The sequence below is a fragment of the Pseudonaja textilis genome, chromosome 4 (genome assembly GCF_049901715.1).
Source record: "Pseudonaja textilis isolate UNSWEBS1 chromosome 4, rPseTex1.2, whole genome shotgun sequence".
Classification (NCBI taxonomy): Eukaryota; Metazoa; Chordata; class Lepidosauria; order Squamata; family Elapidae; genus Pseudonaja; species Pseudonaja textilis.
Window position 1 is genome coordinate 1692113 of NC_141993.1, and position 61884 is coordinate 1753996.

General features: G+C 40.6%; 1 protein-coding gene and 1 long non-coding RNA gene across 3 annotated transcripts; both read right to left on the reverse strand.

The window, feature by feature from the left end:
• Positions 1-10744: 10744 nt before the first annotated feature.
• Positions 10745-25532, reverse strand: LOC148125732 (uncharacterized). Its single transcript, XR_015743678.1, has 3 exons — positions 25379-25532; positions 12609-12699; positions 10745-11075 (listed from the first exon to the last, which is right to left on the reverse strand). It is a non-coding gene; the product is annotated as an uncharacterized LOC148125732 (long non-coding RNA).
• Positions 25533-32430: 6898 nt separating this feature from the next.
• LOC113445387 (solute carrier family 22 member 15-like) lies at positions 32431-60300 on the reverse strand. 2 transcript variants are annotated; one of them, XM_026714520.2, is made up of 12 exons: positions 60103-60300; positions 53037-53183; positions 49788-49920; positions 48197-48361; positions 46758-46887; positions 44559-44780; positions 41892-42032; positions 39682-39770; positions 37452-37560; positions 36174-36246; positions 34747-34905; positions 32431-33940 (listed from the first exon to the last, which is right to left on the reverse strand). In XM_026714520.2, the coding sequence occupies exons 1-12, from the start codon at positions 60184-60186 to the stop codon at positions 33914-33916; spliced, it is 1479 nt and encodes a 492-aa protein (XP_026570305.1). In that variant the 5' UTR covers positions 60187-60300; the 3' UTR covers positions 32431-33913. The 2 variants fall into 2 exon arrangements, with proteins under 2 accessions (XP_026570305.1, XP_026570306.1); XM_026714521.2 differs by having other exon boundaries at positions 34742-34905.
• Between the last annotated feature and the right edge of the window lie 1584 nt (positions 60301-61884).

Genomic DNA, 61884 nt, shown 5'->3' on the forward strand with positions numbered 1-61884 from the left:
GATTACTTACCTGCCAGGCTGGCTGGCTGGCTTTCCCTACGGCCACCCATTGCAAATTGTCCCTGCGGTGAATTGGCTATGTTGAGTTGTGCTATAACAAATTAGTGGTGAGCTGGTAGAGGATATTTTCCCCCCGTTCAATCAGAATAGAGTTGAAAGGCACCTTTGAGTTCTTCTAGTCCAACACCCTGCTCAAGCAGGAGAAAACTAGACCAGTGGTGGCTAACCTTTTTGGGCTCCCATGCCAAAAATTGCGTGCGCACTTGTGCACTCGGGTGCCATCACCCAGAAGGCAACATGCGCATCCCCCCATGGCCCCTGCGCGTGGGTGCACAACCTGCACGACCTGCACTGCACTTTTTGTGCATGCGCGTATGACCCCCTGCATACCATGCACCTCTGCGTATGCACGCCTGTCTCCCGTGTACCCCCGTGCGTGCGCACCAGATACCCAACAATCAGCTGTTGAGTGGGTGGCGCGCACACATGCACAATAGACCTTTTCTGGGTGAGGGCTTGCATGTTGGCAGTAATGGCTCTGCATGCCACTTCCGGCACACGTACCATAGGTTCCCCACCATGGTACTATACCATTTCAGACAAGTGCCTGTCCAGTCTCTTCTTAAAAACCTCCAGTGATGAAGCCCATGCAACTTCTGGTGGCAAGCTGTTCCATTGATTAATTGTCCTCACTGTTAAGAAGTTTCTCCTGAATTCCAGGTTGCTTCTGTCCTTAACTAGTTTCCATCCATTGGTTCTTGTCTTGCCTTCTGGTGTTTTGGAAAATAAGTTGACCCCTTCCTCTTTGTGGCAGCCTCACAAATGCAGGTAACCCCCAGGTTACAAGCATTCCCTTAGCAAACGTTCGAAGTTACATAAGTGCCCACTAGTGTTTGTGAACAAGCCCTGAAACTATGAATCTTGCAGCACCATGGCCGTTGTTCACCCTTAAGAACAACCACAGAGGTCTGCAACATTGGTCCTGCATGTTGCCAGCCAAATTAGAGCTTCTGAGGGATGGATCTGCCCCTCAGAAGCTGTGTTCAGGCATCCAGAGACCTCTCCCGGCCCATTGCAGGCCAAAATGGAGCTTCCAGTTACAAATCTATGTGGTGCTGACATTGTCTCTCCCACAGTTTTCTAGCTTACTGAGTCCAAAGCATTTGGCTGGTCTACTACTTTAGTCACTTTGTGACAAAGAAGATTGTTTTGGCATGATCTGTTTTTAACAAACCTGTGCTGGCTTCTAGTTATAACTTTGTTTATAAATGATTGGAAATCTGGTTTTTTATTACATTTTCCGTTATCTTTCAAGGTACTGATGCTAGCTGATTGGTCTGTAGTTCCCTGAGTTTGTTTGGGTTTTTTCCCCTTTTTTGAAGATGGGAAACACATCAACACTTTTCCAATCCTCAGGTAGTTTCCCAATGCGCCAGGATTTTTGAAAGACATGATACAAGGGTTCTGACTGCCAGCTCCTTCAGAACTCTGGGATGCATTCTGTCAGGTCCTGTGATTTAGATTCATCAAGATCAGACAGGTGTTCTCTTACAATTTTCTTATTTTAATTTTTATTTCTAGCCTGTCTTTTACCATTATGTTTTGAGTGGTATATTGGGCTATAATTTCTTTCTGTGCGAAGACTAATACAAAAAATGAATTAAATAGTTCCACTTTCTCTCTACTGCCTGTTACTTCCTTGCTGTCTTCTGTTTTTAGTAGACCAACTGTTTCCTTGTCTTTTTTCTTGTTATTTATATGTTGAAAGAAACTTATCTTTGACTTTCATTGCAAATGTTTGCTGAGCTCTTGTTTTTCTGACTTCATCTATGCAGATTTAGGCTATCTGCTGATATTCTGCCTTAGTTTCATGTCCCTGTTTTCATCCCCAGTTGAGTGCTTATTTGTCTTTCAGTTTATCAGAGAGTTCTTTGGGCAACCATGCTGCTTTCTTCTTGGATTTATTTTTCTTTTTCAATGGTATTGTGCTGGACTGAGCCTTTATGATCATATTTTTTAGAGTTTCTCGTGCTTCTTGAGTTGTTTTTCCCCTTAGAATTTTCATCTTTCCTACAGTCTCTCTGAGTTTGTTAAAATCAGCTCTTTTAAAGTTTATGACACTAACTGGATTATGTTCTATTGCTTGTGTTTGCATTATATTGAATTTTAATAGGACGTGGTCACTCTCACCCAAAGTTCCAGCATTTTTAATTCCCTCCATCACTTCTTCTCTATTAGTAAGAATTAGTCCACTTTTCCTCTAATTGTTGGATGAAAAAGTTGCAGGGGCAGGATTCTACGGTTCAGACAGGTTCAGTAGAACCGGTTGTTACGATACTGCGCAGTTCAGAGAACCGGCAAATCGCGCCTCTGGCTGGCCCTGCCCCTCTCTACCCTACCCTCCCTCCCCGCCCAGTCAGTCCTTATCGTGCATGCATGACATTGCTGCCTGCATTCCCCCCGCCTGCCCCACCCCTCCCAGTGACTCCTTATAACACATGCACCTGCAATCTCCCACCTGCCATCGCTTCCTGCGGCAGCCAGTTAGCCAGCCAGCCAGACATTGCTGCCTGCTTTCCTCCACCCACAGCCCTGCCTGATCTAAGTGAGGCTCTGCAAGCCCCGGTCACCTCCACCGCCAGCCCCAGTCGAGTGCCGATTCCTGGGCCACCCAGCCACCTTCACCAATGCTGCCTCTGCCTCACCTGGCCACCATCTTCACCCACCTGTGGCCCGCCATTTTTGCCTGGCCTTCCACCACTGATTGGTGAATGAGGAGACAAGCAGCAAGCCACGCTGGTTGCCTACCTCCTCCTGCCGCCGCCACCGCCAGCCCCGGTCAAGTACTGACTCCCCAGCCACCCAGCTGCCCTCGCTGATGTTGCCTGCCTTGCTTGGCCACCGTCTTTGCCCACCCACCATCTTCGCCCGCCCGCCCTTGCTGAAGACGTGCATCGGTGAGTGGGACTCCCAGCAAGCCCCGGTCATCTACCTACCACTACCACCAGCCCCAGTTGAGTCCCGACAACTCCTAAGCCACCCAGACACCCTTGCCAACATTGCCTGCCTCACACGGCCACCATCTTTGCCCAACTGCAGCCCACCATTGCTGCCTGGCCTTCTACCACCACTGATGGGTGAGTGAGGAGGCAAGGAACAAGCCCCTCCGGTTGCCTACCTCCTCCTGCTGCCACCATCACTAATCCCAGTCAAGTGCCGACTCCCAGGCCGCACAGCCACTCTCACTGCAGCAAGCTCTGAGCTGAGTGTACCCTTTTTTTCCTTTTATAAGGTTCCGATTTGGTGCTGGCGACCTGGCAGAGGTGAGCCAGTTGTCCTGAGCTGGCCATGGAAAGTTGTTCATTCTGTTTCTTTTTATTTGTGTGACTGAGTGCTTTTTAGAACTTCGTGCCTGCACTAGTATATATATATCTTCTTTTAATCATCTCTCCCTTGGCTGTATGACAAGGAAAGGCTGTTTCAACACTAGGGGTGCAGGATGTTTAGCATTAGAACCAATCCCTGTAATTTTACTGTTTAGAAGAGGATATTAAATGCTTGCCTTTGAATTAAGGGGACATATTTGAAAGTTTATGTAAGTTATTTCTATATCGGAAATAAATTTTAGAGCTATTTAGAGCTTTCTTCTGATATGAGTTCAGTACTTCAAATTAATAAATGCACAGGACACAGAATTATTGATTCTGTAGTTCTGGATTCTGAGTTCTGGTTCTGGCTTCTGCTGTATGATATTGTATATAGAGAAGTTTCTTATATAAATGAATCCTGCTGAATTATTTACTTGCGTGCTGGTTAGATTGCTGCAAACTCTGACAAGCTTGACACCAGTGTCTGGGAAAATCCTGGGAAAGGTAATCAAGTAGAGAACTGAGCACCTAGAAATGAACTGGAAGCCAGCATGAGTTTGTTAAAAATTGCTCACGTCAGACAAACCTTACTGCTTTCTTTGACAAACTGATTAACTGAATGAGAGAAATGCTGCGGACATAGTATGCTTATGGATATTGAATTTGAAAAGACTCATGATACATTTATTTATATGAGATCAATGCAGTGGTGGGATTCAAAAAATTTACCGGTTCTGTGGGCATGGCTTTGTGAGCATGGCTTTGTGAGCATGGCTTTGTGAGCATGGCTTGGCTTGGAAGGCGTCACTTGGTGGGCATGGCAGGGGAAGGATACTGTAAAATCCCCATTCCCTCTCCACTCCAGGGGGAAGGTTAACTGCAAAATCCCCATTCCCACCCCACTCCACTAACCTGCTTTGCAGCTCCATTCTCCTGTGCAGGGCAACAAAAGAAGACCCAGCCGATCAGCTGAGACTCAGGAGGCAGGATGGGGGTGGTGCCAGTCAGAGGTGATCTTTGCCAGTTCTCCTGAACTACTCAAAATTTCCGTTCTCCAGAGCTGGTCAGAACTTTCTGAATACCACCTCTGGATAAGTGTCTTTTAACAACTGGCTCCCTCAGCTAAAAAACAGACATGAGCCTCTCTTTAGTAAGAGAGGCTCATGTCTGTTTTTTTAGCTGAGGGAGCCAGTTGTTAAAAGAGTCAGACACAACTGGATAGGGGAAACCTTTACCTTTATCTTTATATGTAGCAAATACAGCAGAATTATTTATATGTGCAAAGATGGAAGAATGATGACATTCCCACAATGGAGGAATGGAGTTTAAAATGTCAGATTTGCAGATATGGTGGAACTGATTTGCTTCATTTGCTTAGAAAAACTTTTCTGAAACATTGGACGCTTTATATGGAGTTTGTGTTGAAAGAAGAAGGAAATGAATTTATGATTTATGGATCTAAAGACTAAGGATGCTGACTAAATGAAGAAATAAAAGGACTTAACATACTAAAGAGGGAGGAGGGAGAATAGAAACATATAGGTAGTGACCATTCAAAATAACAACGGCATTGAAAAAAGTGACTTTTGACTGTTTTTCACACTTGCAACCATTGCTGCATCCCTATAGTCATGTGATCAAAATTCAGGCACTTGCCAACTGACTCATATTTATGACGGTTGCAGTGTCCTGGAGCCATGTGATCCTCTTTTGCGTCCTTCTGGCAAGCCAAATCAATGGGTAATCCAGGTTCACTTAACAACTGTGTTACTAATGGGATAACTGCAATGATTCACTTAACAACTATGGCAAAACAGGTTATTAAAAAGGGACAAAGCTCACTTAACAAATGTCTCACTTAGCAACATAAATGTTGGGCTCAATTGTGGTTGTAAATTGAGGACTCTATAATTATCTGTTGAAAATAAGCTTGGGAGTCGTGTTCTTTTCCTTTTCTACTTCTTCCCTTTTTCATTTTGTTTTGTCACTATTGTTGTGAAAAATTTCAGTAAAATAACTTAGAAATCCTAGTAAAAACACTCATTCTGAACTGTAGAAAATCTGTTTATAACTTTAAAACATTAAAGCAGAGGTCTCCAAACTTGGCGACTTTAAGACTTGTGGACTTCAACTCCCAGAATTCTCCAGCCAGCATAGCTCCAAGGACGGGATGACCTTGTTCCAAGAGTCAAACAGTCTTCCCAGAGCCAGCTGTCTCTTTCTAATCTAGCTGTCTCTTGATCTAATCAATAACAAACTTGCATCAGATCAAGGACACGTCTTACAGAAGGCAATCTTGTGTGAAATCCTCCATAGAGGGAATGTATTTTAGCTAATCAGCGCTATTGGTTTTAGTCCAACCTGTGCAAATTGTATTTGACATGCACATAAGGTAATGTAGGAAGTGATTCAAAATAACCCCCAAGAACTAGATTAAATGAAGGAAAAGATACAGTGCAGAAATATATGGCACACAAGTATTTGGTGATGAAAGAGTTTTCCACAAAGAGAGACTAGTGTTTTCATTTCAGCATCCCAAAAGCCTCAGTGTGTAAACATAATGACTGAGGATGGCCCTTGAAGAATCACCATCTCTCACCAATTAGTTTTGAAACAATGGCCAAAACTCCCAATCAACTGTCCTTTATCTCCAACCAATTTTCTCTCCCAATGACAGAACATCACTTGCTTTTACCAAATCACGTGATTTCCTATCTCCACAGTGATTCATTCTTAAATATGATGAAGCCAAAGTGGTATCTTACAAAAGTACATAATAAGAAGTGTTTCTGTCACAACATCACAATGCTCATTTCACCACATGGTACCTACCCTGTGCCTTCAGACTCCTCTATTATTATCCCCAAGAGTTCTTTTCTTCAATTATGTCTTACTAGGAGCTCAAGCAAAGATGAGTTCATCTACCATATAATCCAGCTAGAAAAGGACTCATATTTAATTTAATTCCAAAAGACAAGAGAACATTCGGTTACTCCCAATTAGGCCATGAATGGAATTTTGACCCCAGCATTTTGGCCAACATCTTTGCACCTAAGAGAGACTGTGACTTTTAGTCTCTCCCTTCATGGGGAAGAAATATTTCCAAGGGTATTACAGAAATCCAAAGTCTTTCCAAGAGGGTGAAATTTGTTTTTAGTTGAATGAAAAGCAGTCCTGGATCTTACCTCTCCAAAGTCAAATAGTAAAGAAAATACAGCTATGAAAGCAAAGAAACAATTACTTCTTTTATTTCAGCTTCTTATTTTGGAAGTTGAAGGGTTTCTTCTCAAGGCTTTCTTCATTTTGGAAACAGCCTGCCTCATTGATTGAATTTTATGAGAGGGCTGATTAACACTTTAATCAGTTACTAACTCTTGGAGCCAATTTCATCTTTTTTATTGAAAGGAAAAAAAAATCCATGAAGACAGAAAAGCAAAAAAGGCTTAATGTGAAATGGATCCTTCCATGCTGTGTATTCATTATTAGTTGTTCTGTCCGTTCATGCTGTATTAATATGTGTGTATTTCCACACACAATCCCAAGGATATGCACACACATGTATGTGTGCATTGTATAATACATATTACAGTGTTGTAAGTATTTAGATAAACAGTAGTGCCTGTCTATAGCTCCATACCTCTCAGGAAAAACAATTATTGACCTCAGGGTAAACCAACAGTAGCAGACTGTTTAGTTTTAAAGTGTCCTTTCCTGCAGAAATGCCTACCATCTTATTTAGCATTAAGAGTTAATACTTGATAACATTGCTAAATAAAAGCTCTTTTACCAACAGAAGCTCAACTTAAAGTAGACGTGATGGTTTTGTCATTGCAACCCCAGTCATATGCTGACAATTTGCCAGGTCAAGTAATTAACACATTGGTTAGGCAGGTATTCTGTGCACTTTTGCTTCAGCTGGTACTGCTACAGTTATGGAGCATCAACACTCATTTAATTTTTATTTCCTGGAATGTAGTAAATAAGCATTCAGAGAGGGGTGCTGGATAGCTGTTAACTGGAGGCTTGTTTTTGAGTGGCTTGCTGGGGACTTTTTAAACCATCTCATAACAATGAGAGAAGTGAAAGGAGGAAATTAGGAATTCCTCACTTTCATCCATCTTTTTTTGTTTATACACTGAAAGTAATGTTTCCAACTTGTTTCACTTGTTGGGCCACTTCAACAAGTGCACTGTGGCACGAAGGCCTTCTCTTTCTAATCATTTTATGATATGTTTACAAGTTAATTGATGGAAGAGTGATAATAGTTTTTGTATTTTTTACTACTTGAAATTAACAAGAGTTCTGTTGCTTTCTCTTTTGAGCCCAAGTGACAGAGCAAATGGTCGAATGGTTTCTGTTCTGCTACTTAGGGTAAAGAACAACGGGAGTCTACAATCAGGAGCCATGGGATGTGGTCCAGGCAGAACTCCATTATTCTCACTGGGGCCAAAGTGGAGGAATTGGGCTGAAATCCAGAAAGGATTCCTTCACCCATCTTCACGCCAACTGATTTACACACAGAATCAGTATCGAAAAACTCTCGTTCTCTTTGCCCAAAATGAGTGTTAGCTTTGATCTGTGAATCTCTGTCTATATTTGTAAGGGTCAAACTATTCTACCAAACTATACTTTTTGCTTTTATCAAAATTAAAATCTGCTTCTTGAACCCTATACATTGCTGTCACATGATGCATTTTTTTCTCTTTACGGAGTTGGGGTGGCCGTGGCCTGCAGTATATGTGATGCATTCAGCCCATGGGCCACCAGTTTGACACCCTTACTACAAATGAAAGAGGAGGGGGGAAAGGAGGTAATTCCTACAAAGAGGATATTGTAATTTTTTCTTTTCTTAAGCACCTGTTTTAAAAAGAACTCCAGCAGTTTATCAGTTTACTATTTTCCCACTCATTGAAGTAATTCACCCCCAGCTCCCAAATTGCTTCCAGATTGCTAGCAGAATGTTTGGGTGATTGACAGCTGAGAATGAAGTCTTCTACGTCAGATGATGGGGAAAACAGTAAATTTGTTTTCTGAGCCAGAGGTACACTGGCTTAACTAGACAAGAAGAGGTCTGGTAGGCGCCAAGCTGATTCTGAAGTTGTCCAAGGACTGACCAAGGACTGTGTAGAAGAGTTTGAATGTTTCCCTAATGCATTCACAACTCCCAAACATCACTAGAGGAAATGACATTTTGCATTGTGTCATTCACTGCTTTATGATAATTTTTATGTCATAAAGGGTTTTCAATTCTCCGCATTGGTGATAGGAAGGGCATCCAGCCAGTAAACACTCAGTAAATACTCAGCTCCATTCAGTTGTCTAGACTCTACCCCACAAGGGATTTATGGGGTCATTAAAAGACGATGATGAAAATTACATTCTGAAGGGCATGAGGACCCTTCAGAAAACACTGAGCTGGAAAGCTGAAAGTCCAGATTCAAAACTCAAGCACCATGAAACGGAGGAACGCTTCCATTTCTGCCCCAGCTCCTGCCCACCTAGCAGTTTGAAAGCATGCAAATGTGAGTAGATTAATAAGTACCATTTCAGTGGGAAGGTAACAGCATTCCCTGTGCCTTTGGTGCATAGCCATGCTGACCAGAAAACCATGGAAAATGTCTTCAGACAATTCTGGCTTCTCAGCCAAAAGAGAGAGATGAGCACTATACCCTACTGTTGGACATGACTAGTCAGGCAAACCTTTACCTTTAGATATATTCTACAGAATTTAAAAACATAACCAACTGATAATATTAGTGCAATGGCTTAGGATTCAAAGGCAGAAAGGTGCATTATTTCCTGGTGTCCTATGACTAACAACATGAGCTTTTCCTGATTATTCTTTTTTAGAATAATTATTCTAAATAATTCAACGTTAGAGGAGCTTCAAGGCGTTAAATTGCTTCCACTGAGATTTTTACTGACTAAGATCTCTCAAATTTGGTGTGGAATCAACTATGGGTATATATTGCTCTGTCATTAGGACATCTTCTGTCTCCAATGCTTTTCAAGAAGTACATGAAATTACTGGACTATTTTGTTAGCAGGTTTAGAGATGGATGCTACTAGTATGCTGATAATATCCAGATCTATTTCTCTGTGACAAATGTGGAAATGACAGTGTTAGTTCTCTAAATTCATCTGTCTTTGATGCCTTGGTTTCCTTAGTTTTCCATGTAATGACTGAATGACTTTAGTAGCCAGCGGTATATAAATAAAGAAATATTTGTAAGTATTCTCTAGTGGGAACTGTTAAGTGAGATTTATCCAAGTTATCCAATTCAGCTTCGTGGTAACAACAAGCAGTTTTAAAACCCTCTGTTGAGCCATTTTGTGATCCAGTTATTTTTAAACATATCTGAAAAATGGCAAGCAAAATGCAATTAAGTGCCAAGAAGTATTTATTTCAAAGCAATATATTGAAGTACATTTCTACAGCATTTTAATTGGAAAACACACTTCTAGTTACGTTTATTGCACATTTGAAGCCAAACTTACCTGAATAAAATATTAAGTATATTGCTTTTGAGTTCAGTGTGCCTGAAAATAATGCCAGTCATGATATTTTAAACCTTTGCCCAAATCCACACGCACACAAAAACAAACAAATCAAAACCCAGTCATCTGTATCTGTTTCAGGGAGTTAGTCACATAGAAATGGCACATGGGTTTAAGAATAAGGTTGTTTTCCTTATTACTTTCCTTCCTAAACTACAGGTGCAACATCTGTTACTGGAGTACAGATTAAGGTTACATTGGCTGCAGACCAATTAGTGGCTGTGAGTAGCATTTCTCATTCCTTCTCCATCTCCAGTCACTTTCAATCACTTAAACCTACAACCAGCTTGGACTCATATAGCACACATTATAGTATGCTTCACCATGGCTTGTTAGGAGGCATGGTGGCTGAATAGTTTAATGATGCTGGAGATGGTCTTTGCTCCAGCAGTTCGAAACCCAAGCACCATGTGATGGAGCGAGCTCCTGCCACTTGCCTCAGCTTCTGCTCACCTAGATGTTCAAAAACATGTTCTATTTGAGTAGATAAATAGGTATCACTTCAGTGATGAGCTGGTACTTTGTGCAGGCAATCAGATTCCTGCTGGCTCTGACCCTTCCCGGTTGTGACGCCCATTTGCAAGGTGACTCCAGTAGAGGGAGGGGGCCTTAGATGACACTGCAGAAAGAGGGTTATATTTCTGGTATGACGCTTATATTTCTGGTATGATGCTAGCTCACCATCCTGTGGTATACCTTGGGAAACCACAATAGAATTTGTAAATTACTAATCAAACTACTACTTTGCATTAACACTGTAGTCTCCTAGTTGTAACAGTACCATACACTAATAATAATAATACATGGCTTACTGTAAGGACCAGCCTCTCCGCTCTTCAAAAAATAAGTTTAGACTCTTGAAACTTTGTATTTCAAAAGGAATCTTTTTATTGAAGGAAGGTAAAAGCATGTCAAAATTCAAAGCAGGATCTGAGGTCCCTCAGGGCATGTGACTAGAATAAAGGGAATTAGAGACTCTTCCCAACAGTCCGATGTGGATTCCACCAATCCGCAGGTGAGAAGATGTTATTATACCAGCGTCTCTGAGAAAGCAGATAAGGGAAGTTTACCAGGGCTATCTTTCGCTGTTGCAATCCACATCCCCGTCTTTCCTTGCATCTCCCCAAGAGGTGAGAATTTTCCAGGCATCTGGGGAACCAGGCAATGGTTATAAATCATGTAAAAGGTCATACAAAAAACAATGTAAGAAATATGATATTTAGAATACATAGAGAGGAAAAGAATTAAATTTAATTGATAGAACATGGGATTTTATAATATAAATTTTCTACGGATTTTCAGTTAAGATAGTTAAAATCTCTATTAACTAAAATGCCTACTGGATACTTGAATATGTTTTATATTTATTTGTTATTTTCTGGCAGAGAGAAACCTGAAGGTAACCTAGGTAGTTGCAAAATATGCCTTTTTAGCATCAGTGACTTGTGACATGCAGTACAAAAACAAATTTAAAAGCTGATGTCAAAACTCTGGTACAGGTAAACTTTGACTTAGAACAACTTGTCTAATGACGTTCTGTAGTTATAATGGCACTAAAAAAGTGACTTATGACCATTTTTCACATTTACAACCATTGCAGAATCCCATGGTCATGTGATCAAAATCTGGGTGGGTGGTCGATCTGCAACAAAAAAGTCATGTGTTCCTGTTAGGGATACACCCTAGCAGAATCTGCACAGCAGTCAGGCAGGCAGGCAAAATATGTGAGATAAACGTTTTTGTGACACACACTTAAACTTACAATCATAGTTTATATGTATTATTTTACCCAAACTACCTTAGGGAACCTTGTTATTCCTAACATTCTCCCCTTTTGGGTAATACAATAACATATATATCTATTTACAACCTTAATCCATAGTCATCACAACTTTCTTTGTGTTTGACTTTGTATTTGACTAACAAGGTAACCTTGTTATTCCTAACAGTTCCTATGGCCTGACAAGCCAGGCTTACATAGACACTTTCAACAACATAGTTAGGCAAGCACTATTTAAGATCTGGAATAAAACTAAAAAATAGATATATTTTGAAATGCCAAATTGGATATCAACACTAGAGGCAGTAACACATCCAAACCTATTGAAACAAGCTATTACTTACAAAGATGCCTTAAATGGAGATGGAGAGTTAAAAACTAGATAGGACCTAAAGCAGCATAGGATGGATTTATTTAAATGTACAGAATGATTCTAGTTATATTCTATACATTCATCCAGTCTATGTGATTCTACTATTAATACATCTGTTTATATTAAAATATATTATTTAATTATTTGATTATGCTCACTATTTAACTTTATTATTTCACTACTAATCATATTATTTAAGCTTACTTAATAGTATCATTGTTTAATCTCTAATTTTCCTATTTTTAATAATTAATTCTTATTCATGTGTCCCATATTCCACTCTTCACATCTATCTGTATTAAAATATTACCCTTCATTATTTCATCATTATTTCATTGTTCAATATTTCAATATATTATTCTACTACCTTTCACAATACATACAAATTAATTCTAGTCATAGTTTTTGCTTGCATCCAGTCTATATAATTCTAATGCTAATACACATGTTTATGTTAAAATATGTTCTTAAAGAAAAATCTTTTTTTTCTCTTTTGTGTGTGTGTGTGTGTGTGTGTGTATGTACATACCTGTGTGTACCAGGGCCTTCTTGTTGACCTGGACTAGTCCCTGTAGTTTTCTTGGCAAGTTTTTTGGAAGCAGTTTGCCACTGCTCTCTTCCTAGGACAGAGAGAGAGAGTGACTGGCTCAGTGACATCCAACCAGTTTCTTAATTTAAAACATATTCATTTAAACAGAGCATAAACCTGCATGTGAATTTACCTGACAATTCCCTAGACGTACTCCTAAATAGGGAAAGTGGATTGAGCTCTGAGAGTGTAAATTGCCCAGGCACAATTACAAAAAAGGGTGACCAACTAATTTTCTTTTCAATAGGATTTACTTTCTAATAAATAATAGGATTCGTCTAGCAGAAATTCTATAGTTATGCTTATTTCTGAGAAGATAACAAATTCATATTAATTTTCAAAAACTCAAATATTCAATATGATGTGGCTTAAAAGGTAACCTTGAACAATATTTTGTATTTACCAGAGATACTATTATGAAATGGGGAAATTTTTAAAAATGAGACAGAAATGTCACATTGACTAGAATTAAAACATACTAAGGAAGGCATGCATATCAGGAAATACTGGCCTCCTTGAAGGTGAAGGTTCCCCTCGCACATATGTGCTAGTCGTTTCTGGCTCTAGGGGGCGGTGCTCATCTCCATTACAAAGCCAAAGAGCCAGCGCTGTCCGAAGAAGTCTCTGTGGTCATGTGACCAGCAGGACTAAACACCGAAGGCGCATGGAACACTGTTACCTTCCCACCAAAGTGTCCCTATTTTTCTACTTGCCTTTTTACATTCTTTCGAACTGCTAGGTTGGTGGAAGCTGGGACAAGTAACGGGAACTCACTCCATTACGCGGTGCTAGGCAGAAGTGGTTATTCAGCAGGTTATGAGCAGTTCTGGAGAACCAGTAGTGGAAATTTTGAGTAATTTGGAGAACCAGCAAATACCACCTCTGACTGGCCCCACCCCCATCTCTTCTCTGCCTCCCGAGTCCCGGCTGATCGGCTGGGTCTTCTTTTGTTGCCCTGTATAGGAGAACGGAGCTGGAAAGCAGGTTAGTGGGGTGGGGAGGGAATGGGATTTTGCAGTATCCTTGCCCCAGGAGTGGGAAGGGAATGGAGATTTTAGAGTATCCCTCCCCTGCCACGCCCACCAAGCCACGCCCACAGAACCAGTAGTAAATTTTTTTGAATCCCACCAATAATGCTAGGGATTCAAACCACCAGACTGCCCACCTTTCCGACCAACAAGCGCAGCGTCTTAGCCACTGAGCCACGGAGTCCCCTATACTGGCTTCATTATTTATTAAGATATTTTTAAAATAAAGCTAAAATATGGAGCAATTCATAATTTTGTAATATGTGCAAATCCACAACGAAGAATTTAGGACAGTGTTTCTTAACTTTAGCAACCTTATGATGGGTGGACTTCATGCTGGCTGGGGAATTCTGGGAATTAAAGTCCACCTATCTTAAAGTTGCTAAGGTTGAGCAAAACACGGATTTTAGGAGAGTTGTTTTTCTCATGCCTTAACCCTAACATTTGGTCAAGTTTAGAAGCTGAGCGTAGCTGGATCTGGTTTGTACGGAGAAGCAACACCTCCCATCCTCAGGCTGCAGGTGAGACTGAAAAAATATCCTGGAAGGAAGCAAGGAAAACCATTTCTGAAACATTGCTGAGAAGCTTCATAGATGTATCCTAAGCATCTTTAGTAGTTGAATTCCCCTTTAGTTTTTCCTGTAGGCTATCTTCTACTGCCATCTGCAGGTTAATAAAAACATTGCAACAAATTACCATTCTGCTGCAGCCACACCCACAATATATACAGTATATCTCAATTTTTTTCGCTGTGGGTGAGGAGAGGTGGCTGTCATCAGAGAATATCAAAACCCACCAGGTCAGGATGTGGAACTATGTGGTTATCCCGTCCCAAAACAAATGCATGACCAACCAGTCATCTTTTCAAAATAAACAATGCATTTCAACACAATTTTTTTTTCAGGTCATAGGAAAAGCATTCTCCCTCATAATGTTTCCTGAATTTCTGTGGAATTCAGCTTGCCAGCTGTGACTACCCGAAGGCCACAGGTGATGTGAAGAGTTGCAGACATTCTCGCAGGTATTTATATATTTCTTCTCTTCACAGGGATCAGGAACACTCAATTCTGTGTAGAAGTATTTGTACGTCAAAGTAGATGCAGACCTTTGATCATACAATCACTGTCATCTCTGTAACTTTTTTGAACCATCCCCTGCCTAGATCTTGGATTGGCTTAGAATAGAATTTCACATCTAACCTATAACCGCTCTCCAGTAAATGCTTTGGTATTTTTCTTAATTGCTGTTTTTGTATCCTATAACACCGTAAATCATCCCACCTTGTAATTTTTCTCTTCTGCTTGTGTGAAATGGCTTCAAAAACAGCACTCTTCCTCTCCCCCTCCCATATTTGAGATGAAAATTATTTTAAAATATCAATTACCTTCAAATAAATGGCTCTGCTTTACGGGTTTTTATAAACTGTGTAATGCCAACCCTCTTTCAGAAGAAAGAAAGAAATGTGGCCAGTGTTCAGGCAGGAAAGTAACAAGGAACAAAAGACTGCAATCCTTCCTTGGTGTCACTAATTGTTCGTTTACCTTTTATTTATTTTTAGCAGGGACACCCAGGCCAAGCCAAGCCAAAAAGATGTCAGACTTTCATTATACATTCATAACTACCATCTTGATTTAAAAAAAAAAAAAAAAACCCTTTGTGGATATCCCCTGAATATAATAACAAATCTCTGAACGTAAACTTTTGCAAAAGCTCGCTTGAATTAGAATGTGTTTGGCAGCGCTTCCAATTTTGCTTACAGAGAACAATTCCAGACCTCAGATGACTATAGCATAGCTTAACATTTTTTAAAAAAATCCAGCACAAGAATACAAAACAGCATGTGTCTATTTCTAGACAATGTATTTCATATTTTACGTTTTCTATCAGGAGATGCAATTTTGCAAGTAGAGGGGATTTTTAGATATTTTCTGCCATCTAGAGCATCATTCAGATAATGCACATAAAATAATTTATATAGATGGGCAGATTTCTCCTAAAGACATCTGTATCCGAGACTTTAATCCAGTGTTTCTCAATTTTGGCGTCTTTAAGAAGCATGCTGGCTTGGGAACTCTGGAACCCACATTTAAGTGGTCCAGGTTCAAAAACACTGGTTAGGTCATTACAATTCCAATCAGATATGTGTGTGACGAAGGTTAAATGCCAATGAAGCTTAAAACTGGATATCCCAAGAATCAAAGGAATGAGATCTATAGAAATTATATTGAAAATCAATTGACCATTTTAGAATAAAGCCTTTCTTATTTACTTTTGGTTAGGGGAATCAACCGTGCCCATTGTTCTCTGGAGTTCTAAATGAGCTGGCAGATGTGATCTCAGAACCATTGAACCATATTTTTCAAAGATCCTGGAGAACCGAGGAACTACCAGAGGACTGGAAAACAGCTGATGGGATTTCCAGTAGCCCTCACATCCATAATTATGAAGTGTTTTGAAAGACTGGTCTTAAAATATATACAGAATTGCCTCCCATCAAACCTTGACACTGAACCATCTGGAGCAATGGTCACCAACCGTGAGCCATGAGAAAACTTTGGTGGGCCACAGAGAAATCTCACCCACAGAGCACCCCCCCCAAAGCAATTAATCCAGGCTGGCAGAAACACAAGGCTGCGCTGCCCACATGGCCTGCAGGGACCCTCCCCGTTCACTCACTCCTTACCCGGTAAGCTTGCCTGCTAAATTTCTACTTTTCCTTTTTCCGACCATTATCTGTTCTGCTGTGCCAGGAGATTTAGATTAGCTAGGAAGCAGCAGGAAATAGTTGGATTTCTTGCTTTCTAGCTAGTCTTTAGATCTTTGGCTCTGCTTTTAAGTACAGCCGAACCTCCCCTAGGACTGAAGGTTTGCTTGCAAGCAAATTCAGTGCAGACTCAGTGCAAGCAAATTTGAGAGACTGAGCTAGCCAATGGCGGATAGATAGATCATTCAATGATTCTGTGAGCAACTCAATCTGCCTGCTTTGCCTGATTTGGGGGAAAAGTTGCTCTTTTTTAAAAAGAAAAAAATCAATATTTACATGCATGGTGTGTTGTGAGTTAATTTTATGAGTTTGCTTGCAAGCAAATTTTATGTGACAGACCGAGCTAGCCAAGAGCAGCTAGATAGATCTCTGAATGAATCTGTGATTCTGTGAGCAACTCAATCTGCCTGCCTGCTTTGCCTGATTTTGGGTAAAAGTTGCTCTTTTTTAAATAAAAAATTCAATATTTATATAAATATTTATATTATTTACATACAAGCCAGGCTCAGCCAGTCACATGACCACCAAGCCACACCCACAAATTAGGTCACACCCACAGAACCAGTTAGTGGTCCCTGGGATCTAAAATTATGAATTTGGTGGTCCCTGAGGTCCAAAAGGTTGGTGACCCCTGATCTGGAGCATAGCGGGAGCTAGGTAAGGATGCTTTTTGTTGATTACAGCTCAGCTTTTAATACCATCATTCCAGATACACTGATTAAGAAGTTGCTAGAAATGGGCCTCTCCTCTCACATCTGCTGTTGGATAAAGGACTTTCTTACTAACAGACCCCAAACTGTTAGGATTGGCAGCTATTTTTCCTCCACTGTTGCTCTGACTACTGGCTCTCCACAGGGTTGTATGCTGAGCCTCCTTTTGTATTCACTGTACACCTACAACTGTGCTCCCTCTTGTCCCACTAACTCTATAATAAAATTTGCAGACAACATGTTGAGGTAATACCCCATTAGAAGAATGAGCGCATACAGGGAGACGTATTGAGAGAAGTGAAGAATAATATACACACAGCACACAGATACACTGTACAGTAAATGTAGGTTTTTACTTCCCATAAAGATTTAAGCAAAGTTCAAGATAAGCAGTCCAAAGTCATTCACAGGTAAGTCAGTCAGTTTTCAGCCCAGGGATAATCCAATAACAAAGTCCAGTGTCAAAACAGTTAAGTATCAGACTTACATCAAATCCAAGAATAGCAGTCAATTAGGAGGAATGGCAAAACTCTCCAACAGAAGGAAACTGAGACTTCTTCTGAGACTAAGACACACTCCAGAAACACCAGAACAGGAACTAAACAACCCAGGTTTCTGGCTTTATCTTATGGCCGTTTGAGAAACCACACCCAATTACACTTTTAGCATTCCCTTAAAGAGACAGTATTAAAATGTCTATCCTGGTTTATATATTTCCAACCCAAATACCTGTTAGGTGACTTATATTCCTAATACAACATCACGTTGGTGGGACTCATATCAGGAGAAGACGAGATGGCTATAGGTCAGAGGTTCTCAGATTGGTCTTGTGGTGCAAGAGTCATAACCTCGCCCTGAACATCAAAAAGATTATAGACTTCAAAAGATGCAAAGCAGAGCCTCTCTCACTATACATCAATGGAGATTGTGTGGAAAGAGTTCATAGTTTTAAATTTCTGGGAACTCATATTTCCAACAACCTTACTTGGTCGGTCCACACTATGGCCATTACAAAGAAGGCCTAACAGCACCTGCACTTTCTGAGGTTGCTGAAAAAGAGTGGTCTGGGTGAGAAGTTGCTGGTTACTTTTTACCATTCTACCATCGAGAGCATTTTGGCATACTGTGTAACGGTGTGGTATCCTGGATGCTCTGTAGTGGATAAGAAGATGCTCCAAGGAGTTATAAACACAGCACAAAAAATCATCGGTTGCTCTCTTTCTTCTTTGGAAGAGATTGCGAAGACCAGACTCCTCTCTAGAGCACTAAAAATCTCCACAGACCATTCTCATCCTGGTCATTAATATTTGGAACTGTTACCATCAAGGAGACGCTATAGGTGTCTTAAAATGAGGACTAATAGACTGAGAATCAGTTTCTTTTCCAAGGCAATAATTGTCTTGAATCAAACAATGCATATGTGATTTAGTCCTATGTATATTAGTGGCATTTTTAAACTATCTAACTTACTATATGTTTTAGATAAGTTTTAGACTAAGTTGTTTATTATTATTATTATTATTATTATTATTATTATTATTATTATTATTATTATATACTTTAGTGTGATTGTGATGTGGTGTTTGGGACACTGTGCTGGAGTAGCTTTCAAATTTCATTGTATTTGTAGAATGCAATGACAATAAAGGTATTCTATTCTATTCTATTCTATTCTATTCAAGGCTAGTTGTTCAACCTCCCGTTTGTATGCAGATTCATCATTGTCTCGAATAAGACCAATCACTGTTGTATCATCTGCAAACTTCAGTTCTTTAACAGAGGGATCTTTTGAGATGCAGTCATTGGTATATAGTGAGAAGAGAAGCACAAAGCCCTGGGGGATTGTACAGGTATCTGATGTGATTTTGCCTAGCTTCACCTGCTGCTTCCTGTCTGTTAGGAAGCTTATGATCCATTTACAAATGCGGTCAGGTACAGCTAGCTGATTTAGTTTAGTTAGAAGACTATATGGAATGATGGTATTGAATCAGGGGTGGTGTCGCCTAATTTGTGGGTGTGGCTTGGTGGTCATGTGACTGGGTAGGCATGGCTTGTATGTAAATATTATAACTATTTATTGATTTATTGATTTTTTTTAATTAAAAAAGAGCAACTTTTACCCAAAAGCAGGCAAAGCAGGCAGGCAGATTGAGTTGCTCACAGAATCACAGATTCACGTAGAGGTCTATCTATCTTCAATCAGCTACCTGAGTCTGCACTGAAAAACAGAAGCTTCAGTCCTAAGAAAGGTTCAGCTCTGCTTTTAGATTAGTTAGAAAGCAAGAAATCCAAGGATTTCCTGCTTTCGAGCTAATCTAAATCTCCCAGCAGAGCAGAACAGCTGATGGTTGGGGGGGGGGGAGGAAAAATAGAAACTTACCAAACCAGGCAAGTTGGATGGCTTGCATGCCAGGTAAGGAGTGAGTGGGTGGGGTGGGGCCAGCCAGTGGAGCGATTTGCCGGTTCTCCAAACTGCGACAATCAACATGTGCATGTGCATCATTTGCAAGAAATCATCTGGACAGCTGACAAGCACTGCGCGCGGGTGCGCAGCGCTTGAAAATCCTCTTGTTTCCTGCTTTTTCAATCTCAGCTGTGCCACACAAAGCAGCTGAGGAGGGAAAAGCAGGGAATAAAGGACAGCCTAGAGCCCGGGCAAGCGAGTGGGCCAAACACCGAACCAGTTCGGTGTCAGCTGCTCTACACAGCTACCAGTTCTATAGAACTCTGCCGAACAGGTAGCATCCTGCCCCTGTATTGAATACTGAAAAAAGTCTACGAAAAGGACCTTTGTAAAAAGGTCTTTGAAGATTCAAGATGTTGTAGGATGTAGTGCAGAGTCATATTAACAGCATCATCTGTTGATCTATATTTGCTCAATGGGCCAATTGCAAGGAGTCTTAACAGCAGATCCGTGATGGTTTTCAGGTGGGCCAGCACTAGCCTTTCAAAGGTCTTCATAACTACAGATGTTAGAGCAACTGGTCTGAAGTCATTCAGTTCCTTGATGGAAAGTTTCTTTGGCCCTGGGATGATAGCAGAGCATTGAAGCAAGAAGGAACATAGCACATCTCTAGTGATTTATTAAAGATGTGGGTGAAGATGGGGGCCAGTTGGTCAGCACAAGCTTTTATGTAAGAAGGAGTTATCTTGTCTGGGCCTGGTGCTTTTCCTGGCTTTTGTCCATGAAATAGAGCTTGCACCTCATTCTCTGTATGGAGTGGGGAGGTCCAATGGGATGGGGTAAGTTGGAGGCTCGGCTGTTGTTGGTGTGTCTGAGATGGGGATTGTGGAGATAGGTGGCTGTATTTTCTTTTCAAACCTGCAGTAAAACACATTCAGGTCATCTGCTTGTTGTTGATTTCCTTCTGCCTGGGAAGGAGGTTTGGTGAAGCCAGTGATGTTTTTAAGAGTTTTCCACATGTTTGCTGGTTCATTTGTTGAGAATTGATTCTTTAACTTTTCAGAGTAGCTCTGATTTCCCTTGTTAATATGTTTCTGGCCTGATTATTCTATTGTCTTTCCTGTAGGCTTCCCCTTTGGTACAATGTAGCTGCTTAAGTTTAGCTGTGAACCAAAGTTTATTGTTACTGTATAATTCTCTGGTTTCTGGATGGCACACATAGATCTTCACAAAAACTGATATATGATCTTTCAGTATCCGTGAGTTCATCCAAGTGTGCAGAGGTATCTTCAAACACATTCCAATCAGTGCAGTCAACACAAGCCTGTAGCTTTAGCTTTGCCTCCTCAGTCCAAGTCTTCACCGATTTAATTGTTGGTTTCATGATTTTAAGTCTTTGTCTGTAAGCAGGTACAAGGCGAATCATACAATGATCAGTGTTCCCCACCTTCTTCTTCTTCTTCTTCTTTTTCTTCAGCGTTTGTCTCGCGCTCGGGCGAGGTCCGCTAATGTCCTTGAGTACTGTTTCCACACCTCTCTGTCTGCCACGTGTGTCGGGTCTGCCTTCGCGATCTCTAGATCGGCCTTGATCGTGTCCATCCAGCGTTGTTTAGGTCTACCACGCGGTCTCGCTCCTCCGACAGTCACCTTCATTACAGATTTGATGATGGATTCTTCCTTGGCGCGGCTCACGTGGCCGAACCATCGTGAGCCGGACTGCCTCATGACCGTGGGGATGGGCACGACGTTGAACCGTCTACGCACTTCTTCGCTCCTGACGCGATCGAGTAGGGTGAGGCCTACCGACCATCGGAGCATTCGCATCTCCATTATCTGGAGTCTGCTTTCGACTTCTTTGGTCGGGTCGGCCAGCACTCTGCGCCATATATGGCCACGGGCACCACAGAGTTATAGATTTTCGCCTTCAGGCGCATCGGCATCTTCTTGTCACAGAGGACGCCTGTGACGGACTTCCATTGCCCCACGCTGCATTGATCCTGGCTGCCACCTCAGTTTGTAGTAGGCCTTCTTCCCCAAGAGTAGTTCCCAGGTACTTGAAGGTGGAGGCGCGCGGTAGCTCCTGCCCGTTCACGTGGATGGAGCCTGTCATTTCATTGTCAGTGGTCAGGTATTCGGACTTCTTTAGGTTCAGCCGGGAGCGAACTGCTCGAGGCGGTCGTGCCACTGTTGGACTCGGTGCTCTAGTTCAGCCTTGCACAGGTTGGCCAGGAACACATCATCGGGCGTAGAGCAGCGTCCATGGGGCGGGCGGTACAGGTCGTGTGTAATTGTGTCCATCACCAGAATGAACAGCAGTGGTGAGAGAGCAGAGCCCTGGTGTACGCCGACGGTAATATTAAACTCCTCTGATATCCCAGCTGCCGCTTACACGGCTTTGTGACATCTGTATAGGAGTTGGACCCATTGTACGAGCAGCTCAGGCACGCCGTGGTCTCGCAGTGCGTACCAGATGAGATCGTGCGGGACTCGGTCAAGGCCTTTTCCAAGTCTAGGAAGGCGGTGTGGAGCGGGATTTTCTTCTCTCTGTGAGCCTCCATCAGCATCCGCACACATCGAAGATGGCGTCGGTGGTGCCGCAGTTCTTGATGAATCCAGCCTGGTTGACGCTGATGTCGACGGGGTGTCCCGAATGCGCTTATCAGGGACGCGTTCAAAGATCTTCATAGTGTGTGACAGTAACCTGACCGGTCTCAGTAGTTGGAGCAGTCCGCTGGGCTGCCCTTTCCTTCCAGATCGGAACAGTGGTGCTGCGGTACCAGTCGTGTGGCACTTTTCCCGTGGAGGCGATGTTGTTGAACAGCTCGCACAGCCACAATGCCGAGCCCGGTAGTGCCTTTTTCAGAAGTCGGCAGGGATGTCGTCTGGTCCTGTTGCCTTACCGTTTTTTCATGGCCTTGATGGCGTCGGCGACCTCGCTGGCATAAATGCCTGAGACTGGGCCTTCAACTGGGTCACCTCGCTGGGTTCGTGGGTGTGGAACTCCTCGGTGGAGATCTTCTCGAAGTATTGCCGCCACCTCTCCGCAGCGCCTCTGGGGTTGACGATCAAATTTCCCCTTCGTCGTTGATCCCATGAAACTGGTCAATGTCCAGGGTCTTCCTGTGTCTGCTTTTGGCTAGGCGGTAGATCTCATTCTCGCCTTCTCGCGTGTTCAGCTTCGTAGATGTCATCGTAGTGGGAGCTTCTGGCTGTCGCTACTGCTTTCTTGGCTGCCTTTTTGGCCGCCTTTGTATTCGCAGAGCTTCTGCTGGTCTTGTCCTGAAGAAAGGCCTTGTAGAGCCGTTTCTTCAGGTGTACGGCATCTTGTACTTCCGGTGTCCAGAGCCATGTATCTCGTTCGATCGTCTCCGTCCTGGCTTGGTGCAACCAAGCTGTTGGCAGCCGGCAGTGTGAACAGTGCTCTTCAGCATGGACCACGCTTCCTGTGGCCCGTCGACCATCTGCGGGAACTGCTCCGGTTTGATGAGGGTCCCGCCATCTTCTTCTGGTTCCACCACTTGATTCGTGGCTGGTCTGCATTTCTTTTGTCAATCCTGGTCTTGGGCTTGCTGATCCTGATCTTCGCCATCAGCGGCCTGTGCTGACTGCTCGATTCGTACGGTACGCCTGGCGTTGAGCACGTTTTAGCGGCTCTTCGTCGTGCGATGATGTAGTCGATCTGTGTGTGTGTGGCTCCGTTTCTGCTATGGTAGGTGAGGAGTTGAGATTCTCGCCTAATGAAGCAGGTATTCGTGATGGTCATATCATGGGAGTCGGCAAAGTCCAGGATCCTCTGGCCATTCTCATTCGTATCGCCTGTGCCGTGCCCACCGTGGCACTGGTGTCCGTTTTTGTCCCGCCCTACATGACCATTCAGGTCGCCCGAGATGATGATGTCGTCTTCGTGTGGGATCTGCCTGAGTTGGATGTCGAGCAGTTCCCAGAAGGTATCCTTCTCCTCCTCGTGACATCCGGTCTGAGGGGCGTGGCGGACAAGATGTGGGCGCTGCCTCTCGGTCGCTACGACGATTATCATCAGTCGTTCTGTGAGGCGCTTAACTTCTGCGACGGAACTTTGCCAGCTTGGACTGACAACCACAGCTACACCGCCGCGGTTTTCCTTACAGCTGGTGTATATGATCTTGTAGCCGTCTATAGTCGTAGCCTTGTTGCCCTTCCAGCGAGTTTCCTGGAGGCAGCAGATGTCCAGCTTCCTGTCCCGCATGGCCCTGACGATCTCGGTCGGCGTCCAGTCAGCGAATCCACGTTCCAGGTGGCCACCTTGAGCGTCTGGCAGTCCTCTGTTCCCGCTTGCATTTTTTCACACGGCCGTGCTTTCCGCGTGGACCATTTCGTTGATTTTTGGCGCAGGCCAATGGTCTCCTGCGCCCGTCGGTTCCCGAACGCGGTAGCATTGGACGTGTGTTTTGTAGTGGACGTTTCCATCATGTTGATGCGGCATTTGAGTACTCCAGCCGGCCTGTCGCGTGGGCCTGTCGTCGGAGGGTCTGCTCTCAGTTACGGTCAGCGTTTGACGGCTTCGCGCATCCAGGGGACACCACTTGGAGGTGGCAGACCGCTTGTCCCCCGATCAGTGTTCCCCACCTGCTTGTGGTAAAGACCAATAAGCATCTTTTAATGTTGTGTAGCAATGGTCTAAAGTATTCTTGCCTCTTGTGAGAAAATTGACATGCTGAAAATATTTTGGTAGCTCTTTCCTTAAGTTTGCTTTATTAAAATATCCTAAAATAAATTTGAAATGAATCTAGGTGTTTAACTTCAGCCCAGATAATCTGGTCAGCTAGAGTTCGTAATGCATTGTCTACACAAGCTTGTGGAGAAACAATTAGGAGAAATGAGGAGAATAGAATGGTTTGCAATTGATAATTAACGTCTTTAAGTCCACATCACAGAATTTCTTTAGTATAGTTATATCTCAGGACCAGCGGCTGATAATATATAAACATAAGCCTCCTCCCTTCTTTTTACCAGATGTTCCGATGAGCTGCATGGTTTTCTGCCTCATCGTGGCAGCAGCCTGAGCAACACCTGAGCTCCAGGTCTAGCGGAGCACAAACCATGGTTGCCACCTGCTTCAGAGCCACAGGATGAGCTGAGGAAGAAAGGGGCCCTTGGCTGCAAGGTTGCCTGGCACCATGGGGAGGGCTAGGGCTAGCAAGAGTGCACCGGAAACATCTCCAGGTACCCAGAGACAGAACTCCCGGCCCTCGCTGGCTCAGCTAATCTGCGGACCACAGTTAAGGGGCCGAGCAGTCATTTGACCAGGGAAGGGAAAGGCTGCCTCCTATGCTGGCCATACCCACCCCCTTCACTAGGCCCATTAATTTACAAATGTATTTTTTTTAAAAAAAATCATATTAGTGGTTCTTGGGATTTAAAGTTATGAATTTAGTGGTCCCTGAGGTCTGAAAGGTTGGCAACCCACTGCTCTCACAAGAGAGTATTTCTAATACATGTATATTCAGGCTCTTCCTAAAAGCTTCCAGAAATGGGGCATCCATAACTTCTGGAGGCAATTTAAATTTAAAACCTACAAACTATAATAATATACACTAATCTCCAAGATAAAAGCAAGGAAACACAACTTTCTAGAATGCTTTGTGTAGATGCTGGCTAGTATTTCTACAAATAGTTTCAACGCAAACGCAAACAAACTTTATCTTTGCAAAGTACTGTACTTACAATAGTTTGGGAAGTATCGTACTTAAAAAGCAGAGCAAAGTACTTACAAACAAACAATACAATACTATAGAATACCCCCCAAAATATTTCAAAACACTTACAGAAGGAATTCTAGCACTCAATGTTTACTTGTCATAGTCCTCAAGCCCGTGCAGCACCAAAACAAAAACTCTGTGCCAGGCTGGCTGCAAAGGTCACTGGATCCTTTTTGGCCTTGTGACCAGGGAGACAAAACAAACTGCCGGCTTCAGGAAAGTGCATGTCGTAACCCCAAACGGCCCAGACAAGACAATTAAAAATGGCAGCTGCTGCAGCGGTGATTGAATCCAAGACAGATGGCTACATTGATCACAGATTTGAATTTCTAATGCAAGTATCCCTTCTGAATAAATTCATTCTTGTGAAAATTTGCCAAAAGAACATTCATACTTGGGGGATTTACTGGTAAAGGGATTTACTGTCCAGCATGCATACACTGACCAGTTTTGAATTTCAGATTCTAGCCTGTATTCTTACAGACCAGTTCACAGAGTTAATATCAGGAATTCTAGGGTGAAGTTAGACACTGTGATGCAGTTAAGCTCCCTACTGCACAATTGGCTGAAGAGAATTCAGCCTCCACAAAGTTTTCTTGACATCTTTTGCTGCTTGTTTCCTGTCGGCTGCAATAGAAATGGCGGGGGGAGGGGCAATGTTGGTATTTTGGAGGGGAAGGGTGCTGGAGAATGAAGACGTTTTCTGTTTGAACTAAAAAGGAGGGGAAGCTTTCCTACTTAGTAGTATCTCTACTAAGCCAAGGTCAAACGTCAAGGCATACCAGATGAGTGAGAAACCACCTGAAGATGTATCCGTGACATTATACACACCTCAGATTGGATGACCAGTCAGAACTCTTGGGGGAGGGAACCTGGGATAACTTTCAATATGTAATATTCGCGCCTATTTGCCTCAGATCTTGCTTTTTTGTTGCTATCACTTCAAACTCAGTAAAAGTACTTTTTCTCTACATATATGGAGTTGAAGGATTCCTTTCTTGGGTTTTGAATGAGGCATACCTGACAAGAACATATTGTGGAGCCCTTCTGGAATCCACAGACCCAAGAATTAGAAAACAAACGTATTTGTGCTTCTGTCCCTAAGTCTCAAATAAATGCCAGATTATGTGTTATGGCAGACATTAAACCCACTAATTTTACTTTAAGCAAGGGAACCAGAAAATTGTTGCCTTTAAAGATCAGTTTAACATTTTAATGAGATAAACTATAATCATCCTTGACTGGTAAATTGTAAATATTCTTGTGAGCATGAAGATTGTCTTTTAACAATAAGTTATGCCCTTTTTTCCTCAATTCCGTTTTGGGCAGCAATGGTAGTGCCCATATGCTTGGAAAGTAACATTACCCATTCTACAGGTGAAACTCAAAAAATTAGAATATCGTGCAAAAGTTCATTTATTTCAATAACGCAACTTAAAAGGTGAAACTAATATATGAGATAGATTCATTGCATGCAAAGCAAGATAGTTCAAGCTGTGATTTGTCATAATTGTGATGTTTATGGCTTACACCTCATGAAAACCCCAAAATCCACAATCTCAGAAAATTAGAATATTACATGCAATCAATAAAACAAGGATTGTACCTAGAACAGTATCAGACCTGTGAAAAGTATAAGCATGCATCTGTACTCAGTACTTGGTTTGGGCCCCTTTTGCAGCAATTACTGCCTCAATGCGGCGTGGCATGGAAGCTATCAGCCTGTGGCATTGCTGAGGTGTTATGGAAGACCAGGATGCGTCAGCATCCCCATAAAGCTCGTCTGTGGAAGGAAGCATGAAGTGCTCCAAAATCTCCTGGTAGATGGCTGCATTGACCCTGGACTTAATGAAGCACAGTGGACCAACACCCGCAGATGACATGGCTCCCCAAATCAATGCAGACTGTGGAAACTTCAGGCTGGACTTCAAGCATCTTGCAGTGTGTGCCTCTCCATTCTTCCTCCAGACTCTGGGTCCTTGGTTTCCAAATGAGATGCAAAAGTTGCTCTTATCAGAAAAGAGGACTGTGGACCACTGAGCAACAGTCCAGGTCTGGTCTTCTTTAGCCCAGGTAAGATGTTTCTGACGTTGTTTGTTTTTCAGGAGCGGCTTGACAAGAGGAATATGGCATTTGTAGCCCATGTCCAGGATCCATCTGTGTGTGGTGGCTCTTGATGCACTGACTCCAGCCTCAGTCCACTCCTTGTGAAAGTCCCCAATACTTTTTAAAAAAAATTTTTTTATTGGTTTTTAAAACAAACATAAACAAAACATAAAAACATCAAATCATCTTCCATATATGTACATACAGTGTGCTGGTTGGTTTACAACTTGTTTTGTGATTCCATTTCATAGTCTTCAATTATAATTACAATGTATATAATCTTGTATTTTCAATCAATATATTAAATACATTAATATCATTATTAATCAATCATTCGACTATACTTTTTTCATTCATGTTTTCCAAAATGATATTTTACTTAATTTGTTTTATAACAATTGGTATCATCATCCCAGATCTATCCTAGAATCATTTTGTAGATATAATTAGAAAAGAATACATCTTTATATATTTATTATTTTCTAAAAGTCTACATATTTCATTACTATATTTTATTGCCTAACCATTGATAGAATAGATCCCAAATTTTATGAAATTGTTTATCATCTTGTTCTCTAATTTCAATTGTCAATCTACTCATTTCAGCACATTCCAATATTGTAATGAGTCTATCTCATATATTAGGTTCACCTTTTAAGTTGCATTACTGAAATAAATGAACTTTTGCATGATATTCTAATTTTTCAAGTTTCACCTGTAACTGTATAAACAACTATTTCAAAATAGTAGGCCAAAAGTGCACTTTTTAATTTTTAATTTGCTTCTCAAGTATATGCTGGCTACGAAATCTGGGAGTTGAAGTCACACACATTTTCAGGTTGCCAAGATTGAGAAACATTGCTCTAAAGTCATTTACACTTGAAATAAGTTTATAATTTATTTTCCTTTACCTTTCAGAATGGCAAGCAAATTAAATACATGGTTTGAACGAATTATAAACAAGCTTGGTCACTGCCATCAGCCTACTAAAGATTTAGAAAAGACCCATTCTCCCAAGTAACTCATAATCTATTGGAGCTTTCACAAAAGCACAACTTGATCAATTACTTGTAATTAGCTTCACTGTGCTTTCTGTGTTGCTATACATCAATGCTCATCTTTCCAGAATCATCTATTTCAGTATTCCTATTTGCAAGTTGTATAACATTGATTAAGTACAGGGTACTTGACCTGATGTAAGCCCATGATTGTAAACAAAGGTAGTTCAGCCACTTGAAAAACCATTTCAATGATAAATACTTCGTGATATGCAATCCATAAGCTGCTGGAAGGTAATTGCTTATAGTTCATTTGTAAACTCAGCATTATTTAATTACATTTAATTAGATTCTTTGTAACAAATGAGTTAAATGTTGTCCTATTAAGCTGATTAAGAACACCTGCAAATGTGTAATTGATCCTCCAATACCCAACTTAATTTTAACTAAAACAAAACCTTCAAGCCTCAAATGTTTTCTTTCTTGCTGACTGTTTTATAATTAAATGTATAAATATATGAATTGCATGCCAATGTATTTTGTGTTCCCCAGCTCTTCACAAAATGATACCCTTTGTTTATCTCTCATCATTCCAAACACTGTAATAGGCAAGACAAGAACCAGAATATTATGGTAACAAGATTTTTATTTTTAGGCATGTCTGAAATTGGTTCTGTGAATAAAACAAACATGAATGAATTTATTATCAGCCCCTTTACTACAAAACCAAAATATCAAAAACAAATTCAATATTTTTAAATCTTTTTTCATAAATGAGATGTAGTGCAAAAGCTATATAAGCGATAGCTTACTGCAAATCTTTTTACCCCTTAATTTCCAATCCGATCAACAGGAATTAGTATCATTAATCTCTGCCATATATATTTTGGTATAATGTTCATTAGAAAGCTATATTTATTTTTGTACCCCACTGCCTCCCTCCCAGGATAAAAGAACCAGATTTTTTTTTTATTCTAGAAAAAACATTTATTTGACATAACATTTTAAAAAGACAATATATATTTATATATACACACACACACACACACAGAGATATACACATTTTTCAGCATATATTGAGCAATGGTTAATTTTTTTTTCTTTATCTTTATCATTGACATGATCTGCCTTGTTACAATAACTCCTTCGTTCTTTTAATGTTTTCTCTATATAGTTTATGATTAAATGCACATCTACTGTCATTTCCATAACTTATCCAAATATCAAATATTACCTTTTCTTTAACCACTCATACCAAATGTTCCATATTTCATAATAGTCACTATCTTGTTTATTTTTTAAGTTTGGTTAGGCTATCCATCTCAGCACATTCATGTATTTTTTTAATTACCATATCCTCTGAAGGGATGGAAGACAGTTTCCAGTTTTGTGCGTAGGTTATTCTGGCCACAGTTATGATGTGCAAAATTAAAAATTGGTATTTTTTTCTCCATGTTTGAATCTATCATACTTAGCAGAAAGGTTTCGGGTTCAAGTTTTAAATTTTGTTATATTTAAAATCCAATTTCTAATATTTCTGCAAAATTTCTGAGCACATGGGCAAAATCTTTAATCATACAGTTTTGGGAAATATCATTTATCTGTATGTAGATCTTCATGGAAACTGATGCCACATTGAGTCTTCAGCTGGTTTACTTGTACAATCCAGTACAAAACATACCCCACTTCTCCCAGTAAAAATAACGTACTAGGATGTAAATTCTTTGGGTACTTGCATTAGTTATTTGTTGCTGCCGGTCTTGGGATAACAATACATGACGTGGGCTTTAAACTGTCCATAACAAACAGCATTGGCTTCCTTGAGGCAAGCAAAGGGACTTGCTCTCAAGGAAGCCAACGCTGTTTGTTATGCAGCTCGATCACGGCATGCAGTATTTGTTTTTCAAAGGGAGGCAAGATGGTGGCGGACACTTAAGAGCACTTACCAAATTTCCCATCTCCATTTCTAAAACTGAAACAGGAAAAGAAGGCAGTCTGCTGCAAACCACTCACCCCTGGCATTGTTTTTATGATCTGAATGGTTCTGGATCCTAAATAAACTGCACACAATTTTTAGGAAAATAAAATTTCTCAGTGGCAACTTAACAACTTGCATATTACCTGGTAAACCTTCAAGTGAGACAAACCGAAGTATTGAGTCTTGCAATATTTTTGTATGTCGAAGAGAAATGGGCAGCAGCCCCTGAACTGCTTTTTGTACCACATTCATGCTGAATTTCTAAATCATGTATGAATAACAGATGGCATATTTTGAAATTAGAAGCATACAGGGGTAATCTTTGAATAGGCTACACGTGCTCAAAAAGATAACAATTTTTTTAAAAACCCAAGAAAATTCAATCTGATCATTTCCTCGGTGCCATCGCCCTGTCAGTTCAAATGTGAACGGTGATGACCATCTCGTTTTCCCAACAAAGGATTCCATGTTACTATTTAGATCAGAGTTCCCCAATGCTTCAGGCTTGTGGACTGATGGGGGGGGGGGAAGGGGGTGGTTCCACGTGAGCGGCTGACAAGCATACGCGTGTGCATGCATGGTCGTCAGCCATTTCCAGGCCTGGTACAATCCCCTAATGGCCCACTGTGGCCATTAGGTTGGGGACCCTGATTTGGATAAATATTTATTTGCTTCCACCAGTGGCTTAAACAATTTTAAATAAAGATTAACACCACCCCAAGAACCAGGACGGGCCCAGCTCACAAGATGGGTCACAACTGACTCCTTCAACTTCTGCATTCTTTGTCTTTAAAATGATGCCTCTAAAGCGGAGCCTAGCAATTTGCTTGAGAGGGAGCTGCTCTTTCTACTTGAATACCTTCATGCCTGGATGGTTTGGTTGGGCTGGAGGCCTAGGACCTTCAACCGGCATGCTAGAGAGACTGGGCTAATCCCTGATACAGCTCTGATGGCAAGCCTGGGCTCTGCTCTTTGCTGAATTACCTGAATACAGGTAATCCTTGACTTACAACCATTTGTTTAGCGAACATTCGAAGTTACAATGGTGAAAAAAGTGACTTATGACTGTTTACATACAACTATTGCAGCATCCCCAGTCACGTGATCAAAATTCAGACATTTGGCATATATTTATGACAGCTGCAGTGTCCCGGGGTCATGTGATCACCTTTTGCAAACTTCTGACAAGAAAAGTCAATGGAGAAGCCAGATTCACTTAACAACCATGTTATTAACTTAGCATCAGCAATGATTATCTTCACAGCTGTAGAACAAAAGATCGTAAAATGGGGCAAAACTCACTTAACAAATTGGCTCACTTAGCAACAGAAATTTTGGGCTGAATTGTGGTTGTAAAAAGGATTACTTGATTAAATGCTTCAACCATCAGACAATGTAACTCTGGTTCAATTGCCGATAGTTTTTAAAACAGCCTGCCTCCTGTGGTTATGACCCTTGCATTTTCAATAATGATCCCAATTTACCTGGAAAATCACTGTAAAACTGAGGCAAGACAGAGATTCTTGAGCATTATCAGCAAGCTTGTGCATTTCAGTTGAGGACTGTCATATAAGTGAGTCAATAAAACACAGCTGAAATCAAACACAGTCTTATTTCATATAAGCAGAGGGACAAATTGGATTCAGTTGATTCTTCTAGCAGGGTTTTTATTTTCAAATTAGTGAACCACATTTTTCACTTTGCAGAGTAAATCAGCGCCCCGATTTCTCATTATTAACTATTAGTGTTTCTGTCAGCTATATTCAGTGGTAGGATTCAGCCAGTTCGCACCAGTTCAGGAGAACCGGTTGTTAACTTCCTGAGCAGTTTGGGGAACTGGTTGTTGGAAGAACTCATCAGGGCGGAGAACCGGTTGTTAATTTTTTTGAATCCCACCACTGGCTATATTATGCAAAATGTGTTTGCCCTGCCTGTCCTTAACAGGCTTAAATGATTTTGCTGCATAAACACAAAGAGCAGGATGTTAGGACTACAAACTGCTTTTACTCCCAAAATACAAAACCTTAGCATGAAAGAATGGAACCACAGCATTTATTAGCCATTTTCTACATAATTGAAATAAAAGAGCAGAATGCATCATGACTTTTTGCAATAGGAAAAACTACCTTCACAATTCACTTCTGCTTCCATAGGAACAATATTCTTAACATTTTGTATTCCATTTCATTATAAAAATATAATTTATAAAGTTTTCCATCAGCAATATCAGATATAAAAGCTAATCATTTATGTTTGTTTGGAAGGGCACACACTATATAGAATAAAGTATATTTTACCTCTGCGGTATAAAAATGGAATGAAGACAGCCCATTTTACTAGAGAGCACTGAAAATATAGTTATTTAAGCCAAATAAGCTGTACTTCAAAAGTCTTTCTCATTTCCTTTTAAATTTACTGTAAATTTTAAATCATGACTTGTAACTGCCACATAGTCTTAATCAGAGTGATCTGAAAGAACTTTGAATCCTCAAAACAGTTGATTATGACCTGGGGATAACAGAGTGTCAAAAATTCCATTTTAGCTTCTACTTTTTCCCTTATAAATGAAAAACAATGACAAGAAACTGAGTTGCCAAGTTTTACATTCAAGGAACTACAAGTCAAAGAAAAAGGGGTGTTCGTAAGGCCTCAGGTGCTTGTCGTGTGCAGGAGTCAGGGTAGTATTTTACTGAAATCAGTTCTGTAGCATCCGTTTCTGCAGGAATTTTTGAAAGTTCATGGACATAATTTTTTGGAGCAGTGATGATTTTTTTGCCATGTTAAAGGACTTCAGAACAGAGCTTTTAATATCTGGCAGATTTTTAGATTCAATCCCTATTTTGTTTTGGATATATAAAAATGACACCTGCTAAGCATAAATCTTACACTCTGACTACTTACCTATTTCTTCCAGCAAGTAGAAGATAGTCTCTTTAATTTAAATTTCAGATTACATATATTACAACTGTTAAAACAGTAACAAATCACCAGTTCTTTGATGTTTATAAATACGGTAAACCATCCAAAATCATTAATATAAAAATATTGGCAACAAGATTTTGTAAAAATTAAGAGCCAAAGCAAAACGGCATATTCCAGGTCTGAAAAATCTTCCAATCTGAAGATACTATAAGCATCAATGTAATATTGATTCCAATATGCTGAGCCCAGAATATCACAAATGGTCATTTTTCTGACTGCTTATTTAGAATTGTAATCAAATCCCAAATAATGTATACATTTGAAGAATAATTATCCTATCTGTTTACTAAATGAAATCACAAGTAATTATGAATGTTTTAAAACATTCAGTATACAGCATTTGAAAAATTGGTTTAGGCCCTTAAATTTCCTCACTGATTTTTACTTCTCCCTCTCCACATGTTCACAGATTATGTTTACATGAGACATTGATCATTCTGGAAATAGGAAAATAGGTTTGAATGTCGCAATGTGATAATCTTGATGGCAGCATACTTCAACAACTGAAATTTTCAACCAAGATATTTTTTTGCAATACTAAAAGTTTTCTTCTAACTGATTTACCTGTTAAACAGATGAAAAAATCAGTTAGGATAGTTGTTATAAGAATTACCCAAATATCAATTTAATAGGCTACAGAATTTTAAAAATAATTCCTCCTTACAAGTTCAGATGCAAATTACAAAAAAAGAACATTAATGGGTAGCAGATAGGGAAGGAAAAGCATAATTCTTGAAGTTACATATGGTAATTTTGACATTATCATCTGAACTTCAAAATTGGGCAGTCATAATATCTAGAATCAAAAAATTCTTAATAGTTTCACAGAAGACACAACACAACAATTCAGATCTAAAATGACTAGCTATTAGCACCAAGACATTTTATAAGCCACAGTTACTACTAAAGTAATGTTTTTTTCACTCTCTCCAGAGCCATAAATTAATACTATTCTTTTAAATGTAATAAACTTGCTGAAATTTATGATAATTCAGTTCAACAGACACTAAATTAAGACAATTAAGAATTGCAAAAAGTTTTATTAGTCATTTTGCTATTTAAGAATCTTCCAAATAACTAGAAGAGTGAATGGAAATTGGGAAACCCTAAACTGTTTGTGGAGTCTGATACTGAATCATCTATTGTAGTTAAATAAAAGCAAGCAAGATGAAAACGCAGAGGCCAGTCTTCTGATTGGCATTTCCTTTCCTATACATTTTTTTTAAAAAAAGATGTGTTCATTTGGACAATTTAATGAAAAGTATTATATGTATAGATCTGACACCTAAAAAGAAATATATTATTTCAAATACGTGAGACAAATTTCCAGTAGCACAGAAGACACAGAAAAATAATTGTGTTTACTCTGCCTTTTTGTTTTTAAGTATTTGATAGACAGGCATCTGCAAATCTTCAATAGTTTCTGCAATTGGTTTGTTCAGAGTTTCTGGAAGTAAAAGAGTCAAAAAACCAGCTGATAATCCACTGATTCCAAAGACTCCAAATGGTACAGATGGACCAAGAGATTTCTAGAAGGAATCAATTAAATTATGTGTTATGAAATAATATAAGTAGGTAGATAGTTATTTCAAAAGTCTTCACTGAATTGCAATGATATATAAATAGGATACATGAATAATATCACCTTATTTTCTAATGCATGGTTAGCACAGAGTTTTGTGAAGTATAGAAAAGTCTCCCCCAAAAGTCAAAGGGACAATAAAAAACAAGCATGACAATTCAGTGCCAGAATTTCAGTGATGTACCTATCAATCTTCTTCCTATTCATATTCTGAGGATTTTTCTTAACTTAGAATAATCCCCCTCCTTATACACCATATGCAAATGTTTGTAGGAGAGGAGAAGACAGAACTGGGGGCAGAATTAAGTGTATCATCAGCTTAGAGTTGTTATATTTCCACATTCAGATTAAGTCTGACCCTTCCTGAATTCTGTTGACCCTTATCTGGTGTCAATTTAGTCTTGAACTTTTAATTGCCTAGATTCTTATGTATGGGCTTGAATAATTATTTTATGCCACAACTTTACAGGATGATCCTGATATTCTACATATGATATATACATATATAATTTATGAGCAAGAAACAAAGTATTTCACATCCAATGAATATATTGAGGTTGTGACAGAATGAAAACCAGGTTGCTGGTAATTCAATGCTGAAAAGCAAAGAAATGAAAAGCTCCAAGGGTTTGAGAAAGAGGAAAAGATCAAGAGTGAAGATTTGAGGAAAATCTTCTTGCTATATAAAAGCCTCTCCCATCAGCTTCCCCATATTCCAATTCCTTGCTCAGATCCAAACTAGACCAATGAGCTATAATTGGATGTCTTGAAAGATTCATTTTTAATGTAAAAAGCAGTCATAGGGGATGGGATGTCAAAATTGGAATAAAATCAACAAGGTCAAAAATGAGACATTTAATTTTTCCCCCTCTCTGACATATTTTCATCTGCCACAGCACCTCACTCTATTGTCAGACCTCATTCTGGCCATAATATGTCCATGCTGACTTTCAACCTCCCATAAACTAGGCATTTTATATCTTCATCTAAATCTTAATCAGACATTCAAATGTACTTTGGTATATTTACCAAAGAAATGGGCAAAAAATATATTAGTCACATATATATCATGAGAACAAATATTGGTAAAAAATATAAGCCTGCAAGTTCTGTTTAACTATCACATTAAAATTATTGCATTATTGGATGATCAATCTTGTTAATTGATTTGAAAGCTTGATTAAACAAGATACACTGCAAGACAGTATTACTTACCAAGGAAGGAACAAATGGAGCCAAAATTCCTCCAAACCTACAAATCATTGAGCACACACCCAAACCAGCATTTCTGTTTTATAAAAGAAATACCATTGTCAGTATTTATCCTAAGTAAAAGCAAGACTAATATACTGATTCATGCTAAATAATGCATTGTTATTGAATTTAGCTTTTAAACTGGATCAATCTCATTTTTTGATCTGATGTCACCATCCTATTATTTCCACCACCACAGAGTATGATTCAGTATCATCAGCATGTATTTCTTTGAATAGAAATCATGAAACTTGAACTCTTCCTCTACAGATTCTATAAAGATGGTGTAGCTTGTCTGTCTGAAAAGATTTGAACTTGTTAATCCTAATAAAGTGAACAGAGGCCTCAGAATGGTGAGCTCAGCCATTTATCTTTTAGAACCGTGTTCCTTCTGGCTGTTAAGCTCTGTGTGGTAGAAGATGCGTCTTTATGTTTTGAAAGAGGTGAGATCAGTCATTCCCTCAAGAAGCCATTGCTGAACTCAACAAAACCAACAATTTTCATCCAATGACTTCTCTTACCAAGAAGGTTGTCAGCCTGTAACTCCAGAGTCTTGGATTTAGTCAAACAAAAACGTAACATGTTAATTCCCCCCCCCCTTTTTTTTTCTGGGAACATATCTTAGAAAAGTTTCCCAGGAAGTTTCAGAGTGGAATTTTTATGGCCCCTTCTCATCTTGCTATCTCTCCAAGAGGTGACAGGTTTCCAGACATCTGGCTCCATTCCCACAGTTGTATATCATGTGCAAGTTATACAGATTCAATACAAGACTTAAGATATTCAGGTTACATCAAAAAGGATTTCTGGTACCAACTCCCCCCCTCCCTGCTTCTTCCATTGAAGAATGGCAGATACACGGATCTGACATATCCTTTCAACCATATCTTTTGTCCTTTCTTTACATCGTAGAGTGGCTTCTTCTCTCATTTCTCCTCCAACATTTTAACATCAATAGGGAACTAACCACATGTCTTAATTTGCCATCATTCACAAGAAAGGAGGAAGCTTGATCATTCTGAGACAAGACAAGCAATATCCACTAAAGAGGACTGTTGAGGCAAGAGATTCTTATAGAAGATACTTTTTATAGATAGCTCTGACATCTAATTCAGAAGTGTGAAGGTTTGCATGCAATATGTAACTGCTGATGTGATTTCAAATGGCTTATACATTATATATTGTGAGAATTTAAGGTTTTGGAAATAAATATAAAAATGACAATGTTAAAAGTCTGCTTACCTTACTACAGTGGGATACAGCTCTGAAGTATAGATGTATACAATGTTGAAGGCAGCACTTACAGTCAATTTTCCATATAATGCCAAAATTCTGGGACTGAAGAAAAATCCTTAAACAGAACATAGGACAATTAAACAGACATTTCCTTCTTCAAATAAACAACAGTAGAATAATAGGAAGCTCTATTTAGAAATAAACCTCTCTGAGTTCCAGGCAGAGTAACCTGCAATTAGCACAAAGGGAAGACAACTGTAATTTTAAATTACACCCTTACTGGTGGGCATAAGTGTGCTTGGCTGGGGGCAAGGGGAAGGCTTGCATGTCATCTGGATAATGTCTCCAATGCTACAGATTACAGCTTTGGAGAGCTGCAGTTCTGGCTACTTTATTTCAAAGCAGCTCTCAATTATTACCAATAAATGGTAATACTGCACTGATCTCACTGCACTGCAAGATCACTAAAAACAGAAAGTTGTGAAAAGCCATTTTATGAGTTAGCCATCTGAATCCACTGCTTAAACTTTCAAATTTTACCTAGTCATCACTGTTCAAATCAGGGTCATACCTGAATTTCTCTTTATGCTTTGTCTGCAAAAAGTAATTATTCAAAATATACATCATATTACTGAAAAAAATGTTTGCTTGGAGTTACTTGCCAATAAAGATGGACCATCTTATTATAGCCCTATGAAGATACTTCCAGTATATGAGTGAAGGAAACAAGGAGATCTCACTTCTGCTCGCCTGAACACACTAATTCTTTTTAAGGTGTCTTGAACAGGAAATCTGTAATTTTATTTGCATTCAAGCCACTACAGAGATTTCTATGTAGAGCTAGGTCAAGCAGAAGAAGGCGACCAAAACAGCCAAGTCACTCAAGGACTTTTCTTATGAGAAAAGCCTAGAAATTTGAGACTCTTTAGCTTGGAAAAAATGACATCTGAAGAGGGAGCAGAGCTAAAGCATAAATCACATATGACACGGGGATTCTTTTTCCTCTCAAAACAATATGACCAAGCATCATCCAATGAATATAACTGGAAAGAAATTCAAAATAAAAAAAGTAATTTTTCATAGAGCCAAAATTAATCTGTGGAATTCATTATAAATTGCAGTGATGCCCACTAACCCAGATGGCTTTAAAAGGCAATGAAAAAAAATTAATGGAGAATATGTCCATCAAACATTATTAGTCTTGAGATCTCCAATGGGAACATCATGTTCCTGTAACAGGGAACAAAGGAATAGGCAGGCGAAGAAAATGACTCAATTTCTTGCTTGTAATCACCTCAGAGCCAGTGGTAGAAATACAATGACAGACAATATCATAAGGCTATGCTTAAGCTTTGAAATATTTTGCTCAAATCTGGAGGATCTTTTGAAGATATAAATATCAGGCACACACTAGGAAGGCCCTGGATATAAGTCACTGCTTACCACTGTAACTTAAGGTCTAATGTATAGAGAGCTTTCCTGCACTGTGAACTATTCTAAGCTTCAGCAACAAGACTCCATTCATAGCAAATTATACTGGCTGATATTATGATGGCTTGATTGTTTCTTTTAATGGAATAGAGAGAGGCTCAATATATTTATTTTTTCCTGGGATTCTTACAAATTATCTGGTACCTTGAAAAAGAAGAAAGCAAATGAGCTGCAGAATACTTCAAAGATTGCCAATGATTAAAGAAAAAAACCTATTCATGGCTTAGCAGTATATACTACTAATAAAAAAGTACTACTATTTCACATTGATTCTATGTGGCAACCTCTCAATTAATAGCTCTATATACTCACCTCCATTAAATTAAAACTGGGCATGCAATGAAGTCTTTATTTAGCAATAATCTTATTGATCTGAAAAAGCTATTCTAGATTTAGTTTTGATTTATTTTTAAAATTATTTAAAACTGGCTTGGTATTAGCATACTAGGAGCATAGAGCTTCAGTGGCGCAGTGGTTAGAGTGTAGTACTGCAAGCTACTCCTACTGCAATTTGGCAGATTGAATCTCACCAGGCTCAAGGTTGACTCAGCCTTCCATCTTTCCGAGGTGGGTAAAATGAGGACCCAAATTGTTGGGGGCAATATGCTGACTCTGTACACTGCTTTGAGAGGGCTGTAAAGCACTATAAAGCGGTATGTAAGTCTAAGTGCTATTGCTATTTGTCTTTCAGTAAGATTATCTGTGCCAAGGAAAACTTGATTTGCTTCAGAAAGAACATACTTACTCCTGTTATTTTCTGATAAGCACATGGTAAAAACACAAGCAAGGCCTGCAAATATCAAAAAAGCAGCTGTACTTTTACGTCTTCCCGACCTAGTGCAGAAAAATAGTACAATTTTATATTGGATTTTCACCAAGATACATGTTTTAGAATATTTTTATTTATATAACAGGTTTTTTTAAAAAAAAACTAAACTGCAGAAGGGCAAGCATTCACCAATAGAACAATGTAGGCAAGTAATAAATATTAGTTTCCACACTTCAAGAGATGAGTAATTCATGCAGAAATAATAATGGGTGATCTAAATCTTACTCTGAGATACTTAGCTCTTTGCACAAGTTCATTTCCTGTACTTCTGAAGCCAAGAGCTTCTAGGGAAAATCCAGGCTGCTGACTCTCACTTTTAAAGACTTTTTTGGTGCAGGTCTGCAAGTCACCAAACAACACATGACAGAATAAACTCCATGTCTGGTCCAGCCACCTTAGGAAAGCCCATCCCAACCAAGGGACATCGCTGATTGGTCTTTTCAATGGAACCCTCTCTGCCTGCAGGAGAGTTACTACAGGCAATTTGAACACTAACCAACGTTTTCAGTGGGTATTTGGCCCACAGTTCAGTGTAAGTGAATAGTGTCTATTTCTATTTATAACTACTAATATTTAGTGTCTTATTTTTATTTTGAGTGTTATACCCCGTTTATAGTCTACAGGTTATCCTTGACTTATGACCACAAGGGACTGAAATGTCCATTGCTAAGTGATGCAGTCATTAAATGAGTTGCGCTCAATTTTACAAACTTTTTGCTGCAGTCATTAAGTGAATCACTATGATTGTTAAGCATGCTAGTTGCCAAGTAGCTAAATTTTGATCACATGACAACAAAATGAACAAAGCAGCCAACATGCATATGTTAAAAATGGATCATGCCAGAAAAAAACCTAATTGCATTCTTTGACAAAGTGACTAAATTAATGGATCAGAGAAATGCTGTAGACATAGTTTTCACTTAGTTCTGCATTTAACAAAATAGACCACAATCTATTCTTTGGTAAGATAGAAAAATGTGGGATAAATAGCATCACCACCAGATGGATTTATAACTGGCTGACCTACTGCACTCAATGTGTAGTCTTTAATGGGACTACATCTACATGGAGGGAAATATGCAGTGGGCATCTCAAGGCTCAGTCTTGGGCCCAGTACTCTTCAACATCTTTATGAATGATTTAAATTGGGGGGGAAGAGTAGAAGGAGAACTAATCAAATTTGCTGATGATACCAATCTGCAATCCAGTGGCAAGAAAGCTTTATTTTCTATACATATGCATTTCATTTTGAGAAAATCAAATGCACAAGTAGAGAATAGATGGTACCTGGCTCAAGAATATTGCCTATGGGAACGATCTAGGTGTTGTAGTGGACAACCACTTAAGCCAGCAGTGTGCTGCAGCTGCCAAAAAGCTGTTATAACCACAGGCTGTATCAATAGAGGGATAGTATCAAAATCAAATGAAGTGACAGTATTGCTTTATACTGGTTAACGCCACACTTGGAATACCACATCCAATTCTGGTCACCACAGCGCAAACAAGATACCAAGACTCTAGAGTCTAGAAAGAATGCAGAGAAAAGCAACAATGATTAGGGGCCTAGAGGCTAAATAGTACAATAAATAGTTGTGGGAACAAGGTATGTCTAGTCTAACAAAAAGAAGGCGTAGGGATGACATGATAGGAGTCTTCCAATATTTGAGGGGGCTGTCACACAGAAGGATGGTCAACCTATTTTCTAAAGCAACTGAGGGCAGGACAAGAAGTAACAGGTGATTTTTAAAGAAAAACTTCCTGAAAGAACAATTAATCAGTGGAATGGCTTGCTTCCAGCAATTGTGGGTGCTCATTCACTGGAAGGTTTCAAGGAGAGATTGGACAGATTGATATAGGGTCACCTGTTCGAGCAGGGGATTAGACTAGAAGACCTCCAAGGTCCTTTCCCACCCTGTTATTCTACGTTCTATTGTAAAATAAAAAAAATGTGAGGTATTAAGTCATAAGAAATATTCATAACAGCATATCTGAGCAGATTTGATATATTTTATCTATGCTGAAAATGTGTGTAAGTTAATCAACATATAGAAATAAATTCAAGAACTGTGTTACTCTATACTGTATTTCTATATCTAAATATAGAAATAGAAAGTGATTGATCTTACCAAGATTTCTCAATGAAAAACATGCAGAGTGGAAATGCTGGAACTTCTACAAGGCCAGAAAGAGCCACATTTAAATAAAGATTTCCTCCTAATTCACCAGCATTCAGTGTTAAACCGTAATATACAAAGCTGCACACATACCTAAATGTACGAATGAAAGATTGGTTATTTTAATCATGTACACAGATTATGTTAAGATTTAATTACTTGTATACTATCCATCACATTGTATCCGGGGGTTCATCAAGAGCTTGCACTGGCCCAATGTCTGGTTTTTTTCAATGTCGGCCAACCTGTCCTTGGATGTCTGGATGGACTGGACATTGACATTTGAACCACTATAAATATAGTGCATGTATTTGCAACACAATAAATAAACAAACAAACAAATAGTTGTATACTAAATGAAGAAAATATATAATAGAAAAATACCAGTTTATGAAGCAGTGAAGTTATAAATTATGTACTAAGTATGGCATTTTTATTCCATGCAACTGTGTCCAATTTTTGAAGACTGCCTGGACAAGTCCCTGCAGATTTCTTGGCTAGGTTTTTAATTGGGTTGCCACAGCTTCTTTCTATGAGGCTGAAAGTGACTAGTCCAAGGTTACCCAGTTGGTTTTGAGCCCAAGGCATGACTAGAACTCACAATCTCCCAGTTTCTAGCCTGATGTCTTAACCATTAGACCAAATTAGCTTTGTAAGTGTTCACATACCTTCACAAAATTGGAAACTATTTTTTCCAATAGAATTTGAACTGGGAAACCAGTGGATAGAAACCAACAAATTTACCATACGTTCATGTATGAGTTTGTTATTACAGACTATTCTGGCTTTATTTCAAGGCAAAGGATCCTATAACAGGAATAGTTCAGATCACCAGCATTTTTGTGGACAGTACAATGACTGGGTTAATAGATTTTACACACAGTAATAATACAGTAATAATACAATTACATACAAATTTTTTATCTTCCAACTTCTGACCTTAATGTGCTCATTATAATTATAGTATATTGTTTTATATATCAATATATATTCTACTATTTTCCAAATTTATACTTATTTTTTATTTTTCTCATTTGTTGTAGTTCTATATTGACCTCATTATCTTTAGACAATACTATTCTCTATTATTTTTTATCATTGCCTCCAGAAATATATATGAACATCAATAACATTTCTTCACCCAGTATATTAACCCCTATTAAGTCAGTAATATTTTAATATTATAGTTATCACTCAGATACCTATAAAGTAATCTATAGACCAAAAGAGGTTCTGATAACCATCAAATAACAGCTATTCCAATCATTCCATCACTGCTTCTCAACTGTAAAGCAACCTCTGTAAGAATTCTTCAAATACACCAATAAGTGCCATAAATAACAGTTTTAGACATCCAGTAGAAATTCTGAGGAAATATCACAATGCTAAGTATATCAATTTTCATTTCAGATAGCTGCAAAACATTTAACTCATTCCTTCATGTTTTCTCATTTCTACCATTTCCAGTAGAGATTAAGGAAAAGCCTTGTTTCACCATTTATCCACAAAAAGAAAAAAATAGTATGAAATATGTTTAGTTTGGAGTAGCTCAGTAGGGGTAATTGCCTATTAATTATACGTGTTTCTGACTCATTAAACTTGTTTTGTCTGATGATCCTTGAATTTTAATAAGAAGTCAGACTAAGTCCCCCAAACCTGTCCATTCATTTTATAATCTGCTGCATTATCCGCATACAGTCTTCTTTCTACCATCTTATTCTGAAAAGAAAGCATTATGAAGGGGAAATGGCATTTCCCCCTGCTGAGCTATCAACAAAAAAGATCAGTAGAAAACCAGTCATGGACTCCAGCTATTATCAGAATTTTGTTGAGAGAATTTTGGGAAGATGACACGAGCACAATGGAAATAGAGTTCAGGTTACATTGTGACAAAAGGAAACCACATGGCTGTCAAGAAATATTAAATCTTGCGCAGTAAAATTCTCTGTTAATACTGCTTTTGGGGAAGAAATGTGGGGACAGAATGTGACTGGCTGCACTGTTGCAATGGGTTCATCAGGCCCACAAAGCCACCTGGTTCTCTAGACACTATCTTGCTAGATCTGGGGTACATATACCTGATGAGTCCCAAGTAATGATGAAATTGGTCACACACTGGTCAATGTTAAGCAAGATGTCATGCAGGGCATAGATAAATTTCCCCCTTTTTAACAGAGGTCTGGAAGTTATATAAATCTTTGTTAATGAAGGCATGACACATGCAACACCGTATCTGTGTGGCCTGAGAGTGTATGAAAAGGAAGGTGGACCGTATGTACCATTCTACAGATAAACTCTTTGTCAAACAATATCATTTGATGGTTTTATCCAATTAAAATATTTTTGTTTTTAAATAGGGACTCTTTTTAGCTGTTATTCATATAAGCATATAACCTTATGAATGTATAAAGAGCATAAATCCAAATGAAAGCCAATACAAAATTTATTTACTTTTCTTGCTCATGGCAGTTATCTCATTAAGATTTGTATCATGCTAATGAAATTACTGATCTCTGAAAAATGGAACAAAAATCCAAATTCTCTACCTACTTTCTGGAGTGATTCCCAATAGCCAGAAAAATAACAGCATTTTACATAGGATAATTTAAGTAAAGTTACCAGATATACATCAAAATAACCGTGCGCCATCGAAGGATGGGATGCGTAACCAGGTTGAGGACCCCAGGGGTGGAATTGTCCTTCCTTATGGCTCCTTTGCATGGCTTCAGTTTTACCACCAGCCTATCTTTCCCATTGTGAAGAGCCATGTATCGTAGTACATGCTCTGCTTCTGCTGTTCGGCCTTGAGAATATAACCATCTCGGTGATTCAGGAAGCATGCTGAAAAAAGTAAACCACAAAGGAGAAATACATACACTTACAAAGGTTCTTTTTGAACCTGTATACTGTACTGACAGAAAAGGTTATCCAGCAAATGCTTTACAAGGTTTGATGAAAGGTATATCACACAGAAATCTGGAAAAATAGGAAACGTATTTCCCATCTTTTATATTGATTAAAACATTCTATAAACATACAATAATAGCTTGAATATTATTCAAAATTAACTGACATGGATTTCATTTAACATGAAAAACGTACTACAACTCACATAGCATAGTTGTTACATTGATTCTGATTCTAATATGGCTTTGAAGCAAATATTCACCATGTCAGGAAACATGACAAAAGCTTTTCTTAAATCTTCTATGAAAGGGGAGATTATTATTAACAGACTCAGGGAGGCCCCTGCCAATCTCACTGGGATATAAGCAGGAGGGGAAGAGAAGTAAAACCTGGTTTGTAAGATTCAGTTATTGTAGCCTCCTAATACAGTTCTAGTGATTGGAGAGTCAGTTTGGAATAGTGGTGCTGGACTAGAAACAGGAAGATTCTTATTATCTTCCTGTTCTAATCCTACTTTAGGCATAAAAGCCAGCTTGGTGACTTTGAGACAGTCCATCACAGGACTGTTGTGTGGAAAATAGAAAGGGGAAGGGGTATTAAGTATGTTTGCTACCTTGAGTTACTTATAAAGTAATGAAGGCAAAATAAAAATCAAATTAATAAAAAAAATGTTCCTGTACAGTTGGTTTCTGGGTCTGGTGTACCTTGTGGTATGGACAATGCAGTGATATTCAAAATGATAACAATGCATATGCGAAGAGAGAAAAAATCTTACTCATTTTGAATCTAATTTTGCACAGGGATTTTTTTCAATGTTATTTTTCCACCACTGTTCCTACCCATTACTTTGTAAAAATCATTTTATTACTGGCATTTGCAAAAGGTTGTGTGTGGCTTTTCATATTGTATGACCAGTCACAGTTTTCTTACCACAGATTACAGCTGTAACGGATTGATTTCCACTTAAAAATAACCTATGTGTAGATTTACACATCATGTTAAATTCAAAACAAACTATTCATATTATGGCTTAATGCAGGGGTGTCAAACTCGATTTCATTGAGGGCCGCATCAGGGTTATTTGACCACAGGAGCCAGGGTGGGTATGGCCAGGGTGGGCATGCCCAGCTCAACGTCACTCATGTCGGGGGCACCTGTGGCGGCCCGAGCGCTCCACCAGTGAAAATAGGCTCCTGAGCACTATTTTCAGCTGAGAAGGCCTCTTGCAATCCTCTGCCAGCAAAAATGAAGATCAGGAGGGCTGCAAGCTCTATTTTCACTGGCAGAGACAACGTGAGCCGGTCCTTCACTATTTACAGGGTGGCCCCCATGAACCAGATCTAGGCACCTGCAAAGCGAATCCGGCCCAAGGGCCTTGAGTTTGACACTGAGCTTGATATGAATTCAGAGTTTCACGGTTTCATGTAGGGACACTCTGTACAGGTGAAGATACACAGGGCCTCCTTAGGCAACACATTTTGCACCCAGATACTCAGAAGATCTTTCTCACCTTCCCAAGGGATTTTTCATGGAATTCCAATGACTTCAGGGAAACTGAAACTTTTCTCTCCTGGGCAAGTTGATCTTAACTTTAAGTATTTGGTAAAGAGATGAGATGCAGGTCAGTTTCATTCACCCTTACTCCCTCTCTAGACTGTTTTCATCACGATGATACGGGATGCATCACTGCTCATTATGCTAACCAGGCTTAGCTTATACTAAAAAATATGCAATCGATTTTCAATATTTAATTTAGAAACAAATTGTCAAGCAAACTAAAATAATCTGCTCAATAATTCCTCTGATTTCATTAAGAATATAAAAATGTCAGTGTTTTATCTCTTTAATATTACCTTTTAACTTTGGGCTAGTGTTGCACACTTGTCTACTATGAATATAATTATGACTTACAAAGAAAGAAGAAAAAAGAAAACTCCTGGAGAATTTGATACAAAGGCAAGAAGACGCCAGTCTCTTATGTAATACCCCAGTAAGGCATAAACAGCTATGCCAAATGCAAATGTCAAATTTGTCAACGAGCCTGAAGATATAAGCAAAAAGAAAGTATTTTATAAAATGCTGAAAAAAAACCTTCAGAACTTTCAGCAGTACACCCATTTATTATGCTAAGTGTATAATTTACACTGAAATCATATTAATTATAAATTCACAAATAAGTAAACAAAAGCAATAATTAAAATAATAATTAAAGCAAATAATTGTAAAGAATCATTACTCATTTTCATACATATACTAATTATAATAATCATTATAAAGTTATTCATTGAATAATGCCTTTGTAATTTGTCAAATTGCAACAAATTCAGATTAATTTACCGCAGAACATTTTGATTATTTTAAGTTCAAAATTTGTTGTACAAGATGTTAATCCTTTCTTAGTTTAAGAAATTAGATTCTCATTGTTTAAAAATATAACTTTAGACAAATATCAATCATGACAACTAACAAGCTTAACATGCTAAGGAAGGGTAAGGTCACATCGTTAAGGTATCCAGGATACCTTAACATAACTTTCTGAGATATATAGTTTAAAGCACAGAGCAAAATAATATTTTTCAACGTTATTAGCCATTCCAGCCACATTCGTGTGGACATAAAATATCACTGAGCTCAGTGGACAATGTACTTTAAACCTACAATCTATAAACATTTACTGTAATAATTAAAACAACAGAATTCAATCCCAATCAACTACATGTAATCCTTGTTGAATGACTGTTCATTCAGTGACTGTTTAAAGTTTCAACTACGTTGAATGGGTGGAACTACGTTGAATGGGAGGAACTTTCCTTATTTGATCCTCATAGTTGCAGCTTGTTACAGCATCTCCAAAGTTAAGGGAAAAGCTAGCAGGAGATCACAAACGGAAATCACAGGATTACACAGGATTCACCTAACAATGATACAGGGACTACCAGAACAGCTGTTGTAAGTAGTAGTGGCCAGGTGAAATTGCATTTTACAATTCCATTACCTAACAATGGAGTCCTTAGTTTATTAAACTGAAATTTAGGCTTCCAGAACTCCTATCAGACATGAGAATTATAGGGGAAAATATTTGACATATATTCTTAATTTACACTAAACAACACAAGCACAGGTCATAGTAGTTTAAGATATAGTCATTATGACAAAACACACATCAATGCTACTGTGAAAACCAACAGGCAACAGTACTCTTCCCCTGCCCTAGACTAAGTTTTAACAATCTCAGCTAACTCAATGTTCAAAACAGAGTAAACCAACAGCACCTGAGCTGGTGGTTTTTGATACACTAGAATTTTAACAATTGTGTTTCTTTAATCATGAGTTAAATCCTCAAATTTTACCTGTCATTGCCCAGAAAGATTTTCCTACATATTCTTGTGTCAAAACAAAAGACACTAAGGACATGCCGCCATTTGTAATTCCAACAAAAAAGCGTGATACTGCAAATATTTCATAATTTGGAGCAAATGCTGAAACATATCCAAAAATGACATCCAAAAAAAGTCCTGCACAAAAGATGTACAATAAAGAAAAATTAATATAGTGCAATCCAACCAGATCAAGTGACCCTGCTATATAGGATGGCAAACTTACAAATGGAAAAAGACAGAAATGAAATTATTACCAGTTTTTTTATAATAAAGAAAACAAATACGTTGTTTATGATATATTTCATTGCTTTCAAGTGAAAATCCTATCCTACTGATGCCTAATTTTAATTGAGTCTCATGATATAGGAAGTTGTCCTCAGCAACCTGTGTGCTAAGTACTGATCTAAAACCAACGTTCCTGCTAAATTATGCCCGTGTGTGGCCAAGCAGCAGTTGCACGCACTCACCCCAGCAAACCCCAGCAGCTTCAGGAGTTCTCTTCCAGGTATTGTGAGCTGCTCCTCTTCAAGATGCTGCTCTCTGCATTTCAGCAGAAGAAAAGCTAGAGGTTTGGGGAGGGACTGGAGGGCACAGGAGTGAGATCTGCTGCATATCAAGCTCCAAGAACTGAGAGCCAAGGTTTTCACCGTCCAACATTTGCTCTTTCAACACGAGGGCAATCCCCTCTGCAGACCTGCACTGCCCTCCGCACCCTTCCCTTGTCTCCTCTGAGCATCTATGAACTGAGAAATATGCACACCCACTAAAGGCAAAAAGTGTTCATTTAGCAAAGCGCCATGGGGGGTGGTGGTGTAGGGAGAGGCGTCATGGCTGAGCCTGGTAGGGACTCTCAGCAGCTCCTCATCCAAGTCCAATGCTGGCAAGGTAGCCATCCACAAGGCGCTTCCCAGCTCCAACCTGTCCCAGAAGCATTCACTTCTGGCTTCTGTTTGAAAGGGGCAGCTCCTTAAAGTTACCTTACCTTAAAGATTTATAGCCAGGACATTACTAAGGACAGAGCGGGACTAGACCACCATTTTGCTGACCCAAGAAACAGTCAGCTGTTAAAGCTTATAAGAATTTCATCTAGACCTTGGCCTTGTACAACAGCTGTTACCTAGAAATTCACTAATTTTGAACATGGAAGATCCATTTAGCTAGCAAGGCTTGCATTTAATGAGAGACCAATTATTTCTGAGCTGTCAAATTTAGCAGCAGTCACATGCACCAGGACACATCTCTGCACCCTGTTGGAGATGGGTTCTGAAATAATACCACCCCGTGCAAACTGGAGCCTTTGAAATTATACTCTGAGTTGTGTGGGGCTGACTCTCAACTCAGCACATCTGGCCTAGAGAAAGAATCCAGTCACCTTTCTTTGCCTGTGACTCAAAAAGTTTAAGATCTGGAAGAAAGATACCCCAAGCAAGATTCCCTCTCTGCTGTCCCCGAACCTAATCTAAGGTTGCCCAGGCCATCTCAACTGCTTTCCTGGCTGAGACAAAAGGCTTGAGAATAATCAAATACACCCATAATATACAACTGCTATTTAACATCTTACCTGTTAGATATACAGGCTTTCTGCCCAATTTATCTGACAATGGACCAAATAGTATATTTCCAATAAGTAACCCAGCAAAATACAAGGATGAGGCTAAGTTCACTTTGTATGCTTCATGTTCGATTAAATACCACTATGGAAGACAAATAAAAAAGAGACTATTTTCATTTAAAATACTATCATTCCAGCAATTGCCTCTAATCATAGTAAACTCCCAAAACTGCTTTGTCCACTCATTTTTCATTCAGTGGAACAATCACTTGGGGGAGGTCGGAGTTTGTTTTTGGAGGTAAAAACCTCAGCAATTGGGTCAAGATCAAATTCTCAAGCTGCTCAAAGGGTTTCTGATTTATGCTGACATATAAAAATGAATTGTAAAAAGATAAGTACATAATAAATAACCAAGAATAGAGTATAACATAAATTATTTTTGCCTAACTATATGCTGTCATATGATTTAGGTTACTGTATCAAGTAGAAATAGTCCTCATTTAGTCATCACAATTGGGCGACTGAAGCAGCTGCTAAGTGGGAAATCACACGGCTACGACTCTCCTTTTCTTTTCTATACCTCCACCTTTGAAATGCTCAGCCTGGCATTGGCACAATTAGCAAGAAGAGAATTAATGGTTGCATTTACATTCACTGCACAGGATTAGAAAAAAGCAAGTAGGCATGGGGAGTGGGGAATGAATCAGGTACAGCAGAGTCTGCATCCTGAAACGGCTTTTTCCCCTATATCACTGCAGAGTGAAGAGACTGGAGAAGAAGGTAGCAGAAGAGAGCAAACAACACACAAAATAGAATACAACATCCCAGATGATAGGTTCAAGATCCAGATGGATTTTAACACACTTGAACACTGGGCCCTATTTAACAAAATGAAATTCAATGTAGAGAAAAGTAAAGTCTTGCATTTAGGTAAGAAAAACCAAAAGTACATTTATAGACTGGGCAATACCAGGCTTAAAAGCAGTAACTTTGAGAGGGATCTTGGAGTCTGAGTGTGCAACCAATTAAATATGAGCTAGAAGTATGTGGTGGCAGCCAAAAAAGCCAATGCCATCCTAAATTGCATTAACTTTTAATTTATTATTAATATATATAATATATTATTTAATTTATTATTATTAATTTATTATTGCATTAATAAATTGGATACAATCAAGATCACACGAGGTACTAACACCACTCTATAAAGCCTTAGTAGGACCACACCTAGAATACTGCATCCAGTTTTGGTCACCACGCTATAAAAAAGATGTTGAGACTCTAGAAAGAGTGCAGAGAAGAGCAACCAGGATGATTTGGGGACTGGAGGCTAAAACATACATGAATGGTTAGAGGAACTGGGCATGGCTAGTCTAGTGAAGGGAAGGACCAGTGGAAACATGATAGCAGTGTCCCAATATTTGAGGGGCTGCCACAGAGAGGAAGGGGTCAAGCTATTTTCCAAGGCACCTGAGGGCCAGACAAGGAAAAATTGATGGAAACTGATCAAGGAGAAATTCAACCTAGAAATAAGAAGAACTTTTCTGACAGTGAGAACCGGACTGCCACCTGTCAGAAATAGTGTAGGGTCTCCTGCTTGGACAGAGGGTTGGATTAGATGACTTACAAGGTCCCTGCCAACTCTGTTAATCCAATCTGTGCTTGTGGTTGCCAGCAATAGTGAATTGGCTTTGATGCGTATTTCCCACTATGTGGCTGTTCACTCTCTTAATTTCTTCTCCAAACTCTCTATGCTGTAAGGAAGGGGGAAAAGAAAGATCTCATGACTGAGGGATGCTGAAAAGGTTATATTTTCCAGTACCATTGTAACTCCAAATAGTCACAGTGGTTAAGTGAGTACTACCTGTATTTGGGTGTGAATTGTGAGTCTTAGTTTAGGTACAAGGGGAACAACTTTTTTGGAAATGTGATCAAAGGGCAAAGGAAAGGCCATAGTTGTGTAAGACAGTGGTCCCCAACCACCAGGCCCTGGACCGGTACCGGTCCGTGGATCATTTTTTACCGGGCCGCAAAGAAGTGGGCGTCGCCATCTTGTTTCAACGGCGCTTGAGAAAGTGCTTCCGGGTGAGCTTGTCGGTCGTCGGTTGGAAAGCGGCGTTTGGGTGCTGAAGGAATCCTCGCGCCTCAGTTTCGTCGAAAGTGGGGGGGCAGCTTCGAACGAAGAGCCGTCCCGATGGTGGTGGAGTCTCGCGTTACTCAGGAGGAGATTAAGAAAGAGCCCGAAAAGCCCATCGACAAAGGTACAAAGGAGGAGTTAAAGGTGGCGAGGAGAAGCGGGGGACGGCTGGCTGGCCGGTCACTTGGCTTGCCTTGCCTTGGTCGTGCGTGCTGATGCCGGTACCGGTCCGTGGATCATTTTGTGATGCCAGTACCGGGCCATGGTACAAAAAAGGTTGGGGTCCACTGGTGTAAGAGAACTGCTGACCTTCAGAGAAGCTGTTCCACAGATTATCTATTGTAAAACTCTGTTTGTGAGACTAGGCTCTAGGGATCAAAAGAGATTACTGCTAATATATCAGCCACCCGCCCCAAACTACATGAGGCAGTGGCTGGACTGGCAGTGGAGTTCCCCAGACTAATGGTACTGGGGAATTTTAATCTAATGTCTCTGGGCAAAAATTCAGAGGTGACTTGTGAGTTCATGGCTACCATGCCATCACGGACTGATCCAGGTTACGGTGGCAACTCACAGCCAACTCACATTAGAGTTAGTTTTTGTCTTGAGACAGAAGCAACATATTCTGAAACTGGGATATCACCATTGGCCTTATATCACACACCACCTATGTAGCCCTATGTAGATATTTGTAGTCCTCAGAGAGCACTCTCCTTTTCTCAGAGATTCTGGGAGATGAAATTAACAGAAAAGATTCCTAGAATGTTACCAGAACAAGATGAGGGAATGTATATTGTCCAGAATATATTTATGTTATTTATAAATTTACTTCTTACATAAAAAGCACCTTTTACACTTATATTAGAGGAAGATTACAATTCTATACATATGATAAACCCCTATGTGTTGATATAGTACAGCATTGTCCCTTAGAGCATTTACATTTCAATGTCTTGTGCCTGAATAGGCTATATTTTGTTTTCCACACTGAAAACTATCTTCTTATTTAATACAGCCAGCTTAACTGGCTTTTTAAAAATATATATTCAACCACGATGTAGTTTTGACTGGGGACCTAAACTGCATAAAAGTATTAACTCAAGGAAACAAAACATACTTGCCTCTGTTGCTATAGAAGTGAAGTTACTGGTAAACCTGACGTGTTTTGCAAGAGCTTCTGCACTAGTCAGAATTCCTTCTTGGTCGAGATGATATTCTGGCACAGCTCCCACAAGAACAATAAGCATAGACTGAAAAGCAACGAACACCTTAAAAGGAAAACAAAAAGAGGTAATTTATGGTAAATTGTCAGACCTCTCTGTTTCTTTCTTTCATATAGTGTGTTTCCCCCAAAATAAGATTTCCCTTTTATTTTCCTTTGGGCTTGAAAATAAACACTCGGGATTATTTTCTGGGAGGTTTTATTTTTTTAAGTGCACGAGGCAGTGAGTGCGGGGGGCCGATGGGAGTGGGAGCGCAGCTGCCACTGGCCCCGCCCTCTCCACCCCACTTTCTGCTTGACCGCAGCTGCAACAAGCCAAATTCTCAGCACGCACCAGTCTCCACCCACCCTGCCTGCTGGCCCAGCTGCTACTTGCCTTGCATGGGCTCCTCACCCTCCTGGTAGCACGGCTCTTAGCCGCCCTGCTGATCCTGCCTGGTGTGGGGTGAGTAATCCCAGATCGAAAACCCTGGAACATCGCCAAGCCTGCCAGGGCCCCTTCACGAGCAGCTGCCTGTGGAGCCATGCTGCCTGTGCTGCCTCACCGATTTGGTGCTGCAGGCACCAGGCTTACAGCTACACTGAACCCGGTGCGCTTCGAGCCCTAGCGGGCGCTGCAACTCTTTTGCCAGGCAGGCGTGGTTGCCTTCAGCATCTGCCTCATCCGCAGCAGCTCTGCAGCCACATCGCCTTCCGCCCATCCCAAGCCCTGTCCGCTACCCAGCAACCTCCACTACCTCCCGCTGGAGCTACCCAATGCACAGCCAGTAAGAGAGCTGCAGCGACTGCCAGGCATGAAGAGTGCCAGGCTCAGTGTAATTGTAAGCCCGGCACCTGCAGCACTGAGGCATGCAGGCTGGCACTCAGTAGCCCAAAGGCGGCGGCAGGTAAGGCAGCACAGGCAGCATGGCTCCACCGGCAGCTGCTGACAAAGGGGCCCTGGCAGGCTGCTGGCGGTCCAAAGATTTCCGATATGGGACTACTCACCCCATGTCAGGCAGGAGCAGACCAGCAGGGTGGCTGGGCACAGCACTGCCAGGAGGGCAAAGAACCTACGTGAGGCCAGCAGCAGCATAGGCAGCTGCTTGGCCATTTTAAGACTTGTGGATTTCAACTTCCAGAAGTCCCCAGAGCTGCCCCCCCCCCCCATTTCCTACCAATTGTCCTTTCCTTCTGCCAAAGACGTGCGGAGGGAGCATTTTTGGGATGTGTGTCAGTGCAGGGCTCCCCAAGGAAAGAAATCAGCAGGAAAATGGGAGGGGGGGGGATTTGCTGAGAGTGAAACCAGCAGCAGCAGGTGCCCCAGTTACAGCAGCCAGGCAGAGGCAGGTGGGTGGGTGAGGAGACTGAATCTGACATGCCACACAGCTTTCTGCCTCGTCGTAGCAGCAGCCTAAGCAAGACCCGAGCTCCAGGCCTGGTGGAGCACAAACCGTGGCTGCTCCCTGCTCCAGAGCCACAAGGTGACCTGTGAAAGAGACAGGCCTAACTTGAATATTGGGCCCTAATTAACAAAATGAAATTAAATGGTGAAAAAAGGTTCTACATTTAGGCAATAAAAATCAAATGTACAGGTATTGCATAGGTCAGCGTTGGCAAATCTTTTCGGCACAGAGTGCCAAAACAGAAGTGAGTGTGTTCACACACACGCACCCACATGCCAGAAACCAAAAGAGCAGATGATCTTCCAGTTTCTGGTATGCATGTGCATGTGAAGACCAGCTGTCCGGTGCGCATGCCCCGGCTCTGCCTGGCCTTTCAGGGGTCCTCATGCATCCCTGTCCACCCCCTGGTCCCTGTCAGGATGGCGGGACATCTCCACCAATGACCCAGTTCCACCACCCCAGACAGGGAGAGAAAGTTGTGTGGGGAATGCCACCTCTCTCCTTTGGAAAGCCAGAGCCCCTTCCCAGCCTGTGGCACCGACGCTCATCCGTAATCTGGAGCAACTGGCTGGTTCAGCTGCACGGGGCAGCAGGGCAGCATTTGCTGGTTGGGCGGATGACTGCCCTGCGCACTGCTCCTGCTGCCGAGAGGGTGAAGGGCAGGGAGGCAGTGGCGTACATGTGTCGGTGCTGCGGGCTGGAGCACTGGGGCCACACAAGAAGCCCACTCGGGTGAGGAGGGAGAGAAGGCCTGCCCGTCCTGGCTGGCAGCTCTGCTGGGAAGGTGATCTTCTGGTTTCTGGCACACATCTGCACCAACCAGCTAAGTCGTCGTGTACACATGTGTGCCAGAAACCAAAAGATCAGGTGGCCGTCGTGCATATGCGCTCTGGAAACTGAAAGATCATCTTCCCAGTACGCACATGTTTTTTGGCGTGCATGTTCTTGTGAAGAACAGGTGGCCGGCGTTCCAGAACCGGGAAGAGCAACAGATGATGACTCGTGTGTCCAGAGAAATGACTCTGTGTGCCACTTGTGGCAGACGTGCCATAGCTTCACCATCAAGGGTATAGATAGTACCTGGGTGTAAAAAAATGATGAAAATAGTGTTGTTTTTGCAAAGAGAATCTGAGAGAATTTCTTTCTCTTCCTCTAATAGCAAAAGAGAATCAAGATTCTTCCTGATGTTCCTGTTTTTCCAGGCTAAGGCGATATTTTTGTAACGGGTATTCATATAACCAAGGCTAAATCCATACTCCCCTAGAAACATTCCAGAATCATGGGAACCAATTTTCTCCCAGAACCATCCCATATAACAAGCTGCAGACTGAGTTCTAGATAAGTAATAGTTTTACTTCCATGCCACTATCCTTCTGGAGAATATACCAGTCTTTGCATATACTCAGAACTATCAGCCCTTAAATACCTACTTTAGTTAAGAAACATTTCCATAACTCATACAGGTAATCCTCAGATTATGTTGGCAATCGGGATGGAATATCTGTTGCTAAAAGATGCAGTTGCAAAGTGTAATGCCACATGATCACAATGCTCAGCAACAGTAATCCTCGTCTGCATAGGTCATTGAGAGAGGACTGGACATGACTAGGTCCTAGGCCAGCAGGTGATAGCTGCAGATGGGTGGGAGAATGCCACAGGTGGGCACTTCTGAGGTCAGGTGGGCTATGGAGTGGGGACTGCTACTGAGCCAGGTGGGCAAGGTGTGTGTGTATATATATATGTGTGTGTGTGCGTGTGTATGTGTACACACGTATGTGATGGGATCTTGTGTACCTTTGGGACGACCATGATCTGGATGAATGAGAATATCCATAAACATTTAGCTATGCACTTTGAGATGCACTTCAAATGGTGCGGGAGTATGAACAGATTTCCAGAAAACATTGCAGACTACAGGAACCATTTGTGCTTCGGTTTGAGATGCAGACAACACAGACTCATCCCCAAGAGCCTGAGCCCAGCTTCAACAGTGAAGAAACACAGGGCAGACAACATCCTGCAGCCAAGAAGGCTCCACACACATCTTCGCTACTCAAGTGACTCTGAGGACACAGAAAAACCTCCAAATGGCCTCACTGACTCTCTAAAGGAATCCAAATGACCAGTTGTCTGCAAGGAATATAAATCCTTCCATTCCCCACCATGCAATCAGCGATGAAGAAGCTTCTTGGATAAGAAGTGAAAAGTTTTCGAAGAAAAAGAAAATCTAGTTGCTTCCTAAAAAAGTACCTTTGGGACTCACAAATGGTGTTCATGTGACTATGGCTAACTGCAATGTTGTAATCTCAAGACATTTACTGACTTTACAAGGCTTAAAGAAATACTTCAATCAGTGTTGACCAGATTTATTCTTTATTTTCCCCCTATAGTCTGTATTTTTCTGACATGACTTGAAGGTTCCTTTCTTAGCAGCCCCTATTCTGTTGTACCCTTCCCCTAAAGATTCAGTAGCCCTCACTCTTTTCACCTTCTGGAAGGTCATAAAAAGCTGGCTCTTCCCCCAGGTATGGGGATACAGTAGATGATTTGCTGGGGGCATGTCAAGAGGATGACTATAAACTGGTTGATTCCAGTAACTGAGTTCAAACATGTATGGGATGATATCCACCATTCAACAAAAATTTAAAAACACAATTGAAAACAAAAAGGAAAAACCACCTCAAGGACAGACTCAATGGCCACTAGATCTTTTTCTCCTATCTGTTTTCTATGTTTCTATGACTGAAGCACTGAGGGTTTTTTTTATTTTTGTTCCATGTGTTTCTTTTCCTTTTTTTAAGGGATTTGGGGCTTATTGTAGTTGTAAATATTTTAAATAAATATATGATAGTTTCTCTTCTGCTCTATGAGGCAAAGAAGAGTATAGCCCTTGGTGAAATCATTTCAATGAAAGCAGGGCTTGCTGGGCCTACTCTGACATAAATTCTGCAACTGGTTGCATTGTGTCAGTACAGGGACTACAATCCTTGGAGATAGAATAAATCAACCTTGTCTTAACACATCCTTTGCTTACCCATGATGGCATTTCGAATACTTAACAGGCAAACTTATCAGAAACAAAAACACATAAAACCCCTAGGAAAGTTACTGACTTCCCAACTATATTGGGCAAAGCTGCAGTTCCAAGAACTGAACTACGTTCATGTTTAATATGACACTATTTGAGTATTAGGAAATGTTTCACAGGTTTTTAAAGAGTAAAAGAAAAAGCTCCTGCTGCACCTTTATCTTCTTTATGCTAGGACTTCTCAAACTCTAGATCAGGCTTGTCCAACCCGCGGCCCATGGGCCGCATGCGGCCCAGGTCGCCTCATAATGCGGCCCAGTGCCCACCCCAACCTTCGTGCCAGAGCCAGCGAGGAGGAGGAGGAGAGGCAGGCGCAAGGCGGGGCGAGGCGAGCGCCAGGCCAAGCAGCAACAGAAAAGGCGGGCGCCGTCAGAGCGCCACCTCCTGCTGTTGCTGCTGCCGCCCCGCTGCTGCTTCTGCCCCCGCCACCGCTGCCCCCGCCACCACTTCTGCCCCCACCGTCGCCGCCGCTTCTGCCCCCGCTGCCACTTCTGCCCCAGCTGTTGCTGCCGCTTCTGCCCCCGCCTCCACTGCTGCTTCTGCCTTCCAGTCCTGCCTCATACAGCTGGGCCATTTGCAGGAGGAGAGGTGTAGGTGCGAGGCGGGCGAGCTTTCCGCCCCCGCCCCCCCGCAAAATTTGGCTGGAAAATAAACCGTGATAAAAAAAAGTGATAAAAAAACAGTGATAAAAAATAAATAATTTTAATAAATAATTAATAATAAATAATAAAAACATCTCACTAACTTCATTTCTAAATAAATTTAATATGTTAACTATGTTTTCTATGTTTTTTTTTGGATGATCAGGTATCGTTACTGTTATTTTATTTTATGTGCGGCCCAAACCAATTTTTCATCTTCTAATGTGGCCCAGGGAAGGTGAAAGGTTGGACACCCCTGCTCTAGATCATGAAACACACACAGTGTCATTAGCAACTGGGGAGGGGGTATAGTTTTTAAAACTCAGTAGGCAGAACTTACGCTAAAACTAAATGACTTCAAAAATCTAGTCATTGTTTAACTTAAAAAAAAACAATAACCATATAATTTTTATGGTGAACAGGTTGCCTATTATGTTCATCTACTGTTCCATTATGTTCATCTACTATGTTCATCTACTGAATAATGATTCCACATTTCTCCTGTTAATATCAATGCAAACAAAATAAACTTTTATTAAATTCACATGTCTTTTCTCCAAGGTTAAAGAGGGCTTACACAAGTACTTCCCTTTATTGTATCCTCACTGCAACTACCGGTATCTTGTGATCTACTCTAAACTATGCTGAGAAATTGTAAATGGGATGAGTGGGGCTTGAATTTGGTCCTCTGCACTTGTAGTTCAACCCACTAATGAATCTTCAGGAAACTTCCATTTTCTCCCAGTCCTCTACAGTCCTCTCAGAATTGTCAGCCAATAAACAATATTGACAAGGAATTCTGGAAAACCTAATCTAACAGAGCTGGAGAAAAATTCTATAGTTGGATTAATAGACAAAGAGTCTGATAAATAAGCTGTATAAAATAAAAACACATAAAAGTTCTAGAGTTGGATTAATAGACAAAGAGTCTGATAAATAAGCTGTATAAAATAAAAACACATAAAAGTTCTAGAGTTGGATTAATAGACAAAGAGTCTGATAAATAAGCTGTATAAAATAAAAACACATTATGTGTCACTTTTACCATTCATATATAGATTGACAAATGAAGTTTGTCTCTTTCACCTTCCCCTGTTGTACCATATATGTGCACTGGAGAATACTTTCCTACACGTAAATATTCCTGTAAAATTTATATAGCACAAATAGGTTGAAATATATATTTAAGTTAAGTAAATAGGCAGAGTTGTTACAGGCAGTCTTAGAACTACATTGTGTTTGGTAATTCAGAAGTTAGTAATTCCTATTTTCCACTGGCAAATTACCGGCCGCTCATCTTCACACACTATAATTCCGGGTAGCTCACAGCAGCAGCGAAGACGTGCAAGAGTCCATTTACAACAACCGACCAAGCACAAGAAAGGTTGCTTCGTCTCGTGATGTAAACCGACTGAGGCAATTTCTAATCCACCTAAAGACCGGGGAGAAACAATCTCTACCCCCGCACGGCCTTTCCAAGCGACGCTCTCGCCCGCAGGACTCTCCCTCGCTCCCCGTCCGGATTAGGTCAGGGAAAACGGCCACCCAGGAAAGCTGAAAAGCCGCTTTTTCACGACTCCTGAGGCTAAAGGAGACGCTCGACCGCCCCCCTCGGAGGAACCAGCTCTCCCCCCCCCCCACCGCTCACCCAGGAGGCGCGCGCGTTTCCGGCCACGCCACAGCCTCCATAGAAGGCCGGCTCCACCCACGCCCTGCTGTTGCCTTGACGACAGCATCTACGCACTCCTGCCCCCCCCCCCGCCCAATTATGCGCTCGGCGAATGGGAAAGGAGGGGATGAGACCGAGGAGGGGGAGGGGAGTCCCCCCCCCACCTCAGGCCCCCTGCCCACCTGTAGTAGCACCAGGAAGGCGGCGAGCTTCTTCTGCTGGGGCCCGAACTCCCCCACCAGCCCAAAAGCCTCATCGAGATCCATGGCTCCGTCGGGTCACCCAGCTGCATCCCCGTCACAGTCCCGCTAAAGCGAACGGCGGCCTCTGGAGCGCTTGAGCTCGCTGCTCCGCTCCACTCCCGTCGCTTTTCCGGAGGTGGTGAGGTGGCGGCTGAAAGTAACGGTCACAGCGGCCTCTGCCGGCTGCTTGTGGGCAAAACAACGGCCGGTCGCCGGGCGGGCGGGGCTAGCGTTCGGAGCACGCGGAGGGTTCCGCTTCGCGCTTGCGCAGAACGCGCGGTTGGAAGAGGGAACTTGGCTGTTTTTTTCGGTTACGCGGCCTCGTGATCGGAAGCGGGTTGTTTGGTGGGCGTCTTTTATTTCCAAGGAAAGCTCAGGTGTTTATAAATGCAAAATACGCACAAAAAAGATCTAGTCTAGACCAGGAGTTTCCCACCTTAACAACTTGAAGATGCGGACTTCAACTCCCAGAATTCCTCAGCCAAGCAAGCTGGCTGAGGAATTCTGGGAGTTGAAGTCCGCAAGTCTTCAAGTAGCCAAGGTGGGAGACCCCGGTCTAGATAGCCCTTCAGTACATCTAATTCACTGTACTTGGCAAGTTTTAAGACTTTAAATCCCCGAATTCCCCACCAGGGAGATGGGTGAGCGGCAAAACAGAGGTCCGCTGGCAGAATCCCCGGTCTGTCCCAATTGCCCAAGAAACAAACATCCACAATCAGACAAGAAGCTTTGAGAGGAAGATGGTGTCCCAACAGAACAAGGACTAACTCCTACTTTACTCACCCAGGTCTCTTGTTGTTTCCCATGTCAGCATTTCTAATACACTTTAGTAAGAATATGCCATATGCATTTGAACTAGAGATATGTAGGATTTAATCAAATTTTCATTTTCTCTGTGAAGGGAAACCTCTCGAGAGCAGAGCTGAGCCACTAAGCTCCTAGGTGGCCAGTAACACCAATGAGGCCTGGAGGTGTTGCGATTATTTTTGGCAAATCATTAAAAGTTTAATCATTTGCCAGCATGATTTACAAGTATTTAGGATAGCTACAATAAACAATAAATCTTGGAAAGACACACCATATGGGAACATCAGTAGAAAAATTAACCAGAATATTATTTTCACAAGAATCAAGTCATGTCTTTTGAGCTTCCTCTACCAGTTTAGTATTGCTTTTAAACATAAAAAAAAAAATTCTAAACATTTAAAACAGCACACTGGAAAATGAATAATCTAGTTCCACTTTTTGTTTTTCCATTCAGTTACGATGGATTCTCAGAGGCTGTCTGTTACAAGGCCTGCAGTTTTCTTGGCAAAGTGTCTCAAGTGGTTTGCCATTCCTCCTTCCTAGGGACTGGCCCAAGGTTACCCAGCTAACTTTGTGCCCAAGGCTAGACTAAACTAGGACTCAATGGTCTCCCAGTTTCCTTATCCACTGCACCAAACAGCTCCCACTTTAGTTCCACTATAAATATATGCAAGAGTCCTGAATTACAGCTGGAGAGGCATGTGTGACATTTTAAAAATTGAATTCTATTTCCCATCATGCCTAATCAGCAATCAATAAAAGACTGAAGAATTATAATTTATAATCTAACAAATTGGATTATATATTGTAACATGTTGTCCTAGTGCTTCCCCTGGTTTAGCAAGACAACATGTTAGATTTCTTCTTTCTTGATGAGAAGCACCTAGTCCAGTCAAACTGGTTTTAGAGCTGTGC

Coding starts and splice junctions, on each gene's coding strand:
- LOC113445387 (XM_026714520.2), bottom strand. CDS start 60,186: ATGGATCTCGATGAGGCTTTTGGGCTGGTGGGGGAGTTCGGGCCCCAG. Junction 48,362..49,787: donor AAAGCCTGTATATCTAACAG/GTAAGATGTTAA, acceptor TCTTTTGTGCAG/GACTTTTTTTGGATGTCATT. Junction 36,247..37,451: donor CTGTATCCCACTGTAGTAAG/GTAAGCAGACTT, acceptor TTTATAAAACAG/AAATGCTGGTTTGGGTGTGT.